The 72,089-nt window shown below is 47.2% G+C and overlaps 1 protein-coding gene across 2 annotated transcripts; it reads left to right on the forward strand.

The window, feature by feature from the left end:
- Window positions 1-6,543: 6,543 nt before the first annotated feature.
- On the forward strand, window positions 6,544-42,972 carry LOC137531943 (protein shisa-4-like). 2 transcript variants are annotated; one of them, XM_068251981.1, is made up of 5 exons: window positions 6,544-6,653; window positions 16,936-17,098; window positions 25,395-25,507; window positions 29,208-29,411; window positions 38,155-42,972. In XM_068251981.1, the coding sequence occupies exons 1-4, from the start codon at window positions 6,599-6,601 to the stop codon at window positions 29,402-29,404; spliced, it is 528 nt and encodes a 175-aa protein (XP_068108082.1). In that variant the 5' UTR covers window positions 6,544-6,598; the 3' UTR covers window positions 29,405-29,411; window positions 38,155-42,972. The 2 variants fall into 2 exon arrangements, with proteins under 2 accessions (XP_068108082.1, XP_068108083.1); XM_068251982.1 differs by having other exon boundaries at window positions 29,208-29,363.
- Window positions 42,973-72,089: the final 29,117 nt, after the last annotated feature.

Here is a 72,089-nt window from a genome sequence, read left to right on the forward strand (position 1 = left end):
TCTATGGGGTTATATGATGTACATACATTTCTATACATCGGTCTAGGTAATTAAAGAGGAACTGTCGCGAAAATCTTAAAATTTAAAACACATACAAATAAGAAGTACATTTCTCCCAGAGTAAAATGAGCCATATATTACTTTTCTCCTATGTTGCTGTCACTTACAGTAGGTAGTAGAAATCTGACATTACCGACAGGTTTTGGACTAGACCATCTCTTCATAGGGGATTCTCAGCATGGCCTTTATAATTTATAAAGACATTCCCTGAAAATGAGTAATACAAACATGCTGGCCATCCTCCCTGCTCGCTGCACACTATTTTCACAGTTGGACGGAGCCGCTGCCATTCACTAAGTGCTTTTAAAAATAAAGAAAACCCTGAGAACCCCCTATGAGAAGATGGTCTAGTCCAAAACCTGTCGATAATGTCATTCTGAGTCTTCTGATTGGCTTGAAATTAGCGCATATCTGTAAACGGATTTTTTTCTGCACTTTCTGCCGAAATACGCTTATTGCACTAGTATTTCTGCATTTTGATGCAGAAATGCCAAATTCCGATCGGAATTTCGAAAATTGCATTTCCACAGAATCTGAACGAGCCTCCCTACCCATGACACATTTTGTTAAATTTGATGCCATTTACTTTATTGCTGTTGCCCTAGATTTTAATAACGCCATAAAATTTATATTTTAGTGTGTTTTTTGGGCTCAGCCACACTATAAGCGATTTTCTGAGCGCTTTGTGATTGATTAGCACTTTCTGAGCGCTTTTTAAAAATTGCTCCCATTCACTTTCATTAAAGAGAGTCTGAAGCGAGAATAAATCTCGCTTCAGACCTCATAGCTAGCAGGGGCATGTGTGCCCCTGCTAAAACGCCACTATCCCGCGGCTTAACGGGGGTCCCTTCACCCCCAAATCCCCTCCGTACAGCGGGGGAGCGCTTCCGCATTGGGGCAGGGCTAACCGCCGCAGCCCTGCCCCACGCGCGTCTGTCAGCGCGTATCTCCGCCTCTCCCCCGCCCCTCTCAGTCTTCCTTCACTGAGAGGGGCGGGGGAGAGGCGGCGATGCGCGTCTGATAGACGCGACTAGAGGCAGGGCTGCAGCCGTTAGCCCTGCCTCCAGGAAGAGATTTTTCACGACCAACTTTGCAACCAAGTCTTGCGGGGGTGGGTTTGGGGGTGAAGGGACTCCCGTTTAGCCGCGGGATAACGGCGTTTTAGCAGGGGCACACATGCCCCTGCTAACTATGAGCTCTGAAGCGAGATTTATTCTCGCTTCAGAGTCTCTTTAAAATCGCATTAAAAAAAGCGTAAAATCTCAGTGATTTTTCACGTACACGATTCCGCAATTGCAGCGATTTTTACCGCGATTTTAATGAAAGTGAATGGGAGCAATTTTTAAAAAGCGCTCAGAAAGCACTAATCAATCGCAAAGTGTTTAGAAGAGCGATTATAGTGCGGCTGAGCCCTTAAGGGCGTATTCCCTAGGGACCAGTTTTCCTTCAGAGGAAAGATGTTACAATAGGCAAACACTGACTAAATAATTTATAAATCAATATTTATTTATTTTATTTAAGTATTTATATAGCACAGACACATTACGCAGCGCTTTTTTAGAGTATAGGTTCTTGTCACATAACTGTCTCTCAGAGGGGCTCACAATCTAGTCCCTACCATAGTCATATGTCTGTGTATGTATCGTGTAGTGTATGTATCGTAGTCTAGGGCCAATTTTTTAGAGGGAATCCAATTAACTTATCTGTTTGTTTTGGGGATGTGGGAGGAAACTAGAGTGTCCGGAGGAAACCCACACAGACACGGGGAGAACATACAAACTCCTTGCAGCCATTTGAATATTGGAAGGAGAAAAAAAAAAGCAATGTTATTCATTATGCTATTTTCTTTACAGTTCCTCTTTATTTACATTACAATGTGATAGAAATCTATGCGGGCGTGGATCAGTAGGCAGTGAAAGCTGATCCAGTCGCCTGGCAGGGTAACCTGTTTGTGTTGCGTCAAGGAACCGAGAAATGGGGCTAATAGCATTTCCTGTCAGAGCTCAGCACAGAGAGAGAAACGAAACTTATGAGCTGCTGAGAATTCCCAGAATCCCCTGCTCCTCGCCACACAGGAGGGGGAATGAGGGAAGAGCAGGATCCTGGTGTTACACAATGAGCAGGAGCTTGCCAAGGCATGTCACCCAACAGTGATATGTGAGGAGACTTTCATTTCCCCAATCCACACTGCACATCTACACCTTATATCCTAAAGGCTTCCATTCTCCCCGAACCGCAGATATCTGCTGCCTGAACACGTCCCGGAGAACCGCGCATTCCAAATACCTCTCCTTGTGGCCCCAAACTGCTTATTATGGGACCGCAATATCTAGAGGAACATCTGCACACTAATCATTCATCAAAATTACTGAGCATATCACTGGGTTACGTGGCATGATGTTGTACAATAGACTATGGTAGGATTAGAGTGTGAGCCCCTCTGAGGACAGTCAGTGACATGACTATGTACTCTGTAATGTGCTGCAGAAGATGTCAGTGCTATATAAATACATAATAATAATATGGTGGGACATTAGACCATGACTATGGTAGGGTTAGAGTGTGAGCTCCTCTGAGGACAGTCAGTGACATGACTATGTACTCTGTAATGTGCTGCAGAAGATGTCAGTGCTATATAAATACATAATAATAATATGGAAGGACATTATACTATGACTATGGTAGGATTAGATTGTGAGCTCCTCTGAGGGCAGTCAGTGACATGACTATGTACTCTGTAATGTGCTGCAGAAGATGTCAGTGCTATATAAATACATAAAAATAATTAATATGGTAGGACATTAGACTATGACTATGGTAGGATTAGATTGTTAGCTCCTCTGAGGACAGTCAGTGGCATGACTCTGTACTCTGTAAAGTGCTGCATGTGCTATATAAATACATAATAATAATATGGTAGGACATTAGACTATGACTATGGTAGGGATTAGATTGTGAGCTCCTCTGAGGACAGTCAGTGACATAGCTATGTACTCTGTAATGTGCTGCAGAAGATGTCAGTGCTATATAAATACATAATAATAATATGGTAGGACATTAGACTATGACTATGGTAGGATTAGATTGTGAGCTCCTCTGAGGACAGTCAGTGACATGACTATGTACTCTGTGCAGTGCTGCAGAAGATGTCAGTGCTGTATAAATACATAATAATATGGTAGGACATTACACTATGACTATGGTAGGATTAGATTGTGAGCTCCTCTGAGGACAGTCAGTGACATGACTATGTACTCTGTAATGAGCTGCAGAAGATGTCAGTGCTATATAAATACATAATAATATTATGGTAGGACATTACACTATGACTATGGTAGGATTAGATTGTGAGCTCCTCTGAGGACAGTCAGTGACATGACTATGTACTCTGTAATGTGCTGCAGAAATTGTCAGTGCTATATAAATACATAAAAATAATATGGTAGGACATTAGACTATGACTATGGTAGGATTAGATTGTTAGCTCCTCTGAGGACAGTCAGTGGCATGACTCTGTACTCTGTAAAGTGCTGCATGTGCTATATAAATACATAATAATAATATGGTAGGACATTAGACTATGACTAAGGTAGGGTTAGATTGTGAGCTCCCCTGAGGACAGTCAGTGACATGACTATTTACTTTGTAAAGTGCTGCAGAAAATGTCAGTGCTATATAAATACATAATAATATGGTAGGACATTACACTATGACTATGGTAGGATTAGAGTGTGAGCTCCTCTGAGGACAGTCAGTGACATGACTATGTACTCTGTACAGCGCTGCAGAAGATGTCAGTGCTGTATAAATACATAATAATAATATGGTAGGACATTAGACTATGACTATGGTAGGATTAGATTGTGAGCTCCTCTGAGGACAGTCAGTGACATGACTATGTACTCTGTAACGTGCTGCAGAAGATGTCAGTGCTATATAAATACATAATAATAATATGGGAGGACATTAGACTATGACTATGGTAGGATTAGATTCTGAGCTCCTCTCAGGACAGTCAGTGACATGACTATGTACTTTGTAAAGTGCTGCAGAAGATGTCCGTGCAATATAAATACATAATAATAATCTAGTAGAACATTAGATTATGACTATGGTAGGATTAGATTGTGAGCTCCTCTGAGGACAGTCAGTGACATGACTATGTACTCTGTAAAGTGCTGCAGAAGATGTCAGTGCTATATAAATACATAATAATAATATGGTAGGACATTACACTATGACTATGGTAGGATTAGAGTGTGAGCTCCTCTGAGGACAGTCAGTGTCATGACTATGTACTCTGTACAGTGCTGCAGAAGATGTCAGTGCTGTATAAATACATAATAATAATATGGTAGGACATTAGACTATGACTATGGTAGGATTAGATTGTGAGCTCCTCTGAGGACAGTCAGTGACATGACTATGTACTCTGTAAAGTGCTGCAGAAGATGTCAGTGCTATATAAATATATAATAATAATATGGTAGGACATTAGACTATGACTATGGTAGGATTAGATTGTGAGCTCCTCTGAGGACAGTCAGTGACATGACTATGTACTCTGTAAAGTGCTGCAGAAGATGCCAGTGCTATATAAATATATATTAATAATATGGTAGGACATTAGACTATGACTATGGTAGGATTAGATTCTGAGCTCCTCTCAGGACAGTCAGTGACATGACTATGTACTCTGTAAAGTGCTGCAGAAGATGTCAGTGCTATATAAATACATAATAATAAGCTGGTAGAACATTAGATTATGACTATGGTAGGATTAGATTGTGAGCTCCTCTGAGGACAGTCAGTGTCATGACTATGTACTCTGTAATGTGCTGCAGAAGATGTCAGTGCTATATAAATATATATTAATAATATGGTAGGACATTAGACCATGACTATGGTAGGATTAGAGTGTGAGCTCCTCTGAGGACAGTCAGTGACATGACTATGTACTTTGTCAAGTGCTTCAGAGGATGTAAGTGCTATCTAAATACATAATAATAATATGGTAGGACATTACACTATGACTATGGTAGGATTCGATTGTGAGCTCCTCTGAGGACAATCAGTGACATGACTTTGTACTCTTTAAAGTGCTGCAGAAGATATCAGCGATATACAGTATAAAAATTTTACTCTTTGTAAGGTGTAAACACAGCTTCAAGGTCTCAGGCCTAGTGCACACCAGAGCGGTTCGGCTGCGTTTTGCGATCCGCTTGCGGGTGCGGATCCGCTAGGGTAATGCATTTCAATGGGCTGGTGCACACCAGAGCGGGAGGAGTTTTGAAGAAACGCATACTCCCGGGCTGCTGCAGATTTTGGATTGCGGATGCGTTTCTGCCTCAATGTTAAGTATAGGAAAAACGCAAACCGCTCTGAAAAACGGCACTTCAGAGCGGTTTGCCAGGCGTTTTTTGTTACAGTAGCTGTTCAGTAACAGCTTTACTGTAACAATACATGAAATCTACTATACCAAAACCGCTACACAAAACCGCAAAACGCTAGCTGAAACGCTGCAGAAAAATAAGAAAAAGCGTTTCAAAATCTGCTAGCATTTTGCGGATCTGCTAGCGGTTTTTGGTGTGCACTAGGCCTCTCAGCCAATGATGATAGATTGTAAGGGCTGGTGCACACCGAGCGGGCCTTCTTGCGTTTTTACAGCTGCTTGCGGCTGTGGAAACGCATGGGTAATGTATTTCAATGGGGTGGGTCACACCAGAGCAGGAGGCGTTTTGCTGAAACGCATACTCCCTAAGGCATTTTGGATTTCGGAGGAATTTCTGCCTCCAATGTAATGTATAGGAAAAACGCAAACCACTCTGAAAAACGCCAGTTCAGAGCGGTTTTCCAGGCGGTTTTGCTACAGTAGCTGTTCAGTAACAGCTTTACTGTAACAATATATGAAATCTACTACACCAAAAACACTACCCAAAACTGCAAAACGCTAGGTGTAATGCTTCATAAAAATAAGAAAAAGCATTTCAAAAACCGCTAGCGTTTTGCGGATCTGCTAGTGGTTTTTGGTGTGCACTAGGCCTATGAGTGCAGAGCTCCCTCCCCTATTGTTTCTTGCACCTGCTGTTTTTGATTTATGGAACATATTGGATTGTCATGCTTGTGTGTACATACATGTTGTACTTCCTTCGTCTTTTGCATCCTGTCTCATTATTTTGTACAGCATCCTGGAAGTTTTTAGTGCTATATAAATTAACAATAATATGGTAATTGGGATAAAAAATGGGTAGTATCACTCCTTAAAAAGGGTCAGACAGTAGAGTCAGGCATTGCGATAGTTTAGTAAAATTGCTGATCTTGTGGTCAGAGGTACAGAAGGCAGTAAAAAGTAACATAATGAACTGTGGACTGCAGAACTGGTTAGGCTGGTTTCTGCAGAGCCCATGTGCTCCTCTGTGGCACAGAGCTAGTTAATAGGCTAGCTCCGCCCCCTGTGTTAGGTGTATGGAGGGATGTGCTGTGCAGAGAAGGGGGAGGGGGTCGTCACATAGCGGAGGACAGCAGAGGAGAGAGAAGCATGGATCGCCCAGCTATGATTCCTGTGCTGATAGCTGCGCTGTGCCTGGCAGGAGGTGGGTGCTGGAGGGGGGAAGAAGATAGGGGGGGGGGAGCTGGTGGGTTCTGGATGGGCAGTAGGTGGGTGCTGGGGGGCACAGGTCCATATACTGGATATACTGACATGTGCTACAGAAGTGATCTGAGGTTTGCAGCTGCTGCAGATGTCTTGTACTTCCCATAGGCTGTTTGCTATGCTGGGGGGGGGGATCGTGTATATATTACTATATTACTATATAGAAGTGATCAGAGACATTGCATATTCTCTTATTCCCTATAGGCTACAGGTCTGATCTAATCCTCATTCTTTTCAGCAACTTCCAGACTCCCAACTCCACTTCTGGAGGAACCACTTCCCTGTGTGCTCTCTGCCCCTCACATCTTCCTCTTCTGCAGGAACCACTTCCCTGTGCGATCTCTGCTCCTCACATCTTCCCCTTCTGGAGGAACCACTTCCCTGTGCGCTCTCTGCCCCTCCCATCTTCCCCTTCTGGAGGAACCACTTCCCTGTGCGCTCTCTGCCCCTCCCATCTTCCTCTTCTGGAGGAACCACTTCCCTGTGCGCTCTCTGCTCCTCACATCTTCCACTTCTGGAGGAACCACTTCCCTGTGCGCTCTCTGCTCCTCACATCTTCCTCTTCTGGAGGAACCACTTCCCTGTGCGCTCTCTGCTCCTCACATCTTCCCCTTCTGGAGGAACCACTTCCCTGTGCGCTCTCTGCTCCTCACATCTTCCTCTTCTAGAGGAACCACTTCCCTGTGCGCTCTCTGCTACTCACATCTTCCTCTTCTGGAGGAACCACTTCCCTGTGCGCTCTCTGCTCCTCACATCTTCCTCTTCTAGAGGAACCACTTCCCTGTGCGCTCTCTGCTACTCACATCTTCCTCTTCTGAAGGAACCACTTCCCTGTGCGCTCTCTGCCCCTCACATCTTCCTCTTCTAGAGGAACCACTTCCCTGTGCGCTCTCTGCCCCTCACATTTCCCCCTTCTGGAGGATCCACTTCCCTGTGTGCTCTCTGCTCCTCACATCTTCCCCTTCTGGAGGAACCACTTCCCTGTGCGCTCTCTGCTCCTCACATCTTCCTCTTCTGGAGGAACCACTTCCCTGTGCGCTCTCTGCTCTTCACATCTTCCCCTTCTGGAGGAACCACTTCCCTGTGCGCTCTCTGCTCTTCACATCTTCCCCTTCTGGAGGAACCACTTCCCTGTGCGCTCTCTGCTCCTCACATCTTCCCCTTCTGGAGGAACCACTTCCCTGTGCGCTCTCTGCTCCTCACATCTTCCTCTCCTGGAGGAACCACTTCCGTGTGCGCTCTCTGCCCCGCACATCTTCCTCTCCTGGAGGAACCACTTCCCTGTGCGCTCTCTGCTCCTCACATCTTCCTCTTCGGGAGGAACCACTTCCCTGTGCGCTCTCTGCCCCTCACATCTTCCTCTTCTGGAGGAACCACTTCCCTGTGCGCTCTCTGCTCCTCACATCTTCCCCTTCTGGAGGAACCACTTCCCTGTGCGCTCTCTGCTCCTCACATCTTCCTCTTCTAGAGGAACCACTTCCCTGTGCGCTCTCTGCCCCTCACATCTTCCTCTTCTGCAGGAACCACTTCCCTGTGCACTCTCTGCTCCTCACATCTTCCCCTTCTGGAGGAACCACTTCCCTGTGCGCTCTCTGCTCCTCACATCTTCCTCTTCTAGAGGAACCACTTCCCTGTGCGCTCTCTGCTCCTCACATCTTCCTCTTCTAGAGGAACCACTTCCCTGTGCGCTCTCTGCTACTCACATCTTCCTCTTCTGGAGGAACCACTTCCCTGTGCGCTCTCTGCTCCTCACATCTTCCTCTTCTAGAGGAACCACTTCCCTGTGCGCTCTCTGCTACTCACATCTTCCTCTTCTGAAGGAACCACTTCCCTGTGCGCTCTCTGCCCCTCACATCTTCCTCTTCTAGAGGAACCACTTCCCTGTGCGCTCTCTGCCCCTCACATTTCCCCCTTCTGGAGGATCCACTTCCCTGTGTGCTCTCTGCTCCTCACATCTTCCCCTTCTGGAGGAACCACTTCCCTGTGCGCTCTCTGCTCCTCACATCTTCCTCTTCTGGAGGAACCACTTCCCTGTGCGCTCTCTGCTCTTCACATCTTCCCCTTCTGGAGGAACCACTTCCCTGTGCGCTCTCTGCTCTTCACATCTTCCCCTTCTGGAGGAACCACTTCCCTGTGCGCTCTCTGCTCCTCACATCTTCCCCTTCTGGAGGAACCACTTCCCTGTGCGCTCTCTGCTCCTCACATCTTCCTCTTCTGGAGGAACCACTTCCGTGTGCGCTCTCTGCCCCGCACATCTTCCTCTCCTGGAGGAACCACTTCCGTGTGCGCTCTCTGCCCCGCACATCTTCCTCTCCTGGAGGAACCACTTCCCTGTGTGCTCTCTGCTCCTCACATCTTCCTCTTCTGGATGAACCACTTCCCTGTGCGCTCTCTGCTCCTCACATCTTCCTCTTCTGGAGGAACCACTTTCATGTGTGTTCTCTGCTCCTCACATTTTCCCCTTCTGGAGGATCCACTTCCCTGTGTGCTCTCTGCTCCTCACATCTTCCCCTTCTGGAGGAACCACTTCCCTGTGCGCTCTCTGCTCCTCACATCTTCCCCTTCTGGAGGAACCACTTCCCTGTGCGCTCTCTGCCCCTCACAGCTTCCTCTTCTCGAGGAACCACTTCCCTGTGCGCTCTCTGCCCCTCACATCTTCCCCTTCTGGAGGAACCACTTCCCTGTGCGCTCTCTGTCCCTCACATCTTCCCCTTCTGGAGGAACCACTTCCCTGTGCGCTCTCTGCCCCTCACATCTTCCTCTTCTGGAGGAACCACTTCCCTGTGCGCTCTCTGCCCCTCACATCTTCCCCTTCTGGAGGAACCACTTCCCTGTGCGCTCTCTGCTCCTCACATCTTCCTCTTCTGGAGGAATCACTTCCCTGTGCGCTCTCTGCTCCTCGCATCTTCCTCTTCTGGAGGAACCACTTCCCTTTACGCTCTCTGCTCCTCACATCTTCCTCCTCTGGAGGAACCCTTCCCTGTGCACTCTCTGCTCCTCACATCTTCCTCTTCTGGAGGAATCGCTCCCCTGTGCGCTCTCTGCTCCTCACATCTTCCTCCTCTGGAGGAACCGCTTCCCTGTGCACTCTCTGCTCCTCACATCTTCCTCCTCTGGAGGAACCACTTCCCTGTGCGCTCTCTGCTCCTCACATCTTCCTCTTCTGGAGGAACCACTTCCCTTTACGCTCTCTGCTCCTCACATCTTCCTCTTCTGGAGGAACCACTTCCGTGTGCGCTCTCTGCCCCGCACATCTTCCTCTCCTGGAGGAACCACTTCCCTGTGCGCTCTCTGCTCCTCACATCTTCCTCTTCTGGAGGAACCACTTCCGTGTGCGCTCTCTGCCCCTCACATCTTCCCCTTCTGGAGGAACCACTTCCCTGTGCGCTCTCTGCTCCTCACATCTTCCTCTTCTGGAGGAACCACTTCCCTGTGCTCTCTCTGCCCCTCACATCTTCCCCTTCTGGAGGAACCACTTCCCTGTGCGCTCTCTGCCCCGCACATCTTCCTCTCCTTTAGGAACCACTTCCCTGTGCGCTCTCTGCTCCTCACATCTTCCCCTTCTGGAGGAACCACTTTCCTGTGTGCTCTCTGCTCCTCACATCTTCCTCTTCTGGAGGAACCACTTCCCTGTGTGCCCTCTGCGCCCCGCATCTTCCACTTCTGGAGGAACCACTTCCCTGTGCACTCTCTGCTCCTCGCATCTTCCTCTCCTTTAGGAACCACTTTCCTGTGCGCTCTCTGCTCCTCACATCTTCCTTTTCTGGAGGAACCGCTCCCCTGTGCGCTCTCTGCCCCTCACATCTTCCCCCTTCTGGAGGAACCACTTCCCTGTACGCTCTCTGCTCCTCACATCTTCCTCCTCTGGAGGAACCACTTCCCTGTGTGCTCTCTGCTCCTCACATCTTCCTCTTCTGGAGGAATCTCTCCCCTGTGCGCTCTCTGCTCCTCACATCTTCCTCCTCTGGAGGAACCGCTTCCCTGTGCGCTCTCTGCTCCTCACATCTTCCTCCTCTGGAGGAACCACTTCCCTGTGCGCTCTCTGCTTTTCACATCTTCCTCTTCTGGAGGAACCGCCCCCCTGTGCGCTCTCTGCTCCTCACATCTTCCTCTTCTGTAGGAACCACTTCCCTGTGTGCTCTCTGCCCCTCACATCTTCCCTTTCTGGAGGAACCACTTCCCTGTGCGCTCTCTGCTCCTCACATCTTCCTCTTCTGGAGGAATCACTTCCCTGTGCGCTCTCTGCTCCTCACATCTTCCTCTTCTGGAGGAATCACTTCCCTGTGCGCTCTCTGCTCCTCACATCTTCCTCTTCTGGAGGAACCACTTCCCTGTGCGCTCTCTGCTCCTCACATCTTCCTCTTCTGGAGGAACCACTTCCCTGTGCGCTCTCTGCTCCTCACATCTTCCTCTTCTGGAGGAACCACTTCCCTTTACGCTCTCTGCTCCTCACATCTTCCTCTTCTGGAGGAACCACTTCCGTGTGCGCTCTCTGCCCCGCACATCTTCCTCTCCTGGAGGAACCACTTCCCTGTGCGCTCTCTGCTCCTCACATCTTCCTCTTCTGGAGGAACCACTTCCCTGTGCGCTCTCTGCTCCTCACGTCTTCCTCTTCTGGAGGAACCACTTCCCTGTGCGCTCTCTGCTCCTCACATCTTCCTCTTCTGGAGGAACCACTTCCGTGTGCGCTCTCTGCCCCGCACATCTTCCTCTCCTGGAGGAACCACTTCCCTGTGCGCTCTCTGCCCCGCACATCTTCCTCTCCTGGAGGAACCACTTCCCTGTGCGCTCTCTGCTCCTCACATCTTCCTCTTCTGGAGGAACCACTTCCCTGTGCGCTCTCTGCCTCTCACATCTTCCTCTCCTGGAGGAACCACTTCCCTGTGCGCTCTCTGCCCCTCACATCTTCCCCTTCTAGAGGAACCACTTCCCTGTGCGCTCTCTGCCCCTCGCATCTTCCCCTTCTAGAGGAACCACTTCCTTGTGCGCTCTCTGCCCCTCACATCTTCCTCTTCTGGAGGAACCACTTCCCTGTGCGCTCTCTGCTCCTCACATCTTCCTCTTCTGGAGGAACCACTTCCCTGTGCGCTCTCTGCCCCGCACATCTTCCTCTTCTGGAGGAACCACTTCCCTGTGCACTCTCTGCTCCTCGCATCTTCCTCTTCTGGAGGAACCACTTTCCTGTGCGCTCTCTGCTCCTCACATCTTCCTTTTCTGGAGGAACCACTTCCCTGTGCGCTCTCTGCTCCTCACATCTTTCCCTTCTAGAGGAACCACTTCCCTGTGCGCTCTCTGCCCCTCGCATCTTCCCCTTCTGGAGGAACCACTTCCCTGTGCGCTCTCTGCTCCTCACATCTTTCCCTTCTAGAGGAACCACTTCCTTGTGCGCTCTCTGCTCCTCACATCTTCCTCTTCTGGAGGAACCACTTCCCTGTGCGCTCTCTGCTCCTCACATCTTCCTCTTCTGGAGGAACCACTTCCCTGTGCGCTCTCTGCCCCTCACATCTTCCACTTCTGGGGGAACCACTTCCCTGTGCGCTCTCTGCTCCTCACATCTTCCCCTTCTGGAGGAACCACTTCCCTGTGCGCTCTCTGCCCCTCACATCTTCCCCTTCTGGAGGAACCACTTCCTTGTGCGCTCTCTGCCCCTCACAATTCCCTCTTCTAGAGGAACCACTTCCCTGTGCGCTCTCTGCCCCTCACATCTTCCCCTTCTGGAGGAACCACTTCCCTGTGCGCTCTCTGCCCCTCACATCTTCTTCTTCTGGAGGAACCACTTCCCTGTGCGCTCTCTGCCCCTCACATCTTCCCCTTCCGGAGGAACCACTTCCCTGTGCGCTCTCTGCCCCTCACATCTTCCCCTTCCGGAGGAACCACTTCCCTGTGCGCTCTCTGCCCCTCACATCTTCCCCTTCCGGAGGAAACACTTCCCTGTGCGCTCTCTGCCCCTCACATCTTCCCCTTCCGGAGGAACCACTTCCCTGTGCGCTCTCTGCTCCTCACATCTTCCTCTTCTGGAGGAACCACTTCCCTGTGCGCTCTCTGCCCCTCACATCTTCCCATTCTGGAGGAACCACTTCCCTGTGCGCTCTCTGCCCCTCACATCTTCCTCTTCTGGAGGAACCACTTCCCTGTGCGCTCTCTGCCCCTCACATCTTCCCCTTCTGGAGGAACCACTTCCCTGTGCGCTCTCTGCCCCTCACATCTTCCTCTTCTGCAGGAACCACTTCCCTGTGCGCTCTCTGCTCCTCACATCTTACTCTTCTGGAGGAACCACTTCCCTGTGCGCTCTCTGCCCCTCACATCTTCCCCTTCTGGAGGAACCACTTCCCTGTGCGCTCTCTGCCCCTCACATCTTCCTCTTCTGCAGGAACCACTTCCCTGTGCGCTCTCTGCTCCTCACATCTTACTCTTCTGCAGGAACCACTTCCCTGTGCGCTCTCTGCTCCTCACATCTTCCTCTTCTAGAGGAACCACTTCCCTGTGCGCTCTCTGCTCCTCACATCTTCCTCTTCTAGAGGAACCACTTCCCTGTGCGCTCTCTGCCCCTCGCATCTTCCCCTTCTGGAGGAACCACTTCCTTGTGCGCTCTCTGCCCCTCACATCTTCCTCTTCTGGAGGAACCACTTCCCTGTGCGCTCTCTGCTCCTCACATCTTCCTCTTCTGGAGGAACCACTTCCCTGTGCGCTCTCTGCCCCGCACATCTTCCTCTTCTGGAGGAACCACTTCCCTGTGCACTCTCTGCTCCTCGCATCTTCCTCTTCTGGAGGAACCACTTTCCTGTGCGCTCTCTGCTCCTCACATCTTCCTTTTCTGGAGGAACCACTTCCCTGTGCGCTCTCTGCTCCTCACATCTTTCCCTTCTAGAGGAACCACTTCCCTGTGCGCTCTCTGCCCCTCGCATCTTCCCCTTCTGGAGGAACCACTTCCCTGTGCGCTCTCTGCTCCTCACATCTTCCACTTCTGGAGGAACCACTTCCCTGTGCGCTCTCTGCTCCTCACATCTTACTCTTCTAGAGGAACCACTTCCCTGTGCGCTCTCTGCTCCTCACATCTTCCTCTTCTGGAGGAACCACTTCCGTGTGCGCTCTCTGCCCCGCACATCTTCCTCTCCTGGAGGAACCACTTCCCTGTGCGCTCTCTGCCCCGCACATCTTCCTCTCCTGGAGGAACCACTTCCCTGTGCGCTCTCTGCTCCTCACATCTTCCTCTCCTGGAGGAACCACTTCCCTGTGCGCTCTCTGCTCCTCACATCTTCCTCTTCTGGAGGAACCACTTCCCTGTGCGCTCTCTGCTCCTCACATCTTCCTCTCCTGGAGGAACCACTTCCCTGTGCGCTCTCTGCTCCTCACATCTTCCCATTCTGGAGGAACCACTTCCCTGTGCGCTCTCTGCTCCTCCCATCTTCCACTTCTGGAGGAACCACTTCCCTGTGCGCTCTCTGCTCCTCACATCTTACTCTTCTAGAGGAACCACTTCGGTTGAATGTGTCAATTGGATGTATGGAAAGATCTTGGTCGAAACTGCTTGATAGGGTGCGTAGCGTTAACAGTGTTATCCGCCGGGAATCGGCCTGCGGTGTTTGGGCAGGCAACAGATTTCTCTCCAATCAGATTTGATCAGAGACGGATCTAATGCTGTGTACACATGTTACGTTTTTTTCGCTCGATTCACTTCTATGAGAAATCGAACGTAGAATCGAATGGGAGTAATATCGGACATGAGGGAATTTATCAATCGGATGCATCTAACGTACTGAAAATCGCAACGTGTGTACCCAGCATATCTCTTGGTCGGTCTGTCCATACATCACTAGATGAGGATTGAAGTACTTGCTATGTTTTTATCTACAAGAGGTACTAAGTCACTTGGTAAAGAGGATGGACATCCTGTGCTGAGAAACACTGATGTATATTTCCAGGGGGTGGAGATAATGTAGGGGGGATGGGCAACCATGCAAACAAAAGTTATCAGCCAAGGTTCTACAGCCTGATTGGTTGCTCCCCTCCACTCGCTGCAGTTGTTATTGGGGAATCTGCAAACACGAGAATATAATTAAGATGAACAGTTTCAAAGGACATCTGAAGAGAGAGGTATATGGAGGCTGCCCTGTTTATTTCCTTTTAAGCAATACCAATTGCCTGACAGCCCTGCTGATCCTCTGCCTCTAATACCATTAGCCATAGCCCCTGAACAAGCATGCAGCAGATCAGGTGTTTCAGACTTTAAAGTCAGATCTTGTATAATACTCGCAGCGTGAGAAGGGCCAAAAACATTATCAAGGACAACACTCACCCTGGAAATGCCCTGTTTGAGCTCCTTCCATCAGGTAAACATTTTAGATCAATCCGCACACACACAAACAGGCTGAAAGACTGCTTTTTCCCATCCGCCATGAAGTTGATGAACTCTGAATCCTCTCTGAAATAATTAAAACTGTGTACAAATTGTTTAAACATCTGTAATACCTGGCATATGTGTATAATGTCTTCTCTTACTTGTTACTATCACTATGTTCCCTATATTCACCGTGGGGTTGTCATGAAAAGTAATTTCGTTGTGTTACACAATGACAATAAAGTGAATTGAATTGAATCTGACAAGACTAGCTGCATGCTTGTTTCTGGTGTCATTCAGATACTACTGCACGGAAATAGACCAGCAGGGCTGCCAGGCAACTGGTATTGATTAAAAGGAAATAAATATGGCAGCCTCCGTATACCTCTTACTTCAGTTCCCCTTTAATAGGGCGTGTAGTCACAGGCCAGAAACCTAATGTTAATAGGTTACCTGAGGGTCCCCTGAGGTGGGACATTAGCCTCACTGAGCACTGATAGCTGCCTGTATGGTGCCGGCGATGCAGTGGTGCTGATTATTAGGAAATGACTGTTGGCAGAGCAGAGATTGCCTGTAGGAGGTATCTGGAGATGAGTGCAAAGGTGGAGCAGAACGATACAATGATTTCTATGTGAGAGTAGCACTTTCAACTCTATCATGGGGGGGGGGGGGAGCTTTTAGAAAACAGAAGTTTGCCTTCTCAAAGTGGACCTGAACTCTTGCACAGGACACAAGGAGAACATAGAGAAATGTGCCTATGAGTTTAGCCTAATTCCCCCTCATCGGTGTCTCATCACAAGTTGTAATTTGATCCCTTAGCTGTGTCGGCTGACTGCCTCGGCAGAACAGCTAATTTGTAAACATAGGATGTTAATATCTCTGCTTCCACGAAAGCAGGAAGTAGACAAGCTGCAGATTTATTGCAGGATTTGTATCAGCTGTAACAAAGAGATTTTTTTCTTAAATTTTATTGTGCTGTTGCTTATCTTTTAGAGCAAAGAGGAAGTTCTGAGTTCAGGTCCGCTTTAAAACAGAAGGTATTTGTGATTATTCAGGTTGGAGTGAGATCCTCCCCTATTGTTTCCACCCAACTCCCCTCTTGATTGTAAGCTCACACTGCAGGCTCCTCCCCTTAGTGTCGCCACCCCACTCTCCTCTTGATTGTAAGCTCACAATGCAGGCTCCTCCCCCTAGTGTCGCCAGCCCACTTCCCTAGATTATAAGCTCACAATGCAGGCTCCTCCCCCTCGTATCCACCCCTTTCCCATCTGGATTGTAAGTGCACAAGGGCAGACCCTCTCCCAAGTGTATCTACCCCTCTCCCCTCTAGATTATAAACTCACAATGCAGGCTCCTCCCCTAGTGTCTCTACCCCACTACCCTAGATTGTAAGCTCCCAATGCAGGCTCCTCCCCCTAGTGTCTCCACCCCACTACCCTAGATTGTAAACTCCCAATGCAGGCTCCTCCCCTAGTGTCTCCACCCCACTACCCTAGATTGTAAACTCACAATGCAGGCTCCTCCCCCTAGTGTCGCCACCCCACTACCCTAGATTATAAGTTTACAATGCAGGCTCCTCCCCCTAGTGTCTCCTAGTAGCTCTCTACCCTCTATTGTAAGCTCACAAGGACAGGGACCTCCCCCTAGTATTTCCTGTTTCTGCTGCGCTGTATTTGAACATGTACCAGCGTTGGTGATGTCTAAATCCACATATCAGCTATGTTTGTGCATTGGTGGTTGTTCTGATTGTACAGTGTTATCTATGTTCTCTGATGTTTGTTTTGTACTATGTATAGCGCTACGGAAGATGTTGGCGCTATATCAAATAAAAACTAATTCTATAATGCTCTGCATACATTCTTGATTCGTCCGTTTTGTGTTGCAGTTGTGGCCGATGACTGCTCGCCATATGTGGACTCCGATTTCGCCCCGCACAGGGGTCAGATGTGCGTTCTGTCCTTCTGCGCGGGGACCTGCACCAACCGCTACTGCAGTATAATCCCTGGAACCGATCTGGACCAATCCCAGTTCATGTGCATCGTGACCAAGTAAGAGCGCCGCAGGCGTAATCCTAAGTGTGAGCTGCTGTGCGTCAAAATAGCTGCATCATTTTATATAATGAGGGTCTAGGCTTACTTTGTGAGTAGCTGCGAATGGCTACAGGCCCACACACATACAACTTACTTAGGTCACCCAAAGCGATTGTCCGCTTCGTTATAGCTGGCTTATTAAAGTAGAGAGGTCACCTGATGCCTGTCACTGAGACCAGACATTAGTAATCCATGTCTCATCGACTTTGTTTCAGTAGCTCCAAAGTCAGTACACCTCTCACATTTCTGCACATATTTTATTCTATCTTTTCGTGGGACAGCACTGAAGATGTGACGCTGTGATACAATCTAATCAGTGTACCTGCAGGGCCGGTTCTCTCATGAAGCAAGGTGAAACATTTTCATCAGGGGCAGCATGTTTGTACTGTGTTTACAGCATGCAGTCAGAGTAGGAGGAGAAGCGAAAGGAGAGCAAGGTGAAGAGAGCATCATTGGGGAAAAGCAGCTTGTTGTGCTGTGTGAGGAGTCTGACAGTGAGTGAGGAGGGGGAGGCAGGAGAGCATCATTGGGGAAAAGCAGCTTGTTGTGCTGTGTGAGGAGGAGTCTGACAGTGAGTGAGGAGGGGGGAGGCAGGAGAGCATCATTGGGGAAAAGCAGCTTGTTGTGCTGTGTGAGGAGTCTGGCAGTGAGTGAGGAGGGGGGAGGCAGGAGAGCAGCATTGGGGAAAAGCAGCTTGTTGTGCTGTGTGAGGAGTCTGACAGTGAGTGAGGCGGGGGGAGGCAGGAGAGCATCATTGGGGAAAGGCAGCTTGTTGTGCTGTGTGAGGAGCCTGATAGTGAGTGAGGAGGGGGGAGGCAGGAGAGCAGCATTGAGGAAAAGCAGCTTGTTGTGCTGTGTGAGGAGCCTGATAGTGAGTGAGGAGGGGGGAGGCAGGAGAGCAGCATTGAGGAAAAGCAGCTTGTTGTGCTGTGTGAGGAGTCTGGCAGTGAGTGAGGAGGGGGGAGGCAGGAGAGCATCATTGGGGAAAAGCGGCTTGTTGTGCTGTGTGACAAGTCTGACAGTGAGTAAGGATGGGGAGGCAGGAGAGTATCATTGGGGAAAAGCAGCTTGTTGTGCTGTGTGAGGAGCCTGATAGTGAGTGAGGAGGAGGGAGGCAGGAGAGCATCATTGGGGAAAAGCAGCTTGTTGTGCTGTGTGAGGAGCCTGATAGTGAGTGAGGAGGGGGGAGGCAGGAGAGCAGCATTGAGGAAAAGCAGCTTGTTGTGCTGTGTGAGGAGGCTGGCAGTGAGTGAGGAGGGGGGAGGCAGGAGAGCATAATTGGGGAAAAGCAGCTTGTTGTGCTGTGTGAGGAGTCTTACAGCGAGTGAGGAGGGGGGAGGCAGGAGAGCAGCATTGGGGAAAAGCAGCTTGTTGTGCTGAGGGGGGAGGCAAGAGAGCAGCATTGGGGAAAAGCAGGCTGTTGTGCTGTGTGAGGAGTGTGACAGTGAGTGAGGAGGGGGGAGGCAGGAGAGCAGCATTGGGGAAAAGCAGCTTGTTGTGCTGTGTGAGGAGTCTGACAGTGAGTGAGGAGGGGGAGGCAGGAGAGCATCATTTGGGAAAAGCAGCTTGTTGTGCTGAGGGGGGAGGCAGGAGAGCAGCATTGGGGAAAAGCAGCTTGTTGTACTGTGTGAGGAGTCTGACAGTGAGGGGGGAGGGGGGAGGCAGGAGAGCATCATTGGGGAAAAGCAGCTTGTTGTGCTGTGTGAGGAGTCTCATAGTGAGTGAGGAGGGAGGAGGCAGGAGAGCATCATTGGGGAAAAGCAGCTTGTTGTACTGTGTGAGGAGTCTGACAGTGAGGGGGGAGGGGGGAGGCAGGAGAGCATCATTGGGGAAAAGCAGCTTGTTGTACTGTGTGAGGAGTCTGACAGTGAGGGGGGAGGGGGGAGGCAGGAGAGCATCATTGGGGAAAAGCAGCTTGTTGTGCTGTGTGAGGAGTCTCATAGTGAGTGAGGAGGGAGGAGGCAGGAGAGCATCATTGGGGAAAAGCAGCTTGTTGTACTGTGTGAGGAGTCTGACAGTGAGGGGGAGAGGGGTGGCAGGAAAGCATCATTGGGGAAAAGCAGCTTGTTGTGCTGTGTGGGGAGTCTTACAGTGAGTGAGAAGGGGGAGGCAGGAGAGCAGCATTGGGGGAAAGCAGCTTGTTGTGCAGTGAGGAGTCTGACAGTTAGTGAGGAGGGGGGAGGCAGGAGAGCATCATTGAGGAAAAGCAGCTTGTTGGGCTGTGTGAGGAGTCTGACAGTGAGTGAGGCGGGGGGAGGCAGGAGAGCATCATTGGGGAAAGGCAGCTTGTTGTGCTGTGTGAGGAGCCTGATAGTGAGTGAGGAGGGGGGAGGCAGGAGAGCAGCATTGAGGAAAAGCAGCTTGTTGTGCTGTGTGAGGAGCCTGATAGTGAGTGAGGAGGGGGGAGGCAGGAGAGCAGCATTGAGGAAAAGCAGCTTGTTGTGCTGTGTGAGGAGCCTGATAGTGAGTGAGGAGGGGGAGGCAGAAGAGCAGCAGTGTTTCATTTGACTTGCACAGCAGAAGGGAGGAGGTGGCATTGCTGTCCGGACTGAGGAGGAATGGAGTAGCTGAGGGTGAGCAGTGTGTTTGTCACAGACTCACAGCCAGCCAGTGTGCTATTGTGTTGAGCTGCAGCATGTCATGTGAGAACATTAAATGAAGCAGAGGAAAATGTTGCGTGCTGTGCGATCATTCCAAATCGAGGGGGGTGTATCCTCAGAAGTTTGCCTCAGGTAGTCTAGAACCAGCCCTGTGTACAGCTTGTGTAGCAGGTTAACTTTCCTGCCCCATCAAAATAAATCATCACTGCCATTAATATCTAAACCGCTGGCAACAAAAGTGAGTACACCCCCTAAGTGAACAATGTCACAATTCTGCCCGAAGTGTGAATATTTTGTGTGCCACCATTATTTTCCACACCTGCAGCTGGTATATGTGAGCGACCTTGCGTTCCTTCACCTTGCACTTGAAGATGTAAACCTACATAGGTACATGTAGTCCTAGCCCTACTAAGAAACTGTCTGTAGTTTCTTTCTGTCTTCCAGCACAGCAAATGTTAAATAAACTAGATTTTTTTTTCAATGCAAATGAGCCTGTAAACAGCTTGAGGAATTCAGGTCTGTTTTTTTAAGTAAATGGAAGCCAAAAGAGTTTTATCTGATTGACAAAGGCAACTGATAAGGTTTAAGCCCTACAAAGTTCAAAGGGTCATTCTGTTGTTGTGCAGCTCAACAAAGCAAATTTGTCAAAGGTTGTTGTTTAGAATGGAGTCTTAAAAATGAAGGTGCTCTAGGGGTTGGAGTGATGGGAGGAGGCTGTAGGGGTTGGGGTGATGGGAGGAGGCTGTAGGGGTTGGGGTGATGGGAGGGGGCTATAGGGGTTGGGGTGATGGGAGGAGGCTGTAGGGGTTGGGGTGATGGGAGGAGACTGTAGGGGTTGGGGTGATGGGAGGGGGCTATAGGGGTTGCGGTGATGGGAGGGGGCTGTAGGGGTTGGAGTGATGGGAGGAGGCTGTAGGGGTTGGGGTGATGGGAGGGGACTGTAGGTTTTGGGGTGATGGGAGGGGGCTGTAGGTTTTGGGGTGATGGGAGGGGACTGTAGGTTTTGGGGTGATGGGAGGGGACTGTTGGGGTGATGGGAGGGGGCTATAGGGGTTGGGGTGATGGGAGGGGGCTGTAGGGGTTGGAGTGATGGGAGGAGGCTGTTGGGGTGATGGGAGGGGACTGTAGGTTTTGGGGTGATGGGAGGGGGCTGTAGGTTTTGGGGTGATGGGAGGGGACTGTAGGTTTTGGGGTGATGAGAGGGAGCTCTAGTGGTTGGGGGATTGGAAAGTTAGATCTCTCTATTATCATTCCCTCTCTGGCTGCAATATGCAGCTGTTTGTAAACCAGCATTTTTCTCAGGGACATACAGTATATCTATTTCTCTCTGTCACTGTTCTGGACTGACTGAGGCTGCGTCTGTTTCCTGCTGATTAACTGGTTAGCCGAAGAAAACATGATGCCAGTGGGAGGGCGGTAACCAAATACCATCTGGTGATTGTTCAGCCTAAATGGGACATGTCAGCTACACTCTTACAGGACAACTGTAAGGAGAGGGCTATGGAGACAGCTGGGCTGCCAGACAACCGGTATTGTCTAAAAGGAAATGAATATGTCAGCCTCCATAGCCCTTTTGCTAAAAGTTGTCCTTTAACCATTTAAGCCTTTTGGATGTAGCTTCTACCTGCTCCCCCGGGCCGATCTCGCGCACTCCCGTGACGTCTCCCGTTAGCCCGGAGATCAATGAATGGGAATGCATTTCCCATTCATTAAACTAAGTTCCCGTTAGAAAGACCGACAGCTTCTATGAGAAGCGGCGATCCTTCTAAGTTCTATGTCCCCTCTTCACTTCCTGTAAGCATACATGTTATGCTTGCAGGATGCATGACAAAAAATGACTGTGGCCAAATAGTAAAGCTACATCTACATTTTTTTTAACCACTTCAGCCTACAGTGTTGTTCACCATATGCATCCGAGCAACTTTCACCTCCCATTCATTCGCCTATAACTTTATCACTACTTATCACAATGAATTGATCTATATCTTGTTTTTTCCGCCACTACTTAGGCTTTCTTTGGGTGGTACATTTTGCTAAGAATTATTTTTTTCTGAATCCGTTTTAACAGGAAGATTAAGAAAGAAATGGAAAAAATTCATTATTTCTCAGTTTTTGGCCATTTATAGTTTGAAATTAATACATGCTACCGTAATTAAAACCCATGTATTTTATTTGCCCATAGATGGCCCCAGTCAAAAAGTCCTGGAAGCGAACGATCACGATTCCATGAACTAGAAAGAGGACAGGAAACTTTTTTTTTTTGTGCAGAAAGACCGCGGTCTCTGATAAGATACCGTCGTTTTTTTCTGCGGGGGACGTAGATCGTTGAATGGGAACGATATTCCCATTCACTAATCAGGGGGGTAACGGCAGGCGGCGGAAGCGTGCGCGATCACGTGCCTCAGGCAGCAGGAGCTGCACAGTCTGTCTGGACTGATATATCCGTCCAGATAGACTTAAGTGGTTAATAAACAGACACACAATTACATTTAAAATTAACTGTTTACAACCCACACTCTCCAAAAAATACACAAATAAAATTTTTCATAAAAAAAAAAAAATATTACAATTTAAAAAAAACAAAACATAAATAGTTACCTAAGGGTCTGAACTTTTTTTTAATATGTGTGTCAAGAGGGTATATTACTATTATTTTTTTAAATTAGAAGCTTGTAAATAGTGTAATCAAAATTTTCTAAATAAAATATTGGTGCCATACATTGTGATGGGACATATTTTAAAGGAATACTGTAGGGGGTCGGGGTGAAAATGAGTTGAACTTACCCGGGGCTTCTAATGGTCCCCCCGCAGACGTCCTGTGCCCGCGCAGCCACTCACCGATGCTTCGGTCCGCCTCCGGTTCACTTCTGGAATTTCAGACTTTAAATTCTGAAAACCACTGCGCCTGCGTTACCGTGTCCTCGCTCCCACTGATGTCACCAGGTGCGTACTGCGCAAGCACAGACCATACTGGGGGTGTGCTATACACTCCTGGTGGCAACAGCGGGAGTGAGGACACGGCAACACAGGCGCAGTGGTTTTCAGACTTTAAACTCTGAAATACCAGAAGTGAACCGGAGGCGGAGCCGGAGCATCGGTGAGTGGCTGCGCGGGCACAGGACGCCTGTGGGGGACCATTAGAACCGGAGGCGGGGTCGGAGCATCGGTGAGTGGCTGCGCGGGCGCAGGATGTCTGTGGGGGACCATTAGAAGCCCCGGGTAAGTTCAACTCATTTTCCCCCGACCTCCCTACAGTATTTTTTTTAAATGGTGTAATAACTGGGACAAATGGGCAAATAAAATATGTGGGTTTTAATAATCGTAGCATGTATTATTTCCCAAGACGCAAAAGTGTTTCTGCCCCGATGCCCGATGTAAAGTCACACCACTCCGCAGCCTCGACTTCTGGCCTCCTCTGGTGTTCACCATCACTGAGAGCGCCCGTACCATGTGACTTGGCACATGTTGTGATGTCACACGTGCGCCTGGGCCATTTGGAACAGGTGCTTGCAATGACGGCCAGGAGTCATGCCGATGGAGAGGACACTTACACACTTGGGGGGTCCATCAATCGTCACGATATCTGATGTAATTTCCAATCGATTTTCTGATTGATATTTCCATAGAAGTGAATGGAAAAATCGATCAGACCTGTCGGAAATAATCTGACAGTAAATCTGTCAGAAAATTGTGTTGTGTGTACCTAGCATTACACTTATATACCTCATCACCAGTGACTGCTGTTTATTATGGGGCTCTGCCTGCCCTGGAGAGCCCCCATAGTCACATGACAATCCAGATATGGTCTCAGCTATGATCCCCGACCCCCCCCCCCCCCCCCCCCCCACCCCATGTGTCCACACTACCAAGGCCAAGCTGCTGCTGGAGGGCACAAGGGGTGTGGCCTGCAGCAGATGTAGGCGTGGCCAGAATCACGCAGAAGGGGTCATAACTGCACTTTTGAACTAATAAAATCCATGGAGTCGCTGAGATCCCAGACCACAGTAATGAGGAGTAGAGCTGATCAGTGACATGCATATATTTCCGAGTTCATGCAGGATTACCTCAATTCTGCATGCAAATTAATGCAGCTTGAAAATGGACCAATCAGGTCTCACCGAAGTTTAAATTGATCGGTCCATTTTCATGCTGCATACATTTGCATACAAGATTTACATAAACCTGCATGAACTCAGAAATATTTGCATCTCATTGATCATCCCTTAGGGCCCATTCACACTAGAGCGTTTTGCCGCAATTTAGGCCAAACGCTCAAACGCTAGCGCTTTTTAAAAGCACTAGTGTAATAAAACCCTATAGGCCCGTTCTTACTTGGGCGATTTGCGCTAAATGCCGCAAATCGCCCCAAAATCACGAAACGCAAATGCGTCGCCTGCACCATTTTCAGGCGATTTCCAGGGGATCGCATTTCAGTGCTATAGAAGCGCTAAATGCGACCGCTGAGAAATCGCCGCAGTGTTCAGTGATTTTTTTCCGCGTGAAATTGCGGAAAAACCACTCCTGTAAAACGCCGGCAAAAATCGCCGGCGTTTTGCGCTTTTAAGTGTGAATGGGCCTTAAGGGGGAGATATGGTGGATGATGCAGGAAACCAGGGCTGTGGAGTCGGTACAAAAATCTTCTGACTCCAACTCCTCAGTTTATGAAACCTCCGACTCCAGGTACCCAAAATGGCTCCGACTCCTCGACTCCGACTCCAGATACCCAAAATAGCTCCTTAGTCTATTACATACCAGGAATGTGGATTTTATACAAAATCATCCGACTCCTGACTCCGACTCCTCGGTTGATGAAACCACCAACTCCGACTCTGGGTATCCAAAATTGCTTTGACTCCGACTCCACAGCCCTGCATGAAACCTCACATTGCACTGCTAGTACTAGTAATGTTTAACTACTTAATGACCGCCTAATGCCAATTGGCGTGCAGCCCTGGGGGCGTGTTTTGCTGGGGATTGCGCACGCCGATGCGCGCGCATCCCTGCTTGAATGACTCCCGTCGTCAGTCTCCCAGCGACGATTGCCGCAAGGAGACCGTCTATTTACCTTGTACAGCTCTGAGATCTATGGCAGTGCTGTACTTGGGACAGCCGTGTCACTTGGCTGTCCCCTGGGGAGGCACAAGAGCGACCTGCTCTCATAGGCTGATGCCTATGACAGCCGATCTCGGTGATTGGCTGGCGGGGGGATGGAGGGATGTGGGGGGAAAAATTGTCAAATTTAATGAAAGATAAACCATTTTAAATATATAAATAAATAATAAACATGCCGGCAGGGATCAGAGCCCACCAACAGAGTTTTTTGCTGGTGGTCTCTGATTCCTGCCGGCATGTTTGTTTAAAAAAAAGGGGGGGGAGGGTGGATCACTTGTGTGCTGAGCTGTATGGCCCTGCAGCGAGCACTTAAAGCTGCTGAGCCCTAATTAGTAAAAATAGCCTGGTCACTAGGGGGTGTAAGCATATGGTACCGAAGTGGTTGACTACACAAGTTGTGTATTGCGCATTACGCAGTCGTGCGTTACGTGTACAACGTATGCGTTGCCTATTCTATGTGCCTCAGGGTCAGCCAAGAAAATAACTGCATAGTATTTCATCAGTGGCTGCTAATAATTCTGTTTTTTTTTCCCCCCCGACAGCCTCTACGTGGTGATTGGAGCCGCCATTGTTTTAGCCTTAATAACGATTGCTGGAGTCATCACTTGCATCTGCAAATCTCTGTGTCTGTGCTGCAGTCTCTGCACCCCAACACGTAAGTCACCGATCTGGATCCCTCTAGAGAGAAGTCTACTGCTGCCAGGATTAGTGATGGTCGTGTCTAGGAGATCTCCTGGAGAAGCATGTGATTTGTCTGATCAGCTGATAGATTTGCAAAGCTCTGATTGGCTGTGATCACATCCTGCTTTAGCACATGACCATGACCAGCAAATCAGAAACTTGCATATCTATCACCTGCAGTGGTGGCTCAAGCTCCAAATTTTTTTTTGGGGGGGGGGGGGGGCAAAAAGGAGGCACGGTAACTGGCTGGTGGGGCCTATTTTTGTGATTGAAATCCAAATCGCTGTTTGTATGGCGAGCTTTGGATATTTTTTTGCCCAACTCAGGTGATAAAAGTAAGGCTAACTATTTCAGCAATAGAGTAACCAAGCAGCTCAGGGTGACCCAAACTACTAGGAATGTAAAGGGGGATGAAAGGAACCAAAAAGCCCTCCTACTAAAAAAGCAAAGCTTGGTGTAATTGCCTTCTTAAAACAGAAGGAAATTTGCAATAATTCAGTTATAAATGAACATTTGTGGTTACCCACAATGCACACCTACTAAATATGCAAATTATCCCTTTTCGCCCTTGTTAAGCCAGGCAAGCATCCAGAACCGCTGCTAGGAACCAAATGTAAACATCACAAACAGAACGGCTTTTGGGCAGAGCAGATTGTCCAAATGATGGTGCAATTATTGAAGAAAAGTTACCTACAGATGTACTTGGCTAGTTGGCCGGCATGCTATAATCCTTTCTTGCTAGCAAGCTGCTCCTGTGTGGACAGATCATTATTAATCTGATTCAAAGCTTCCTGTCTTTAAATTACAAGCTCTAGTTCATTGGCTAATTTAAAAGAAAAACAGTACGCTTTCAGCTTGTAAAGGAACGTACACACGCCATACTTTAGCAAACGACGGGTCCGTCAGACCCTCCCGCTGGGCGGACGTTCTGCCGACAGTAGCACATGTGTACACGCTGTCCGCTCAGCGGATCTGTCAGAAACAGTCTTATCAGTCTGCCGACAGACTACACACGTCCTACTGTCGGCAGAATGTCCGCCCAGCGGGAGGGTCTGATGGACCCGTCGTTTGCTACAGTATGGCGTGTGTACGCGCCTTATGCCTTGTTCAGACTCTATTCCTGTTGATTGACAATGTTAGAACATACAATCAGAAGGAGGTAGAGATTATTTTTTTTATGAGGTTTTGAAAGATTGTGAGCTATGTATGGCAAATAAATAAGACCCTTAGTTTACTTAAAGGGGCACTATGGCGAAAAATTGTAAAATTTTAAATATGTGCAAACATAAACAAATACGAAGTATGTTTTTTCCAGAGTAAAATGAGCCATACATTACTTTTCTCCTATGTGGCTGTCACTTACAGTAGGCAGTAGAAATCTGATAGAAGTGACAGGTTTTGGACTAGTCCATCTCTTCATAGGGGATCCTCAGCAAGGCCTTTATTCTTTAAAAGAAAAAGGATTTAAACAATGATGCTGGCCAGCTTCCCTGCTCCCTACGCAGTTATTTGGCAGTTGGACGGAGCAACTGCCATTCACTAAGTGCTTTTGAAAATAAATAAATCCCTGAGAATCCCCCTATGAAGAGATGGACTAGTCCAAAACCTGTCACTTCTGTCAGATTTCTACTACCTACTGTAAGTGACAGCAACATTGGAGAAAAGTAAATTATGGCTCATTTTACTCTGGAAAAAATGTACTTCTTATTTCTATATGTTTGCACATATTTTAAATTTTCATAATTTTTCGCCATAGTGCCCCTTTAACGCTTACAAAGACTAAGGGCCCGTTTCCACTTGTGTGGTGCAAATTCGTTGCGGAAAACGTGAAAAAGAATTTGCATGCAGATGCAAACTTTACCGCGAATTCGCTAAGGTTTTGGTGTTTTTCTAAGTTTGCGAATTTAACCATGTCAGTGCCGGTGTGCTTTTACATTGATTTTAGGCGAAAACGTACGCAAATTTGCGGTAAAATTTGCATCCGAAAATGCATGCGACTTTCCTATTAATTACATTGTATGCAACTTGCACACCGCCTTGCGTTGTGTGAATTCTGATGGCTCTGCTGTGCAGATTTTTCCTGCACAGAAAAACGCTCTGTTTTCCTGACAAGTGGAAAGAGGCTAATTAAGTTGTATTGGTTGTGCAAATCTGAGTGCAGAAAACGCATGCAGATTCGCGATAGTGGAAACGGGCCCTAAGGCTGACATGGAGAGTTTTTGTCTTTTCACTGTTGTCTGTTCACTGTATGCTGATGGAGCCTGGAAACAGTAAATTGTATGTTACTGAGCGTAGCCACACATGATACAATAAAATGATCTGATTTTACAGCAATTCGATAAAAACGATCGGATCTCCCAAGAAAATCGAAAGCTTTTTTTTTCATTCGACTGAAAAATCTGATCGGATTTCCTGTTTTCTTCGATTTTAATCGATCCGGAATGCCAGATATTTTTCTTTAATCTTTGTAAAGATTGTATGGTGTGTGTTAGATTGTCAATTTATTAACATACACAACCTAGCAATTTTGTCAGAGTTTCCAATCATTTTTAATTGGGGAAAAATTTAACATAGGTGTGCGGTACATTGGTCATATTTTTGAAATGTTACAATCAGTCAGAAAAATTGATTGCAATTCTTAAATTGAACAGATATTTAAAAAAATGTATGGTGTGTGGCCACCTTAAAGAGAACCCGTGCACACTATCACCAGCCTCTGTTGCCCTATGGTGTGCCCCCAGGACCCCCCTGCGCTCTGCTATCCCCAGCGCCGTGCTAGCGACACACACCTGTGACTGTCTGTCAGTGCCGCTCCCCCGCCTCCTCTGTATCGGCGCTACCCGCCCGCGTCCCTTCCCTCCAATCAGCGGGAGGGAAGGGACGCGGATTGGATTTCTGAGGCATTTCTGCCTCAATGTTAAAGTATAGGAAAGTGGAAAACCGCTCTGAAAAACACTAGATCAGAGCGGTTTTCCAGGCTGTTCAGTAACAGCTTTTATTGTAACAATATTTGTAATCTGCTACAGAAAAACGCTCCAAAAACGCTAGGCATGTTTAGAAAACCTCTCTACACATGCCTAGAATCGCTCTGAAATCTGTTTCAAAAACCTCTAGCGTTTTGCAGATCTGCTAGAGGTTTTTGGTGTGCACTGGGCCTTAGGTAAGAAAAACAAAGTTCTGATTCTGTGAAACTGTTAAGGGCTCTTTCACACTACAGGCAGCGGTAAAAGGCTAAAACGCTGCGTTTTGGCTGCAGGCGTTTTCAAGGCGTTTTCACTCCAACACATTACTATCAAGTGTAAGAGAAATGCCGCAGTCAGCCCTAAAAAAGCTCCTGGGAGTGTTGAAACGCAACGTTCCAAAACACAGCGTTAGATGTAAAAAGGTAAAATGAAAGTCTATGGACTTTCATTTTACCTTGGAAAACGCCAACTTCGGCTGTGGCGTTAAAACGCCGAAAAAGCCCTCTAGTGTGAAAGGGCCCTAAAGAAACACCAAGCCTTTTCAGTGCTGCTGAGTAGATTTTTAGTCTGGAGGTTCACTTTAAAGCCTCCATTTAGCCTCCCTGCTTTTTCATTATTGGTACTGGCGGATAAAGGACTATACCATTATATCCCACGGGGGTCATGCATTTCCTGAAAAGGGTAATTACTCTGTGTGTCTTGTTTCTTCAGCTCGGCCCGCCCGTGTCACCACATCTGTGGCCGTCACCAATGTTGTTCCTCAGCAGCCAATGTTGTCCATGCCAGGAGGAACGAGATACCAACCTCTGCAGCAGCACCCTGGATACTATGAGCCGGGCAAAGCTTATCTCCCTCCACCATATCCAGGTGAGGTCCCCATGTCTGCTTTCAACATTCCTACAAAGTAAGGTGGTGGTAAGTGTCTTCCCTTCCTTTGCACCCCTGTGCGATGCTGAAACGCACGGCCTACTAACCTCACCGGAGGGCAACTCTACATACAAACTCAAGTACAGGCTTCCTTAGGGTTCCCTGGAGTTCCCAATCATCTCTGTAGCCACAGCTCAACACTAGGGCTGAGTTTGAATTCTCACCTGAGCCATTGTTACATTGACGTTAACATTTTCGACTGCCCTGAAAGTTTCATGAATATATAAGCAAGAAGTTTTAAATCAGGATGATACCATTTATTGGCTAACTAAAATGAATAAAAATAAGCAAGCTTTCGGCCTTGCAGCCTTCGTCGGGCTTATATCCTGTTAATTTGCAAGCTGGTGGTACAGACAGCTTATATACTGTACATGCAACATCAAAAGGGAAAACAGATATTTTTTTCAAGCATAAATACATGTCATTAAGATGCCTTAATTCAAACAGACCATCTAAATGGGGTTAGAGGTTGTTAGCTGAGATAAGGATCCTTGTTTACTCCATGCTCACAGACCTGGATTAGGATTGACCCAGAGGTATCGTAAATTCTTAGTTCACAAGCTCAGCTAGAATGGCTGAGAAAGTTTAAATATCATCTATATGACATGTATTTATGCTTGAAAAAAATATCTGTTTTCCATTTTGATGTTGCATGTATATAGCTGTCTGTACCACCAGCCTGCAAACTAACAGTATATAAGCCCGACGAAGGCTGCAAGGCCGAAAGCTTGCTTATTTTTATTCATTTTAACCTTCTTGCTGTTACTGATGGCTAACACGGTACAATACCCTACTGCTACTACTATGAATATATAAAGGATTTTGATAAAGCAAACCTGAGGCTGGCTGCACACTGCATATTGACGGTGCAGCCGCTGCACTGCCAAAAACAGGCCTTTGGTGATTACCGCGTAAGTACGCGGTAATCCCCATCTGGCATCTGGCCAAGCAGGAAGTAACGCTCACTTCCTGTTGGGCAATTGACGTGCGCAAAAGCGGGTATTTTAATGTCACGCACGTTACCATAGCCTTACATGACTTCCGGGCCAACGCAGATTGCCGCAGGAGCCGCTCGGTAATGTAGGTATTGCCGCGCATTAGATAGGGCACTTCTGGCGCAGCGTACCCCAACATGGGAAGTGTGAACTTCCCCACAGACTTTCATTGGGCAGCGGTGGGGTGCGGTAAATTTACCCCACTGCCTCAGTGTGCGAACAAAAAACAACAACTTATAATTTAAAGAATTGTATGTGCCGCACGGATAATAAATAGAACATTAGTAGCAAAGAAAAGAGTTTCATATTTTTATTTTCAGTTATATAGCTTTTTTTAATTTTTTTTAAATAACATTGCATCATACTGTCACAGTTGCAGTTTTAAAACCGCACTCTGTTTAATGCAGTAGGATCAGCCATACTATGCCAGGGAAAAAAACACATATATACATATATACACATATATAAGTAGATAAATACTTGAACTACTTACATAACACATGTATCGCACTGTCCACGTTTTGATTTCAGTGAATGTTATATAGTAAATTACGAGAATTCTGTTCCAGGTGGGGGCCGTGTCTTTTCTTGTCTCCTCCAATCGCTGAGTCGCCTCAGCCTTGCTTGTAAACACAAGTGAGCAGAGGATCGTGTTTCAGATAGGCAGCTAGGCAGGGAAATAAATGGAAGAGGAGGAATACATTATAGATAAAAAGAACCCCCAGCATGCAATTCTTTGGCACCGACTACTAAAGGGCCAGTATGTGATATCTCCAAATCATAACAGCAGAAAAAGTTCTGAAAGTTTTGAATGCAGGATTAGCATCTTTATCACTTAATACACTCAGACCAGTTGCTGTCGAAATTTGATTTTTATGGTGACAATACCGCTTTAAAGGGACTCTGAGCACCTCTCATGGGCATGCCATTAAGCCAGACGACTTCCAACAAAGTTGTGCTATTACCCCTCTAGAGGAGCCTCTTGCAATGGCCATGCGTGTCACTTCCTCTTCCTGCTTCATTCAGTGATGCACTTCTCTAACAGAGAAGACAGGGGTGACCTGGAAGTTATAACATAGCCAAGATGGCAGCCGCGATTTTTAAATTATAATGGAACAAAAACTATTTGGTGTAGAACGGCGATTCAGGCATCACATGAAAGAGGAGAGCACAAGCTACAGAAAGGTATGCATCTTTGCAGTACTGGTCGGAGTCTTAAAGGCCTGCCCATGAAAGGTGCTCGGAGTCCCTTTAAGCTATAAAACAAAGCAGAAATAATGACTCTTTGAACTTTCCTGCAGTAAAACCTTACCTCAAGCTGTCTCTCATTGTGTAAGTGCTTCAGAAAACAGGACTGTATTCAACCCACTGGGTGGAATAGCTCAGAGTAGATATTTTGCATAGACTGAAGGGGAGGGGGATGGGGTTTAACTCTTCCTGTACTGGAAAACAATATGAGATTCTTTTCTTTGCTACTAATGTTCTATTTCTTAGCTGTACTACACACACAAATCATTATTTCATAAGTTTATTTTTGCTTCAGGTTTGTTTTAAGATACACATTTTTTTCCCAAACTGAGAACTTTCTTGAAAATTTGGTTTCTTCTACACATTGGTGTCAGTGCATCTGAAGAAAATGAGTTCTCTTATGTCCGCTCACCTGACTTTTGTGAATATTCGCATCTTTGCGGAAATGTACAACTCTCACCAGAATTGAGGTGAAATACAAATGATCCTAATCGCCACATTACTGTTATATCCCGGAAGGAGCGGTGCAATTTAGTGTCATGTGGTTGGAATCAGCATATTGGCACAATCACTGATAGGAGACATGGGGGGGGGGGGGGCGATAAGGTGGGGATAGGGTTATTGCCCTTACAACAAACTGACGTATATGCAGCCAGCCAGATAAAGCAATCTGAGTGAACACCGTTTAATGACACACTTATCACAGGGACCAGATAGAAGTTATTTGCTTTATACAGAATAATGGGCACTGTCACCTTCCACTCTGCCCTACTGGTTTCGCAATACGCGTCATCAGGGGCTTCTCGAGTCACCAAACATAGTCTGGCTGCTGTCTTGTGACACTACACCACACTGCCCTCTTCTGGTTGTAGTGGAAACACTGTGAGAAGTGGCTATGAAGGTTGACAAGAACTCTGGGGGGCACAAGGATAGTTACATATTTACATAGTTATTTGGGTTGAAAAAAGACATACGTCCATCGAGTTCAACCAGGTGCATGAGTTTGTGATTACAGTCACCCTTTAAGGACGAAATCCAGCCAAGCCAATAATATGCCAACTGATTGAAATTCACGGGAAACAGATAGCAATAAAAGCGCCACAGAGGCTCATATCACACATGACTTGCTTGGATCCCCATTGAAGAGATCCCGCCTCCGTTGCGATCCTTTTTCATTTCCAGGAAGTGGAATTCTGCCTAATGTTCTCCACAGAGAAGGCAGATGTAGGCGGAGCTTGCTGGATTTCTTCTGTAGTTGTAGCTCCGCAATGCTTGCTTCACGGCTGCTTCTGCAAGCTTTTGCTTCTAATCCACCACTCCGGACAAGGCAAAGAATAATGTCTCCTAAACCTCAGAAGGGCATTTGCTTGTTATAATAAAGGAAGTGAAAATCTGAAATAATGTATAATAGAATTGAATAAGCTGGTGGGGAGGAGGGGGAGTGTTTATGTAAAAAAGACAAAACATATTGACAGTACTTACTATATATCTTGAGTTATTCTTGGCGTGCCCACTCACTCTTCTTCACACTGCCTGGTTCCCTCCTATTGGTCAGTCCCTCCCACTCCCCTCACATGACCTGCGTCAGAACACCTCCTCTCCCCATATAGGATATCCGTCACAGGGATGCAGAAAGCAATAACAAAATGTCACAACAGTCTCTCCCAGGGTTGGGTGGGCTTATAGTGTAGGTGCATTCAGGAAGGGGGTATGTTCCCGCAAGCATAAAAATGTCATTTTATATAGAGTCGCGGCGGGGACCGGAGGATCGTTGAGTACCGGCGTGGGCACAAGACGGCTGCAGGGGCTGGCAGAAGCCAATAAAGGAGAGTCTTCCATGAAAGGGGTTGGCTCCGCAGGGTGGCTGACAGGAGATGCAGTGGGGGCACATATCACACTGGCCCAGTCACTTCAAGACCACTCCATTGGCATCTTACAGTTAGGGCCCTTTTCCACCAGCGCGTTTGCGCTGGCTGAATCGCAAAAACGCAAACCGCTAGCGATTTTACAATCGCTACGGTTTGCTTTTTAACATGGGAATCGCGGTAGGTCATTTCCACTACCGCGATTAGTTTTTGCGGGGAACGCGAACGCGCGGCGGAGCGATAATTGCCGCAATCTTGCTATGCAGTGCATAGCATAGCAAAATCGCGGCCGCGAACGCCGGGGAATCGCCGGTAATTGCGATTCAGCAATCGCTAGCGTTCAGCGTGAACGCTAGCAATTGCTAGTGGAAAAGGGCCCTAAAGGTCACATTTTTTCTAACTTTCACTGGGTTACCAGAAGGTCAGTTTGGCGTGTCACAATAGCAGTGCAGTGCTTCCCGGAGGTCGGGAGTGTTTTGGGGGGAGGGGGAGGGTACGTTGTCTTAGGCCTGCTCTGCTGGTCTGGGGACTGGGAAGAGAGAGGCAGAGATCACATGACCACAACTTGTTAATAAATCGACAACAAAATGTTAATAAACATTTACTACTTCCTGACCGCCCATGCGCATGTGTACGTGTCCCCCTGTGGCACCCGCAGGTATATTGTAATCGTGTTTCCAGCAAAACAGATCGTTTTACAACGTCTGTTTTGCACTGAAAAGCAGGAAGTGGTTAAAACTTTATTTTTCTTTGCTCGTGTGGGGGTGGGGCAGGGTGCCGCTTGCCTTGCTCAGAGCCCAGCTTTACATGTTATCATCATTTTACTAATAAGCAAGCGAGGAAAATGTTAATGTCCGATACGATGATCGATTGAATTTACTGTGGAATTACAGTATCTCACAGAAGTCAGTACACCTCGCACATTCCTGTACATGTATTATTATATTTGTTCATGGGATGAAGATATGATACTTTGATCCTATGTAAAGTAGTCAGTGTACAGCTTATATAACTGAACATTTTTTGTCACATCAAAATAACTCAACACGCGCCCATTAATGTCTAAACCGCTGGCAACATAAGTGAGTACACCCCTAAGTGAGGAATGGCAGAATTTTGTGTGCTTAGCATTATTTTCCAGCACTGGCTTAAAGGACAACTGAAGTGACAAGAATATGGAGGCTGACATTTATTTCCTGTTAAGCAATACCAGTTGCCTGGTAGCCTTCCTGATTTATTTGGCTGCAGTAGTGTCTGAATCATGCCAGAAACAAGCATGCAGCTGATCTTGTCAGATGTGACAATAATGTCAGAAACACCTGATGTGCTGCATGCTTGTTCTGGGTCTATGGCTAAAAGTATTAGAGGCAGAAGATCAGCTGGACTGCCAGGCAATGTGCATGGTTTAAAAGGAAATAAATATGTTAGCCTTCATATCTCACTTCAGTTCTCCTTTATCTCTCTCAGGCATGGAGGTCACTAGAGCGTCACAGCTGCCTCTGGAATCCTCTTCCCCTCCTCCATGATGAAGCTGGTGGATGGTAGAGACCTTGTGCTCCTCCCCCTTCCATATGAGGATGCCCACAGATGCTCAATAGGATTTAGGTCTGGAGACATGCTTGGCCAGTCCAGCACCTTTACCCTCAGTTTCATTAGCAAGGCCGTGGTCGCTTGGAGGCGTTTGAGGTGATCATGTAGGAATGCTGCCCTGCGGCCCAGTTTCTGAAGCGAGGGGATCCTGCTCTGCTTCAGTATGTCACAATTCATGTTGGCATTCATAGTTCCCTCAATGAACAGTAGCTCCCCAGTGCCGGCAGCAGTTATGCAGCCCCCAACTATGACACCCCCACCACCATGCTTCACTGTAGGCACGACACACTTGTCTTTGCACTCCTCAGCTGGTTGCTGCCACACATGCTTGACACCATCTGAACCAAATAAGTTTATCTCGGTCTCATCAGGCCACAGGACATGGTTCTAGTAATCCATGCTCTTATCTACTTGTCTTCAGGTAAGTGTTTTTACGGGCTTTCTTGTGCATCATCTTTAGAAGGATTCTTTGTGGGATGACAGCCTGCAATGATGCAATGTAAGGCATATGGTCTGAGCACTGACATGCCAACCCCCCCCCCCCCCCCTCTCCTTCCCCCCACCCTTCACCCTCTGCAGCAATGCTGCCAGCACATGTCTATATGCAAAAAAGATGACCTCTGGATATGACGCTGAGCATATGCACTCAACTTCTCTGGTTGACCATGGTGAGGCCTGTTCTGAGCGGAATCTATCCTGTTAAACCTGTGTATGGTCTTGGCCACATTGCTGCAGCTCAGTTTCAGGGTGTTGGCAATCTTATAGCCTAGGCCATCTTTATGAAGAGCAACAATTATTTTCTTGAGATCCTCAGAGAGTTCTCTGCCACGAGGAGCCATACTGAGCTTCCAGTGACCAGTATGAGAGAGTGTGAGAGCGATAACACCAAATGTAACACACCTCCTGCTCCCCAGTCACACCTGAGACCTGTAACACTAACCAGTCACATGACCCCAGGGAGGGAAAATGTCTGATTGGGCAGAATTCTTCTATAAGCTCCTCAGAGAGTTCTCTGCCACGAGGAGCCATGCTGAGCTTCCAGTGACCAGTATGAGAGAGTGTGAGAGCGATAATACCAAATGTAACACACCTCCTGCTCCCCAGTCACACCTGAGACCTTGTAACACTAACCAGTCACATGACCCCGGGGAGGGAAAATTTCCCCAATGATGCTCTCCTCCTCCTCACTCACTGCCAGACTCCTTACACAGCACAACAAGCTGCTTTTCCCCAATGATGCTCTCCTGCCTCCCCCCTCTTCACTCACTATGAGACTCCTCACACTGCACAACAAGCTGCTTTTCCCCAATGATGCTCTCCTGCCTCCCCCCTCCTCACTCACTGTCACACTCCTCACACAGCACAACAAGCTGCTTTTCCCCAATGATGCTCTCCTGCCTCCCCCTCCTCACTCACTGTCAGACTCCTCACACAGCACAACAAGCTGCTTTTCCCCAATGATGCTCTCCTGCCTCCCCCTTCCTCACTCACTATGAGACTCCTCACACAGCACAACAAGCTGCTTTTCCCCAATGATGCTCTCCTGCCTCCCCCCTCCTCACTCACTGTCACACTCCTCACACAGCACATCAAGCTGCTTTTCCCCAATGATGCTCTCCTGCCTCCCCCCTCCTCACTAACTGTCAGACTCCTCACACAGCACAACAAGTTGCTTTTCCCCAATGATGCTCTCCTGCCTCCCCTCCTCACTCACTGTCAGACTCCTCACACAGCACAACAAGCTGCTTTTTTCCCAATGATGCTCTCCTGCCTCCCCCCTCCTCACTCACTGTCACACTCCTCACACAGCACATCAAGCTGCTTTTCCCCAATGCTGCTCTCCTGCCTCCCCCTCCTCACTCACTGTCAGACTCCTCACACACCACAACAAGCTGCTTTTCCCCAATGCTGCTCTCCTGCCTCCCCCCTCCTCACTCACTGTCAGACTTCTCACACAGCACAACAAGCTGCTTTTCCCCAATGCTGCTCTCCTGCCTCCCCCCTCCTCACTCACTGTCAGACTCCTCACACAGCACAACAAGCTGCTTCTCCCCAATGATGCTCTCCTGCCTCCCCCCCTCCTCACTCACTGTCACACTCCTCACACAGCACAACAAGCTGCTTTTTCCCAATTATGCTCTCCTGCCTTCCCCCTCCTCACTCACTCTCAGGCTCCTCACACAGCACAACAAGCTGCTTTTCCCCAATGATGCTCTCCTCCCTTTCCCCTCCTCACTCACTGTCAGAATCCTCATACAGCACAACAAGCTGCTTTTCCCCAATGATGCTCTCCTCCCTCTCCCCTCCTCATTCACTGTCAGAATCCTCATACAGCACAACAAGCTGCTTTTCCCCAATGATGCTCTCCTCCCTCTCCCCTCCTCATTCACTGTCAGAATCCTCACACAGCACAACAAGCTGCTTTTCCCCAATGATGCTCTCCTGCCTCCCCCCTCCTCACTCACTGTCAGACTCCCCACACAGCACAACAAGCTGCTTTTCCCCAATGCTGCTCTCCTGCCTCCCCCTCCTCCTCACTCACTGACAGACTCCTCCTGAGAGGTGTACTGACTTTTTGTAAGATATTATTATTTAGTATTTATGTAGCACCGACATCTTCCACAGCGCTGTACAGAGTATATTGTCTTGTCTCATAACTGTCCCTCAGAGAAGCTCACAATTCAATCCCTCCCATAATCCTATGTCTATGTGTATGTATCATGTAGTGTATGTATCGTGTAGTGCATGTATTGTAGTCTAGGGCCAATTTAGGGGGAAGCCAATTAACTTAACTGTACGTTTTTGGGATGTGGGAAGAAACCGGAGTGCCCGGAGGAAACCCACACAGACACAGGGAAAAAATACAAACTCTGTGTAGACGGTGCCCTGGCTGGGATTACTAATTACTGCATTAGAAATTATAATTTTGCATTTATATATTGCCGTGCATTATTGTATGTTGTTTGCTTTTTGTGGTCATTTAATGCGCTTTAAGTACAGATGAATGATGTCTTTGTGCCGTGTGTCTTTCAGGTGCTGATAACGTGACTTTCGTGGATTCCCCCTAAGCCCCGCCTCCAGTTTCTGCTTTTAGGACAGGTGGTTGGGAGGATACACTGTCTCTCTGTGAAGGGGATGTAGGTTAGGGATTCTGTCTGGAAGCACTCGGAAGCCTTCTGTAGTCACTGCTGCTGAGATGTTCTGCCGCTCTTTAGTAGTAATAAGTTGTGGGGATTTGTTTTATACCTATCGTGCCTCCTGTGTTCAGCCCTGCTAGTTTTATAGTGATTCACAGGCATTGAGCTCTAATGTACAGAAATGCCCTCTGAAGAACTTCAGCACTTACTTATAAATGACTGTCATGCACAATAAGAGCTTGGAAATGACACCGTTCCTTTGACCCTATTGGCATATCGCTGTGAACGGCGTCATCCTGAATGTCTAGCGATGTGGGCGTGTCCCTGCTTCCTGCAGATAATAAAGTAAAGCCAGATTTGTGCAACAGGACATATGTGTTGTTGTACAGGGTATTGTATTAGCTGCTATTCCCGCCTTGCAGCCCTGGGGTCCTAGATCCAGTTATGTTGTTCTGCATTGTTAAAGAGGTGACATCTTCTGCAGTGCCTTACAGGGTACTCTGGATAATTCACATCAGTTACTGTCCCTCTAAGGAGTTTACATCTAATATTCCTACCACAGTATAAGGCTGGATTCACACCGTTTAACCTCCTTAGCCGTAACCCCGAGCCAAGCTCGAGCTGGAAATCTGCAGCTCAGAGCCGTAACCCCAAGCCTGACTCGGGGTAGCCGCTAGGAGTCTTTGCGCAGCGGGCATTTGTAAATCCCCTCCCCTGGGATCTAGACAATCTTCTTCTGTTCCTCGGAGGCTTTCAATCCCTCTGGTGAGGCTGTGTGTCGTCAGGACAGATGGTGATCTCACTATAGGGGCAGGGCGCCACCTCCTGGACAGAGGGGAGAATTGCAGCACTGGATCCAGCGGAGACGAGTTATACACAGGGCTGCTGCAAATCTATTTAACGGTATGATTTCCCCCCCCCCCCCCCCTGTTTTTAGGGTCTAAAAACTTGTGAAAAAATTGCACCACTTTTAGAACCTAAAATCTGGTTTAGTAAAGTTATCATACCGCCAGGGAGGTTAAACGGATCAGTTTCTTACTATGGCATCAGTTTTTCATCCGGTTCCATCCGTTACGTTTTGGAGTCGCCACCGGCTTTGTATCTGCCGCTGTCACGTTCGCATTCCACTACTGCCGTTTCGAATCCCCTGCATGCTAGAAACACCTTTATATACCGATGACCCGAGAGACCTTTCAGAAGCATCCGGCTACAATTGGTTTGCATAAGACCAATGGGAATCACCCCTGATCGCATGGGAGGTTTTTCATTGGTCCACTATTTAGTGAACCAATGATAGTTCTCCCTAGGGAGGGACTGTTTTCATTGGTCTGTTGCAAACCCACTGTAGCCTGCTGCTCCAGATGGCGCTCTGGGATTTGTATAGAGCGGTGTTTCTAGCATGCAGATAACAGGTGAGTATCTTGTGAAAGGTACGTGGCAAGCAGCCTCGCGCGAATGGACATTGTGCGCTCTCATAGACTAGCACTGATTCCCTCGGCCTCAGTTACCATCTACTATGTCCGGCTGATCCGGAAAAGTCGCTCAGGACCAAAACTTATGTTCCACTTGTCGGAACGGACAGATGTGAATGGATCCTATTGGTTTGCATGGAATCCGTTTTGATCCGTTCGGATCTGCTCTGGTCAGTTCCAGTAAATGGAATGTTTTTATGTGCAGTGCCCGGACCCAACCCTGTCACAAACTGGGGGTGCATGCAAACTCCACGCAGAGAGCGCGCAAACTCCACGCAGAGAGCACGCAAACTCCACTCAGAGAGCGCGCAAACTCCACTCAGAGAGAGCACAAACTCCACTCAGAGAGCGCGCAAACTCCACTCAGAGAGCGCGCAAACTCCACTCAGAGAGCGCGCAAACTCCACTCAGAGAGCGCGCAAACTCCACTCAGAGAGCACGCAAACTCCACTCAGAGAGCACGCAAACTCCACTCAGAGAGCACGCAAACTCCACGCAGAGAGCACGCAAACTCCACGCAGAGAGCACGCAAACTCCACGCAGAGAGCACGCAAACTCCACGCAGAGAGCACGCAAACTCCACTCAGAGAGCACGCAAACTCCATGCAGAGAGCATGCTGTCTAGGCACCTAGAACTCCAGCACTGCAGGTCAGGTGTGATATCTACTATGTGATGATACGGCATGCTGGATCTTTAGTGATATTGACACCCAAAGGACTGCAAAGTATATTCCTCTCCTAATCACCCCACCTGCAGGGAGCAGCTCCTGTTCCCATATTGTCCATCCTCCCCTCCCCATACCAAAAGACACCTAGAGGCTAGCGATGCGTTGGTACAGCACTCAGCCCTGAACGGTCGCCTGGGGAATCTAGTACCGATTATAGAGGGTGACTACTCGTAAAGTTGAGTTTTTTAGCTGAAGATAGGATTGGGGAGGTTTCTCTTCTTCAGTTGTTTTGTGCCATGCCAACAATGACACATTACTTTGACGTGGAGAGTGCAGCCATCCAAAAATGATACTTGCCTACAAAAAGGCTTCCCACGTCCTCCCGACCACCACCGCTGCCCCGGACACTTTTTGAGTTTTGTGCCTGTACTCTTCTTGCACAAGTGTGGTCTTGACTATACACTTTTAGCCGTAGTCCTGCTGGCGCAGTATGTACACATTCCTGCATGCAGAGCAGATATGTTTCGGGGTCCCCCTGTGGCAATTGTGGGGGCCAGGAGGACGTGGGAAGCTTCTGCAGGATCCAGAGACTCCCGTCTGTTTATCTCATTTTTTTTATACTACCTTGGGTACACTTTAAGTTTAAAATCCCTTGTTTCACAAATCTGTATTCTTTTCATTATGTGCAGAAGGCGACAGTGTTAGTTTAATAATCTGTTTTCAGACTTCTGAGGTTGGAAATTGTCACCATTAGTTGCTGGCATTACATTCGGGGTCACACGTTTCCCACCATTATTGTCATGACAGTTTCATTTTAATTGACCAAATTTTTTAAATCGCTCGCACTTTGCCTGGACTGGAAAAGCAGTTTGTACTTTGTAGTTCTTGATTTTGGGGGTTGAAACATTTTTCACTTATAAAAGTTTTGAGGTGTTTTTTTTTTATGTACTCATCTCGTCTTTTCTTTTTAATTACTTTTGTATTTTTGAAAATTGTACATGGGGCTGATTAGCAGCGATGGGCAAGAGGGTGCTAAAATCTCCATGTTGCATGCAGATCTAATGGAATTGGGCCAATCAAAACTGATATCTGTCTGGCCCAGGACCAAACGGCACACGATTTCTATTACATTTGCACACAAACCTGAAATATTAGCCCCTTGTCGACCCTTTCTACTGATAAGTTGTTTAGTGATGGTTTGGGTTTGTTTTTATTCCTATTCAGCACAATACTAAGAGGGGTCTGTCGCCATGGCTTGTGTAATGCCTGGTACACACGATGAGATTTTTTGGCAGATTTACTTCCAGATAGATTATTTCCAACATGTCTAATCTGATTTCTGATTGATTTTCTATAGAAGTGAACGGAAAATTGTTCAGAAATCAGACCGGAGATGTTGGAAATAGTCTATCTGGCAGTAAATCTGCCAAAAAAATCTCATTGTGTGTAGCAGGCATTACATTTCATATTTGTAGACCTGAATTGTAGCTTGTCAGATCGAGTACATGAACAGGAATCTGTAAGCTGCCATCGCTGTCATCTTTTAAAAATGTTGCTTAGCCGAATGCTTCACTGATCGTTGGACGATTATGTAGTTCAGGCGGGGAGCCTCCTTAAAGGACACTTGAAGTGACCAGTATATGGAGGCTGCCATATTTATTTCCTTTTAACCAATACCAGTTGCCTGGCTATCCTGCTGATTTCTTTGGCATCAGTAGCGTCTGAATCACACATCTGAAACAAGCATGTGACTAACCCAGTCAGACTTCAGTCAGAAACATCTGATCTGCTGCATGCTTGTTCAGGGGCTACGGCTAAAAGTATTAGAGGTGGAGGATCAGCAGGACAGCCAGGCAATCTGCATTGCTTAAATGGAAATAAATATGGCAGCATCCACATCACTTTCATGTGTGCTTTAAAGGGGAACTAAAGAGAGAGGTATATGAAGGCTGCCATGTTTATTTCCTTTTAAGCAATGCAGATTGCCTGGCTGTCCTGCTGATCCTCCACCTCTAATACTATTAGCCATAGCCCCTGAACAAGCATGCAGCAGATCAGGTGTTTCAGACTTTAAAGTCAGATCTGACAATTCTAGCTGCATGCTTGTTTCTGGTGTTGTTCAGATACTACTGCAGAGAAATAGACCAGCAGGGTTGCCAGGCAACGGGTATTGATTAAAAGGAAATAAATATGGCAGCCTCCGTATAACTCTTACTTTAGTTCCCCTTTAATGCTCGCTCCGGGAGGGTCTCGGAAATGACTGAAGCCAGACGTGCAGGAACAGTATGGAACAAAATAGTGTTATCGTAGATGTTTGCACAATGTTTTACTGTTTTTGAACACCAATCGAGAGATCAGTAAGAATGACTAATTGCCTGAATGGTTCCGCCCATGTGTCACAGGCCTGGCACCTCCCCCTCTAGATAAAGCCATTAAACTACGATATTGTGTTTGAGAAATGTCACTATCAATGCTGAGGACTGTTACGTTATACTATGCACATGTTCACATTCTACAGGTTTGTTTTGTCATTTTAATCTTTCAATAAAAAAACTTTTATTGTGTTCTACCAAACGGCAACTTATTGACGTGTTACAATAGTTGTGATGCTGCAATGGCTGATGGGTGATTATAGTGCAGTCATTAAAGTAAAACAAAAAACACAGTACACGCCACACAGACACACTCATCACACAGACACACACATGCCACACAAAAACACACACCACTCAAAGACAGACACAGTACACAGACACGCACACAACTCAAATACACACCACACAGACACACTCATCACACAGACACACAGACTCGTACCACACAAACACACACACCACTCAAAGACAGACACACCACACAGACACACACACACAACTCAAATACACACCACGCAGATACACTCATCACACAGACACACCACACAGACGCCACACAGACACACACGCCACACAAACACACTCGTACCACACAGACACACAACACCACACAGACACACGCCACACTGACACACAGACCACACAAACACAGACACGCCACACAGACACACTCATCACAAACACACACACCACTCAAAGACAGACACACCACACAGACACACACACAACTCAAATACACACCACACAGACACACTCATCACACAGACACACAGACTCATACTACACAAACACACACACCACTCAAAGACAGACACACACACAACTCAAATACACACCACACAGACACACTCATCACAGGCCACACTGACACACACCACACTGACACAGACACGCCACATCAGACAGACACACACACACCACACAGACACACACACAACTCAAATACACACCACACAGACACACACACACACCACACAGACAGAGATACACACCACACAGACCATACATAATACATACACACCCATGGACACACAGACACAAACATATACACACACCACACAGAGATACACAAACACAGACCATACATCATACATACACAGACACAAACAGACATACACACAAACACACACACCTTTCATACACAAGCATGGACACACACTTTTCTCCTCCTATACAGTTTCCTGTCTTCGAGTGGCTCCTCTCCTTCGGTTACAAAGTTACTTTGTGTCTAATGCCCCCCTTCCCTCCCCATACAGTAAACCCTGGTGTTTAGTGGCCCCCCTTCCACCTCCTATACAATAATCCCTGGTGTCTAGTGCCCCCCTCCTTGTACAGTGAACCCTGGTGTCTAGTGGTACTCCCCTCCATCCACCTTACATTGATCCCTGGTGTCTACTATGCCCCTCGACCTCCCCCATATAGCAATCCCTGGTGTCTTGTGCCCCCCCCTCCTCATACAGTGATCCCTGGTGTTTAGTGGCCCCCTCCCTCCCCATGCAGCAATTCCTGGTGTCTAGTGCCCCCCATACAGTGAACCCTGGTGTCTAGTGATACACCCTCCATTCCCCTTACAGTGATCCCGTATGCAGAGATCGGCGCAGGGAGTGAGGTAAGTTACTCATCTCTCGCCACAGAACCAGCTTCTAAGCTGATGCAGCATGATCTCAACTTGAGCCGCATCACACGGGCTGTCATTGCAGCTGCCTCATCGTGTGGCATCTGCTCTGCAGCCTGAGCATCGTTCCGCTAACTGCCGGAGCACCGGGACCATGCTTACCAACTCGGGGCAGTCACTGCAAAATCGGGACAGTTGGGATAGTGTATGCTGAGGGTTAGTAACTACCAAAAGTGCTCCAAGAGATGACAGCTGCGAACCACTACAAGGCTGACTGAATGTTGTGGGGGGGTGAAGTCTACCTATTTTGTCTGATCCTAAGGAAGAATTACTGCAGCACAAATCGCTGGAAAACTTAATAATTGGCCAAAATTGTCAGAGCGCACTGAGCCACCCAGCTGGCTGTGTGTATGGAGGGCTGTGCAGCCGCAGAGCAGTCAGAGGGCCTCTACTGCCCCCAGTCCAGCGCTGAATGTGTCTGCAGGTATATGAGCATCAAATATAGACACTGGGGGCCAAATTTATCAAGAGTGTCTGAGACAAAACATTGGTAGGTTTTTAGAAATCTGTGCAGAACTGTCTCAGGCAGCTTAAGAAATCATTAGATAGTGCAGATTCCTTCTAAAGCTGTTGTAAAATAGGAGGAGCTAGGCAGGTCTCTCAGACAGTGCAGTGTGTGAGGGGAATTGCTGCTGCTGAGGTAACCAACACACCTGCTGTATTGATAGCAGCAGGCTCTGAGGAGGAATTCAGCAGGGGGGAGGAGCCCATCACAAATCATGTCTAGACCTCACTCTGCAATCATGTCTAGCCTGCAGTTCTACATCTGTAGAACTGCTATCAAGCACTTCTTAATCTGCGCCAGTTTAGGGATGGATTTGCACTTTTCTAGAAATTCATGCTAAACTGCCACTATTACCTAGGATTTAAGAAGGTTCTTATTATCATGCAGAACTGTTCTCCCTGCTGGTTAGAACAGATTAAGAAGAAAAACCTGTTGGTAATGCTTTGATAAATCTCCCCCAGGAACAATTACAGTGGTGTGAAAAACTATTTGCCCCCTTCCTGATTTATTATTTTGCAAGTTTGTCACACTTAAATGTTTCTGCTCATCAAAAACCGTTAACTATTAGTCAAAGATAACATAATTGAACACAAAATGCAGTTTTAAATGATGGTTTTTATTATTTAGTGAGAAAAAAAAACTCAAAATCTACATGTCCCTGTGTTAAAAAGTGATTGCCCCCCTTGTTAAAAAATAACTTAACTGTGGTTTATCACACCTGAGTTCAATTTCTGTAGTCACCCCCAGGCCTGATTACTGCCACACCTGTTTCAATCAAGAAATCACTTAAATAGGAGCTATCTGACACAGAGAAGTAGACCAAAATCACCTCAAAAGCTAGACATCATGCCCAGATCCAAAGAAATTCAGGAACAAATGAGAACAAAAGTACTGTAATTGAGATCTATCAGTCTGGTAAAGGTTATAAAGCCATTTCTAAAGCTTTGGGACTCCAGCAAACCACAGTGGGAGCCATTATCCACAAATGGCAAACACATGGAACAGTTATGAACCTTCCCAGGAGTGGCTGGCCGACCAAAATTACCCCAAGAGCACAGAGAAAACTCATCTGAGAGGCCACAAAAGACCCCAGGACAACATCTAAAGAACTGCAGGCCTCACTTGCCTCAATTAAGGTCATTGTTCATGACTCCACCATAAGGCTAATTTCACACCAGGACGTTGCGTTAGAGGGGGCGTTAAGGTCGCATAACGTCCTCCTAACTCAACGCCTGGTGGTGCTGGATCTGGACGTCAGAGTGAGCCACGTTGTGCAGCTCACTCTGGCGTCAGTGATGCCGTGATGCGCACTCTTGTGCGCATGCGGCTTCACGTGGTCCCGCGGGCCAATCGCCGCACAGAGCGGCTGCTCCAGGAAGTAAACACTGCACGTCACAACGTGCAGTGCATATTAATTAGCCATGTGCCTGGCCGCTCTCCGCTCCTCCACAACATTACTGAGCATGTGCAAGCAGTATAACGCGGCTCAGCCGCGTCTAAAGTACTGCATGCAGTACGTTGTCTTGTGACGCAGCGTTACAATGTAACGCAACGTGGGCACTGTGAACAGCCCCATTGATTTTTCATTACTGTGCGGTGGGCTGCGTTACAGGCTGCTCTAACGTGCGCCTGTAACGTCCCACTGTGAAACCAGCCTAAGAAAGAGACTGGGCAAAAACGGCCTGCATGGCAGATATCTAAGGCGCAAACCACTTTTAAGCAAAAAGAACATTAAGGCTCGTCTCAATTTTGCTAAAAAAACATCTCAATGATTGCCAAGACTTTTGGGAAAATACCTTGTGGACCGACGAGACAAAAGTTGAACTTTTTGGAGGGTGCGTGTCCCGTTACATCTGGCGTAGAAGTAACACAGCATTCCAGCAAAAGAACATCATACCAACAGTAAAATATGGTGGTGGTAGTGTGATGGTCTGGGGTTGTTTTGCTGCTTCAGGACATGGAAGGCTTGCTGTGATAGATGGAACCATGAATTCTACTGTCTACCAAAAAATCCTGAAGGAGAATGTCCGGCCATCTGTTCGTCAACTCAAGCTGAAGCGATCTTGGGTGCTGCAGCAGGACAATGACCTAAAAGACACCAGCAAATCCACCTCTGAATGGCTGAAGAAAAACAAAATGAAGACTTTGGAGTGGCCTAGTCAAAGTCCTGACCTGAATCCTATTGAGATGTTGTGGCATGACCTTAAAAAGGCGGTTCATGCTAGAAAACCCTCAAATAAAGCTGAATTACAACAATTCTGCAAAGGCCAAAATTCCTCCAGAGCGCTGTAAAAGACTCGTTGCAAGTTATCGCAAACGCTTGATTGCAGTTATTGCTGCTAAGGGTGGCCCAACCAGTTATTAGGTTCAGGGGGCAATTTCTTTTTCACACAGGGCCATGTAGGTTTTGAGTTTTTTGTCTCACTAAATAATAAAAACCATCATTTAAAACTGCATTTTGTGTTCAATTATGTTATCTTTGACTAATAGTTAACGGTTTTTGATGAGCAGAAACATTTAAGTGTGACAAACATGCAAAAGAATAAGAAATCAGGAAGGGGGCAAATAGTTTTTCACACCACTGTATATAAATCACATTTTCTGTGGCCTCTTAATTTTCCCGATCTCAATCCAATTAAGCATCTGTGGGATGTGCTGGAAAATCTAGTCTGATCAATGGAGGCCTTATCTAATGACTTTCAGGACTTGAAAGGGGAACTGAAGTAAGAGGTATACGGAGGCTGCCATATTTCTTTCCTTTTAATCAATACCAGTTGCCTGGCAGCCCTGCTGGTCTATTTCTCTGCAGTAGTATCTGAATAACACCAGAAACAAGCATGCAGCTAGTCTTGTCAGATCTGACTTTAAAGTCTGAAACACCTGATCTGCTGCATGCTTGTTCAGGGGCTATGGCTAATAGTATTAGAGGCAGAGGATCAGCAGGGCTGCCAGGCAACTGGTATTGCTTAAAAGGAAATAAACATGGCAGCCTCCATATACTGTACCTCTCTCTTCAGTTCCCCTTTGAATGATCTGCTGCTAACATCAGAAACCACATTAGACACCTCATGGAGTCCAGGCGTAGTGTTGGGCGAACAGTGTTCGCCACTGTTCGGGTTCTGCAGAACATCACCCTGTTCGGGTGATGTTCGAGTTCGGCCGAACATCTGATGGTGTTCGGCCAAACTGTTCGGCCGTACGGCCGAACTAAGAGCGCATGGCCGAACGTTCCCCGAACGTTCGGCTAGCGCTGTGATTGTCCGAACGGGTCACGTGTAGTGTTGGGCGAACATCTAGATGTTCAGGTTCGGGCCGAACATGGCCGAACTCCGAACATAATGGAAGTCAATGGGGACCCGAACTTTCATGCTTTGTAAAGCCTCCTTACATGCTACATACCCCAAATTTACAGGGTATGTGCACCTTGGGAGTGGGTACAAGAGGAAAAAAATTTTTAGCAAAAAGAGCTTATAGTTTTTGAGAAAATCGATTTTAAATTTTCAAAGGGAAAACTGTCTTTTAAATGAAGGAAATGGTTTTCTTTGCACAGGTAACATGCTTTTTGTCGGCATGCAGTCATAAATGTAATACAGATAAGAGGTTCCAGGAAAAGGGACCGGTAATGCTAACCCAGCAGCAGCACACGTGATGGAACAGGAGGAGGGCGGCGCAGGAGGAGAAGGCCACGCTTTGAGACACAACAACCCAGGCCTTGCATGAGGACAAGAAGCGTGCGGATAGCAATTTGCATTTTGTCGCCATGCAGTCATAAATGTAATACAGATGAGAGGTTCAATAAACAGTAATTGGTGTTGTCCAGAATGCGCACAATGCGTGGGTCGCGTTCAATGCAGTCCTAGGCCGAAGAGGTCATAGCCTAGGGTCACAAAAACCTGTTTATTTGGGCTATTTCAATGGTGGCGAGTCTGACGTACATAAATCGCAGCAATGGCCGTTAGCAACGTCTGAATCTCACGAAATGTCTCATGCAGGTAGAAGACATATTGTTAGACTTGGGCTCCAAAGATGGGGTCCCTACATCTCTGCAAACCAGAGTTACAGGGGTGCAAAATTGGTAAAATGTAGCATGTAAGGAGGCTTTACAAAGCACGAAAGTTCGGGTCCCCATTGACTTCCATTATGTTCGGAGTTCGGCCATGTTCGCGACCATGTTCGGCCTGTTCGGCCCGAACCCGAACATCTAGATGTTCGCCCAACACTCTCCAGGCGTAACCACCAGGGAGAGCTGAACTACATTATAGGCTGATAGTGTATTATATGCAGGGCCGGCCCGCTCATGAGGCGGGGTGAAACTTTTGCCTCAGGCGGCAAATTTCTAGGGGCGGCATCCGCCCATCGGTGGGTGCGGGGAGCCGGGCCGCCCAGCTGGAGGAGTAGCGGGCAGGACGGGGGTATTGGGCCTAGCGGCGGGGAGGGGGGTCGGACCCCCCCCTCCCTAGCCTGGGTTCTCCGTCCTCCGCTCCCCTACAGCCTTAAATAGATAAGAAGCGCAACTCGTAAGAGGCAGTGGGCGGGGAGGACTCACCTCTTCCTCGCTCGATCCAGCGTGCGCTCCACTGACGTCACTTCCTGCAACACCGCCCACCGCCGCTGCTAGGCCCAATACCCCCGCCCTGCCCGCTACCCCTCCAGCTCGGCTGCGGGGGCTGGGGGGGGCGGCAGCAATCATTTTTTCCTCAGGCGGCAAAAAGTCTAGGGCCGGCCCTGATTATATGTGTTATATGTATATAGTCAGATAGCACGAGACACCTTCACAGGTTTTTTTGGAGTCCAGGCCTGACCACCAGGGGGAGCTGCACGGTATTATAGGCTTATAGTATATTATATCTATATATATAAAATTGGATGTACAGTATTTGTGTGTGTATATGTGTGTGTGTATGTGCCGCGATCACTCAAACGCCTGGACCGATTTGAATGAAACTTGGTATACAGATCCCTTACTACCTGGGATGATATGTTCTGGGGGTCTCGCATCCCACCTGCACACCCGGGCGGAGCTACAAACACCAAATCAGATTTCACCCATTCATGACAATGTAAAAAATATAAAAGGCTGCCATTCTCACGGTAATCAAGCCAGAGTCCCCACACTTTGCACAGTTGTTAACCGAGGTTACAAATGCTGGAAAAGTGGGCAGAGCATAAAACAGCCAATCAAATTTCAGACATTCATTTTAAATGGGAAAATGTAAACTGCAGCCATTATTAGACTGTTAATGGCAGGGTTCTCAAACTTGGTACACTTGGTCACTGGGTGACTGGGATTAAGATTCAGGAAAGTGGGTGGAGCCTACAACAGTCAATCAAAATTCACCTATTGATTTTCGAGGGGAATATTTAAACTGCTGCCATTTTCAGGGCCGGATTTGTGGGAACGCCCCCAAGGCCCAGGACTCATGTGCTACTACTGCACATGCGTGGCCCAGGCTGTGTGCCTCCTTAATCGTGCTCCTGCCGCTGGGTGCGTTCTGCGCATGAATAGAATGCTCCAAGCTAGAGATGGCCCGAACCTCCGATTTTCGGTTCGTAAACCAGGTTGGCAAACTTCCGCGAAAGTTTGGTTCGCGCGAACTTTCGCGAACCGCAATAGACTTCAGTGGGGAGGCGAACTTTGAAAACTAAAAACACTTATGCTGGCCACAAAAGTGATGGAAAAGATGTTTCAAGGGGTCTAAAACCTGGAGGGGGGCATGGCGGAGTGGGATAGAGGCCAAAAGTTTGGATTTGACGCAAAGCAGCGTTTTAAGGGCAGAAATCACATTGAATGCTAAATTGCAAGCCTAAAGTGCTTTAAAACATCTTGCATGTGTATACATCAATCAGGGAGTGTAATTAGAGTACTGCTTCACACTGACACACCAAACTCACCGTGTAACGCACCGCAAACAGCTGTTTGTGTAGTGACGGCCGTGCTGGACTGGTGCGCACCATGGCGAGATTGCTCTTCCTCTGTGATATCAGGTAATGTCTGACTGCCTTATCAACTTTCGATGGCTCTTTCTATACAATACAATACAATAACATTTCTATAGCGCTTTTCTCCCATAGGACTCAAAGCGCTTAGGCTCTCTCAGATTCAGTAATTAGTAGGATGAAGTATTCACACAACAAGAGTTATATTTCTGCAAATGCCAAACTGAACAGGTGGGTTTTCAGTCTGGATTTAAACACGTCCAGGGATGGAGCTGTCCTGATCTGTTGAGGTAAGGAGTTCCAAAACGTAGGGGCAGCATGACAGAAGGCTCTGGGACCAAAAGATTCCAAGTGGACTCTGGGTATGACTAGATTATTAGAACCTGTGGATCTGAGAATGCGGGGATTGCTACGCAGCTGCAACATATCTTTGATGTATCCAGGGCCTAGATTATTCAGGGATTTAAATGTCAGTAGGCCGATCTTGAATAGGACCCTCCATTCTATAGGTAGCCAGTGAAGGGAGTGCAGGACTGGCGTTATGTGGCAGTGACGGGGTTGGTTGGTTAGCAGTATGGCAGCAGTATTCTGTATCAGCTGTAGGCGGTACAAGACCTTTTTTGGAAGGCCAGTGTAAAGAGCATTACAGTAGTCCAGTCGGGATGTGATGAAGGCGTGGACTAAGGTTGGCAGATCTTCTGGGGGGGGGTGAGGTGCTTGATTTTTGCAATGTTCTTCAGGTGAAAATAGGATGATTTCACCACAGCAGAGATTTGAGTTCTGAAGTTTAAATCCCCATCAATTAGAACTCCCAGGCTACGCACATGATCAGAGCTGCGTAGATCCGTGCCTCCTATTTCCAGTGGTGAAGACTGCAAGTTTAGTTGTTTTGTTATCATGCTCTGCCCTCCAATCAGAAGGACTTCAGTTTTGTCTGCATTTAGTTTCAGCCAGTTGTCATTCATCCATTGCTGTAGTTCACGTAAGCAGGCGTTTATAGTTAGATTTGGGTCTGTCACACCAGGCTTGAAGGAAAGATATAGTTGGGTGTCGTCTGCATAGCAGTGGTATGTCAGGCCATGTTTTTGGATTAGTTTTCCCAGCGGTAACATGTAAATCGTGAAAAGCAGGGGAGAGAGGATTGAGCCCTGGGGCACCCCATACTTAAGTGATACAGGGGTGGACAGGAAGGGCCCCATAGACACTTTGTGGGTTCTGCCACTCAAGAAGGATTGGAACCACTGAAGAACTATGCCATCAATGCCGCAGTATTCCTGTAGCCTGTTTATCAAGATGTCATGGTCAACTGTATCAAAGGCTGCAGAAAGGTCTAGCAGTATGAGGATCGAGCACTCTCCTCTGTCTCTTGCCATGAGCAGGTGGTTGCATATTTGGATGAGGGCAGTTTCAGTGCTGTGGTGTTTCCTGAAGCCAGACTGGAATGGGTCATAACTGTTGTTTTGTAGGATTTTGGCTTCTAGCTGGAGGTAAACAGCTTTTTCAATTAGCTTGCCCAGAAAGGGGAGGTTAGAGACAGGTCTGTATCTGGTCATTGCATCTGGGTCCAGGGAGGGTTTTTTGAGGAGAGGCCTGATGATTGCTTCCTTCAGTAAAGCAGGAAATATCCCTGATTGTTTAAGCTTACATCTATTTTTTTTAAATTACATTTTCTGCTGGCTGTTCAGTGCCTGTAACGAGAATCTGTTATGGAGGGCAAGTCTGCCATTGTGAGTGACCACGGGTAATGGCCGGGGAATCAGGGTTCGATTCCGCTCCGGAGTGGGAGCCTGAGAACCGGCTACCACCACCACACATCCAAGTAAGGACCCATTTGCTGTATATGTAATGTACCTGCCCTGACCGTGCTTTGCAGACCAGGCATCTGTGGTCAGATGGACCCTTGACCCAGCACTGTGTGCCAGAGATGACACCACTTGCCTTTAACGAGAATCTGTTATGTAGGGCAAGTCTGCCATTCATTCAACTGTGTGAAACTTTCGATGGTACTTTCTCAGTAGCATGGTGACCACAGGTAATGGCCGGGGAATCAGGGTTCGATTCCGGTCCGGGGTGGGAGCCTAAGAAACTGCTACCACCACCACACATCCAAGGGAGGCAGCAGGCACGCTGTGGGCAAAGGAGCAGGAACGGCTACCACACATCCAAGGAAGGCAGCAGGTATGGCATGCACGTCCCGAGGTAGTGACCAAGAATAACAATACAGGAGGACTTTCGAGGCCCTGCTGTATATGAGATGAATCAACTTTAAATCCTTTAACGAGAATCTGTTATTGAGGGCAAGTCTGCCATTGTGGCCACTGGTAATGGCCGGGGAATTAGGGTTCGATTCCGAGATTTAAAAGAGTGGAGGGCGCTACTGTAGTTTGGTATCAGAGATTCCTATTTCACCCGCTGCTAACTGGTCACGTGTGGGATCCCACTGACCCACACGAAGCAAGAAACACCAATATAAAACAATAGACTAGTTGCGCTGGGTATAACTAATCAGTATTTTAGATCCTCAATAATTTTAGATGCCTATTCATAGACTTGGTACTTAAAAGTATATGGTTTTATTTTTATAAAACATGTATCAAACAATTGTATTCATAAAATATACACATAACATTGTATTACATCAGACAATATAGGTACCCATCTAATCAATAAGATTGCTTTAACATAAAACATTCATCCATTCAAACACACTCAGACCTTCCAATGTGTAAAAAAAGAAGAGGATGTGTGAAATGGATAGGTATGGGGTTATTTGGGATAAGTACGCCAAGAGGGGGAGGGGTTTTGGCGCATACAACTTCTTGAGTACTAATATATTGTGCAATAGATATGGATGGTGACCACTGACTATATGATGGAAACTCAGTAGATTGGGGAGTATCAGTATCCGTTGCACAATGTTCCTCTTCGATGATTTTACCGTTCCCCTTGTAATTAGTCCTATTGGGTAGTAGAGGTGCTGATTCACTAGTCAGTACCGTGGCATACAGTTTTTTCCCCGTAATAGCGCTATCCAATAAGTATTTCAGGAGCGGTAATCCGTTTAGATGTAGTTTTATATATACTCACGCTCCCCTTTGGGATGCCTCTAGGTATAAGTCCAGTTCACGCGTTGGAGCTACGGCCGGCTGCTCTACAACTTGTGACAGTTCGCGTCTCCCGTGTAATCCTCTGCCTCTGTAGCGGTGAGGCGCAGTGGCAGTTCCGGGTGGCGGCTAGTTCAGTTCTGGTGACGTCACCTGTTGCCTGCGTCTCCTATTGCATGGTTGGTGGTTACCACTATACAGCTGCAGTGCACGGACTTGATAGGAGTCGTTTTCCGTGCGTTTTCAAGTAGTGTGCTGTATTCCTTAATGCAATTCGGATCCCCAGGTGGATTTACTGAAGTGCTGACGCGTTTCAGCGGTCCACAGCCGCCTTTATCAAAGCCAGTAAAAAGTGAACTGCCGCCTGGGGGATGTTATAGTCTAGATGTTCCCTCCCATATTGATAGAAGTTTCTCCTGGGTCTTAGAAGGTGAATTGTCTATCAACATAGATCTCATATAAAAAGTTTATTCGTGCATATCTGAAAAATAAAGAGTAATAGCTGGATTTTAGACTCTATTTATTTGAAAAAACGGGATGGGATTACACCTGATAGGTTTAACCATGTGAGATTTTACCGTACTCGTTTACTTAAAAATCTCACATGGTTAAACCTATCAGGTTTACCTTCCTTACCTTCACCTTCTAAGACCCAGGAGAAACTTCTATCAATATGGGAGGGAACATCTAGACTATAACATCTCCCAGGCGGCAGTTCACTTTTTACTGGCTTTGATAAAGGCGACTGTGGACCGCTGAAACGCGTCAGCACTTCAGTAAATCCACCTGGGGATCCGAATTGCATTAAGGAATACAGCACACTACTTGAAAACGCATGGAAAACGACTCCTATCAAGTCCGTGCACTGCAGCTGTATAGTGGTAACCACGCAACCATGCAATAGGAGACGCAGGCAACAGGTGACGTCACCGGAACTGAACTAGCCGCCACCCGGAACTGCCACTGCGCCTCACCGCTACAGAGGCAGAGGATTACACGGGAGACGCGAACTGTCACAAGTTGTAGAGCAGCCGGCCGTAGCTCCAACGCGTGAACTGGACTTATACCTAGAGGCATCCCAGAGGGGAGCGTGAGTATATATAAAACTACATCTAAACGGATTACCGCTCCTGAAATACTTATTGGATAGCGCTATTACGGGGAAAAAACTGTATGCCACGGTACTGACTAGTGAATCAGCACCTCTACTACCCAATAGGACTAATTACAAGGGGAACGGTAAAATCATCGAAGAGGAACATTGTGCAACGGATACTGATACTCCCCAATCTACTGAGTTTCCATCATATAGTCACCATCCATATCTATTGCACAATATATTAGTACTCAAGAAGTTGTATGCGCCAAAACCCCTCCCCCTCTTGGCGTACTTATCCCAAATAACCCCATACCTATCCATTTCACACATCCTCTTCTTTTTTTACACATTGGAAGGTCTGAGTGTGTTTGAATGGATGAATGTTTTATGTTAAAGCAATCTTAGTGATTAGATGGGTACCTGTATTGTCTGATGTAATACAATTTTATGTGTATATTTTATGAATACAATTGTTTGATACATGTTTTATAAAAATAAAACCATATACTTTTAAGTACCAAGTCTATGAATAGGCATCTAAAATTATTGAGGATCTAAAATACTGATTAGTTATACCCAGCGCAACTAGTCTATTGTTTTAAATTAGGGTTCGATTCCGGTCAAGAGTTGGGGCCTGAGAAACCGCTACCACCACACATCCAAGGAAGGCAGCAGGCATGGCATTCACGTTCCGAAGTAGTGACCAAAAATAACAATACAGGAGGACTTTCGAGGCCTTTGGGCAAGTCTGCCATCCATTCAAGTCAAGACAAGACAAGACAAATAACATTTATGCAAACTCAAAAAGGGGTAGGTAGGCACTCAGTATAATTGCAGATTGAAATCGTACCATCGAGTATAGTGCAGGAAGCCTCAGCAGCATCTACGTGCTCAAGACGCATACAGTATAAGCATGGTGACCATATCATACAAAGGAGAGAGTAGAAAGCGTCTGGCACTGTAGCTTTAATTCAACACAGCAGGTGTACAATGAAGTGGCAGTGAACATATGCAAAATACAAAGTTCAAGTGATGCTGATGGTGCTGGTACTTATCGTGCTTCTGCTGAGGGTGGGAAGGCAGCAGGCATGGCATGCACGTTCCGAAGTAGTGACCAAAAATAACAATACAGGAGGACTTTCGAGGCCTTTGGGCAAGTCTGCCATCCATTCAAGTCAAGACAAGACAAGACAAATAACATTTATATTGCGCTTTTCTCCTTGCGGACTCAAAGCGCCAGAGCAGAGCAGCAGCCACTAGGATGCGCTCTTTTGGCAGTAGCAGTGTAAGGGAGACTTGCCAAAAGTCTCCTACTGAATTAGTGCTGGCTTACTGAACAGGCAGAGCCGAGATTCGAACCCTGGTCTCCTGTGCCAGAGGCAGAGCCCTTAACCATTACACCATCAGCCAACTGCTGAAAGGTATGCACTGATTGCCAGGTATAATACAATGTGCAGTCACAGATGCAGTGAAAGGTATGCAGTGACTGCAAACAGCTGTTTGTGTAGTGACGGCCGTGCTGGACTGGTGCACACCATGACGAGAGTGCAGGTGATGGCGGCTTTCCAGCCCATATGGTCGCTGGGCTGAGGTAGCTGAATGACAGAACAGTGACTGTCCAGCTGATCAAATTTGGTCTGTCCACAATGAAGCAACGACCTTATTATCTTGGGTGTGCTTTTTAGCAATAAGAATCAGCAAGGTGAAAGCTAAGAAGCCTACAAGAGCCTAATTAAGCTTTCCCTATGAGAGTCTGCTGCAGCTTTCCCTTCTCTAATTAATGCAGGCACAGGAGTGAGTGAAAAGCCTGACACTACCTGCCTTTTATAAGGGGGGGAGTGGCTCCAGGAGGGAGTGTAGCCTGATTGGCTACAATGTGCCTGCTGACTGTGATGTAGAGGGTCAAATTTGACCCTCATGATGCACTATGGGGGCGAACCGAACTTCCAGAAAAGTTTGCGGTTCTCCGTGATCGTGAACCCCGGAAGTTCGCCGGCGAACCGTTCGGGCCATCTCTACTCCTAGCCATGGGAGCACGATCAAGGAGATGTGTGACCTGGGCCACACATGCGTATCTTTTAGGCGGAGAGTGACAAAACAGAATGGACTGAGCAGGAACCAAGGGACTTGTAAGGCTATGAGGGTCTGAAAGAAGCCTTAGGTAAGGTAAGTTTACTTTAAAATCACACTAGCTAATGGAGGTGCTGCTTTTTTTGCTGGGAGCAGGGATGAGCGTTTTAATTGGAAACGCTGTTCTAAATGGTTCTGAACAGAGCTCATATTGAACCTGATTTGCATTGCAGAGGGTCGGTTAACTCACCTTTGTCACCACCTCTGCTCTCTGCCCTCCACGGTGCATTTTTGCTCTCCATCCACTTCCAGCTGTGAACAATGGAGTAGCTGGAGAGCTGAAAATGCTATGTGGAGGTCAGTGCACAGAGGTGGAGACAAGGGTAAATAGTTAACTGACCCTCTGCAGTGCACATCAAGTTAAATTTGAGTTCTGTTTTAAAGCATTCAGAACAGATGTACCAATCGTAATGCTCATCCCTAGTTAGGAGCATGATTTCACATCACGGAGAGGATAGAACATGTGCTGGATGGAAAATTAAAGGGGTCCCAGCGCAGCAACAGAGGGGCCCCTAGCAAAGCAAAACAGAGGAACCATCTACCTTATGGGGATTGGTAAGAAGCCCTCAGGTATGGCTACCTCTTTAAAGCATATATGAGTTAAAATAAAGAAGTGAAACGTTACTTACCTGGGCCCCTTAAAAATCTATCTGTCCCATTGCCGAAGTTCCACTGTGCTGCAGGCTGCTGCTGTCCCATCTGTAAGCTCGCTTACCCCCAGATGCGTTGTGGGCTTCTGTGGATGTGTGGCTCTTGTGAGCGTGTCCCCATGAAAAGATGAGTTTTGCTCTTGCTCAGTTTACATTTTTGTGAACTGCGCAAGCTCAGAATGCTCCCAGCTATGGGAGCAGGATTACAAGAGGCGTGCATGTGCACAAGCTTGCGATCCAGGTGGGACAGCTTGATGCTCCTGTGCACAGGGCACGCACATGCTAACAATGCACATACCAAATGCATAGGAGCTTGGCGGTTGGGAAGGGGGGGGGGGGCGATTGGTGACAGTGGGCCTTGGGTGGAGAAAAGTACAAATCCGGCCCTGGCCATTCTTACACTGTTTAGGGCAGAGGCTTCAAACTTGCTACAGTCGGTCATTTGGTGACTGAGGTCCAAATTCCAAATTCACTAAAGGGGCAGGGCCACAAACAGCCAATCAGATTTCCTTTCTGGATAAACTGCTTCCATTCAAACATTTTTGATGCCAGGAACCTGAAAGCTCACAAACTTGGTCATTGAGTGACTGTGTGCCAAGGTTACAAAAAGTGGGCGGAGACAAAAACAAATTTCACTGGAAAAATATAAACTGCAGCCATTCTTACACTGTTAATGCCAGAGTTCTCAAACTTTGCACAGTTGGTCACTGGGTGACTGGAATTAATATTCAGGAAAATGGGTGGGGCCTACAACAGCCAATCAAAATTCACCTGTTAATTTTCAAGGGGGATATTTAAACTGCTGCCATTCTTACACTGTTAAAAGCAGATGCCTCAAACCTGGTACAGTTGGTCACTGGGTGACTGGAGTTCAAATTCAGAAAGGGGGCGGACAATCAGATTTGTTTAATTTCAATGAGAATATACAAATTACTGATACCAATGACCCCAAAGCTCATAAATGTGGTAATTGAGTAATTGTATGTCAAGGTTAGACAAAGTGGGCGGCGTCAACAATTTTTTACATGGGAAAATATAAACTGCAGCCATTCTTACACTGTTATTGGCAGGGTTCCCAAACTTGACACAGTTGGTCACTGGGTGTCTGGGATTAATATTCAGAAAAGAAGGTGGAGCCTACAACAGCCAATCAAAGATCACCTATTGATTTTCAAGGGGAATATTTAGACTGCTGCCAATCTCAGGCCCAGTGCACACCAAAAACCACTAGCAGATCTGCAAAACGCTAGAGGTTTTTGAAGCAGCTTTCAGAGCGATTCTAGGCATGTTTACAGAGATTTTCTAAACATGCCTAGTGTTTTTTGGAGCGTTTTTGTGTAGCAGATGTCATATATTGTTACAGTAAAGCTGTTACTGAACAGCTTCTGTAACAAAAACGCCTGGAAAACCGCTCTGATCTAGCGTTTTTCAGAGCGGTTTGAGCTTTTCCTATGCTTTACATTGAGGCAGAAACACATCTGCAAACCGCAAAAATGCCGCAGGAGCCACGTTTGCGGTTTGCTAAAAACCTCAAACCGCTGGTGTGCACCATCCCATTGAAATACATTAGCCAAGCGTTTTCACAGGCGGCAGCGGTTTTGAAATTGCTACCAAAAACGCTTGTTGTGCACCAGCCCTCACACTGTTAATGGCAGAGGCTTCAAACCTACTACAGTCGGTCATTGGGTGATTTGTTAGATTGATTTCAGCCATTCTGTATTTGGCAGGGATCTCAAACTTGACACCCTTGGTCACTGGATGACAAGAATTAGTATTCAGGAAAGTGGGTGGAGCCTACAACAGCCAATCAGAATTCACCTATTTATTTTCAAGAGGAATATTTACATTGCTACCATTCTTACATTGTTAATGGCAGAGGCCTCAAGTCTGGTACAGTCAGTCACTAGGAGACTGGGGGTTTAAATTTTTGCAAAGGGGCGGAGCCACAAACAGCCAATCAGATTTGTTTAATTTCAATGGGAAATTGCAACTTATTGATGCCAAGGACCCCAAAGCTCATAAACTTGGTCAATGAGTGACTGTATGTCAAGGTTAGAAATACTGGGCGGAGCCTAAGAAAACTAACTTTTTACATGGGAAAATATAAACTGCAGCCATTCTTACACTGTTAATGGCAGGGCTCCCAAACTTGACACAGTTGGTCACTGGGTGACTGGGATTAATATTCAGAAAAGTAGGTGAAGCCTACAACAGCCAATCAAAAATCACCTATTGATTTTCAATGGGAATATTGAAACTTCTCTCCTATCAGCGGGAGGGAAGGGACACGGGCGGGTGCGCCGATGCGGAGGAGGCGGGGGAGCGGCGCTGACAGACAGCGCTAGGGTAAACATTGTGCTGGCGACACGCTGCGTGTCGCCAGCACTACGGGGGCTATAGCGGCGAGCAGGGGGGACATGGAGGAACACCATGGGGCAACAGAGGCTGGTGTTACTGTGCATAACCAGCCTCTGTGCCCCACTAGCATAGTTTAATCCCACCTCGGGTTCTCTTTAATATTCTTGCACTGTTAATGGCACAGGCCTCAAACCTGGTACAGTTGGTAATTGGGTCACTGGAGTTCAAATTCAGAAAAAGGGGTGCAGCCACAAGCAGCCAATCAGGTTTGTTTTATTTCACTGGGAAAATAAAAATTATTGATGCCAAGGACCCCAAAGCTCACAAACTTGGTCATTGAGTGACTGTGTGTCAAGGTTACAAAAAGTGGGCAGAGCCAAAAACAAATATAAACTGCAGCCATTATTACACTGTTTATGGCAGTTTTCTCAAACTTTTTACTGGGTGACTGAGATTAATATTCAGGGAATTAGGTGGAGCCTATAACAGCCAATCAAAATCCACCTGTTTATTTTCAAGGGGAGTATTTAAATTGCTGCCATTTTTACACTGTTAATAGCAGATGCCTCAAACCTGCTACAGTTGGTCACTGGGTGACTGGGGTTCAAATTCAGAAAAAGGGGTGCAGTAAGAAACAGCCCATCAGGTTTCTTTTATTTCACTGCGAAAATAAAAATTGGAGAGGGGCGGAGCCACAAACAGCCAATCTGATTTGTTTAATTTCTATGGGAATATACAAATTATTGTTGCCAAGGACCCCAAAGCTCACAAACTCGGTCACTGAGTGTTTGTGTGTTAGGGTTAGAAAGTGGGCGGAGCCAACACCAGCCAAATGCATAACCGGGCAACGCCGGGTGACGGGTCATCAGCTAGTGTGTATATATATATATATATAGCTGCATGATCTGGTCTTTCTTGTATTCAGGTATTGTCATTTTGCTGTATGTCACCCCAAATATTGTATGTATCCCTATTTATTGTCCAGCGCTGCGTAATATGTTGGCGCTTTATAAATACAATAAATAAATAATAAATATATAGTCAGATTCCACAGGACACCTTAACAGGTCTTGTGGAATCCAGGCCTGACCACAAGGGGGAGTTGCACTATATTATAGGCTGATAGTGTATTATACAGTATGTATTATAGATATATAGCCAGGCACCACGCCTACACAGGTGTTGTGGAGTACAGAGCTCAGTGGGTCACTATGAGGGAGTGTTGCAATGTTTGAGTGAAGAGTATTGAGGTGGGTGAAGCTTCTCAGATGATGATGTCATCATAGCTGATTCATAATACCTATGAACTAAGCTTCTCCATTGTTTGTTTGCTATTTAATCACCGTGGAAACGTATTCAGAATCTCCAGCATGGGAAGGAGGGAGGTGTGGCTGTTGCATTTCTGCTGTTTATTTGCATTGACTCATATATAGTGAATTCCTGGGAGGCACAGGCAGTGGGGAAGCCATGTTTACACAGACCCCTCCTCATCAGGCAGAGCTTCTTGCATGGGATTGGGGTCATTGCGAACATTGGATCCTCACCGATCATCATCTGAAATCTGCTACACACATCCAACTTTGATTGGGTTTTACCACCTCCAATATCAGTGGCGTAGCAATAGGGGTTGCAGAGGTAGCGACCACATTGGGGCCCTTGGGCTAGAGGGGCCCACCCTCAACCACCTCTTTATTGGTCCTGTGCTGATAATATTCACTTTTATAGATGCTGTGAATAGTAGTAATCATTACCAAACTGTTCCCCATCCCCTTCTTGCACCTCTGACACTGTGGTTGTCCTTTGTTGGTTTTGGTGAACCATATCAATTGTTATGTATAACATGCTTGGGGGGGCAATGCAAAACTTGCACTGGGGCCCATAGCTTCTTAGCTAAGCCACTGACCTCCATGTAGTATGAGAGCTTTCCTGCACAATCCGTTCATAGTATTCAAAATCCGGTGTGCCTCATACTACATGTAGGTGGTCAAATTGGCCAATCAAAATTGGATGTGTGTACACACCATTTTGCTTCTCTCATACCATTATAAATGATCCTGTAGAATTGGCCTACATTTACTTTTGTTTTTTTTTGTTTGTTTTTCCTTAAAGAGGAACTTCAGCCTAAACAAACATACGGTCATTAAGTTACATTAGTTATGTTAATTAAAATAGATAGGTAATATAATCTCTTACACACCCTGTTTTAAAAGAACAGGCAAATGTTTGATTTAATGAGGGCAGCCATCTTTTTGATTGAAATGAGGTGACAGGGAGCATGAGACACAGTTCCAACTGTCCTGTGTCCTGAGCACCTCTCCCAGTTGCTAGGCAACGTGAATAACAACATAGGAAATCCCATCATGCTTTGCACAGCATCAGGGAAAAAAAGCCCGAGCAGTTTTCTTTGATGGGGCGGAGCTTAGCTAAAAAATGCAGCTAGAAATGATGCTTTGGTAAGAAAAACAAAGTTCTGATGCAGTGAAACTGTTAAAGAAACACCAAGCCTTTCCAGTGCTGCTGAGTCGATTTTTAGTCCGGAGGTTCACTTTAATGATCTGTTAAGGTGACCATACATCAGACATTTTACTTTAGGGGGGACATCGTGGGGGACGGAAGAGGTGGCATTACAAGGCCGATTCCCAAGAGATTTCATGCTAAAATCGATTGGGAATCGGCCTGCAGTGTATGGGCAGCCAACAGATCTCTCTCTGACTTGATTGGATCAGAGAGAGATCTGTCCTTTGGTTGCCCTGCCCATACTTCTTCTGATGTATGGAAGCCCTTAGTTGGTAAGGATTTGCAATCCTTTCTTGGTTTCCATACATCAGACGATGTATGAGCAGATTCGACCAAGAGACAAATCTCTCTCTAATTGAATCTGATAAGAGAGATCTTTCAGATTCCTGATAAATTTCAGCATGAAATCTCTCAGGAATCGGCCTTGTGCGCCACATAAGTCCGCCTCTCTGCCCCAATGCTGTGCCCCACTAATGAAAAATGTTCCCTGTGCCCAGTGCAAGGTATACATTAGTTTTCCGCCTCCTCCGCTAGTCTCGGCAGGCTCTGGGCGCACTCTGCTGATCATACACGCACGCCACGTGGTTGCCTAGTAACATGGCCACGTGTATATTGCATATTGGATATTGCAGTTTTAGAGCAGGTGCAGAGACGAGCAACAAAATTGATACGTGGGATGGAAGGTCTCGCTTACCAAGAAAGGTTAGATAAACTGGGTTTATTTAGTCTAGAGAAAAGACGCCTTAGAGGAGATCTAATTAACATGTATAAATACATCAGAGGGCAATATAATAGCTTGGCGGATAAGCTTTTTGTCCCTAGGCCTTCTCAAAGGACTAGAGGACATGATCTGCGCATGGAGGGAAAACGGTTTAGCCATTTATTTAGGAAAGGGTTCTTTACAGTAAGAGTGATTAAGATGTGGAATGCATTGCCACAGGAAGTCGTTATGGCAAACTCTATACCTGCATTTAAAGGAGGCTTAGATGCTTTCCTTGCGTTGAAAGACATCCATGGCTACAATTACTAGGTAATGCCTAATGATGTTGATGCAGGGATTTTATCTGATTGCTATCTGGAGTCGGGAAGGAATTGGACCATGGCTTGTAAGGGTTTTTTCGCCTTCCTCTGGATCAACAGGGATATGTGAGGGAGCAGGCTGGAGTAGTACTTTGTACTGGTTGAACTCGATGGACGTATGTCTTTTTTCAACCAAAATAACTATGTAACTATGTATGATATCTGATGTCATGCGCGCACCCCTAGGAAACCACGTGGGACGCGCATATACAGCAAGTGGAATGCGCGTGGAGTCTTCGGAGATTAGCGAAAAGGGGGCACCGTAGGGTAAATTTTTTATTAGGGGCGACAGCGCCGGGGGTTTCGTCACGTTTGTCGATCATTTCATTGCACACCCGATCGGACTATGCGGCCAATTTTGGTCAGTCGGGCATGCACTTGGTGGCACAGATTTTCATTCGATTTGATTATAATTATCAAATTATAATAATGGAATCGGATGGTCGATCGGCTGCCAAGTCCCCTGACGTATGGTCACCTTAAAATAGTACAAACAGGTCTGCTGAACAGGTCCCCATTCCCTGCTGCAGTCGTTTGGTACAGCTGATTTTTTTACAGCAAGCCGTTGCTGCTTACTTCCTGTTACTCCACTGATTCTAAAACAAATATTGCATCCTTTCTACTTGTAATTCTAGTTACCTCTTGAACTCGTAATGTATGATCTCTTCATGTCAGCCTGAGGTGTGTGTGATGTTATCTTATCTATTAGTCACAAATTAGCACACATCCTTTCCAGAGATAGAGTGAGATTTAATGGGGCCTGAGGCAATGAAGTAGATTTGGCCCCCTCCAGACCGCGGGAGGACGGCGTGGGACTCGAACATGCTTATGGGGCCTGAAGAAGGCCTGGGTAAGTATCAATTCTTTGTAATCTTAGGTCTCTGGTACTCTAGAATCATCCTGTGCCCGTGCCATCCTCCTGACGGGAGCAGCAACCACCCTCCCGCAAAGCTGTCCAGTCAGTGCCAGTTGGCGGGTAATGTGCACCCGAGCTACACACGCCCTGATCATGCTCCCCGGGAGCCCCCTGCGCATGCGCAGTAGTGATTTTCGCGTACTGTGCATGTGCAGAATACTCCCAGCACCAGGAGCGCATCAGGTCGCCGCTCTTGGCAGAAGGGACTCAGACGTACATTGTGGGCACAGGATGACTCTAGGGGGCTGCCAGAAGCCCCAGGTAAGTTAAAACTCATTTTTAATTTTGACTTAAATAACCCTCTAACAACCGCGCCACGCCAATGGGCGTGGTGGCTCCCCCAGGACCGCCTAACACCGATTGGTGTCAAGTCCTGGGGGAGTGTTTTACCGGAGATCGTGCACGCCGACGCACGCACATCTCCGCTTGAATGACGGAGCTCCGCTCTGCCATCAGTCTCCCAGCGGCGATCTGTTAGATGGCGTCTATTTACATTGTACAGCGCTGCGATCTATAGTAGCACTGTACTGGGAGGCACGAGAGCGATCAGCTCTCATAGGCTGATGTCTATGAGAGCCAATTCCTGTGATTGGCTGGCGGGGGACGGAGGGATATGTAAATAATATAAAAAAGGAATATTTATTAACAAAAAACCCCAAATAAATAAATATCTATATATACATAAAATATCCCAGGAGCGATTATAGCGCACCAACAGAAAGCTCTGCTGGTGGGCAGAAAAGGGGGGGGGGATCACTTGTGTGCTGAGTTGTACAGCCCTGCAGCGAGGGCCTAAATTGTGAAAAAAAGCCTGGTCGCTAGAGGGATGTTAGCCTTTGGTCCTCAAGTGGTTAAATGAACCAATAAATGGTATCATCCTGATTGAAAACTTCTTGCTGTTACTGATGGCTGACACGGTACAATACCCTACTAGTACTGCCCACGCTATAGTGAGCGAGATGATCAGTGAGATGCAAAAATTCTAACTTTTATGCATATGTAATATAGAGGCCACGTTCACAGTGACCGTTGCATTGGGTTCACAGTGACTGCAAGAACGCAACATAATGCATCAGAAAAGCATCGTTACACGATAACCGCGGTGTTGTGTTGCATACGTTGAAGCATACAGTCAATAATAAGCATGCTTCACTGTAACCGTTAACGTGCGTGTTAGTTATGCGGTAATGCACTGAATGTGGCGCGCTACCATAACGCACTCCGTTGTACTGCAATGCTCCCGCCATATGGTGAACGCTGCATAGAGGGTGCATGGCAAGCCGCCTTACAGAGCGACCGTTACACCGCACCACTGTGAACATGGCCACACGCTACGCTGCCTGGAATTGGGCCAATCAGAGATGGATTACGGTGAAGTGAGGCTCTAGTCAAGACAATTGCTTTGGCACTACCTTACGGTACTGTTGGAAAGCTGAGTTGCAGAAGGGTCAGAGAAGATCACAGGTGGGCCCCTTGACACCCAGTAGGCCCCAGACACCTGCCTTGGTTGCCTTGTGGATGCTGCTGCTCTGGGGACAATTAATAGTGCATAGCTGTCTAGCCTCAGTAGAAGGCTCGAGTGAAGACAACGACAATAAACTCCATAAGATCTTCAGCAATAGATGTAACCTTGTGGCTGGCCTCAGGGCAAGCTGCCACTGCCATTCCAGATAGCGGTTATTCTGGGAAATAAAGATAACTCTTCTATCAACCCCGAATAACTGAACTGCAGAAAAAGTTCCGTTCTTTTCTGAAATGCCAGCCTCCAGTTTCATCTTTCACGATAACACTATGTGCCCCGAGCCACCATAGTTCTCATAGTTTTTCATGTTATGTGTAATGTGGGGAAATTTATCAATTTACTGGATCTGGCTTTGGTTGGGAATAACATTTATTTGCTATTCCTCTAAAAAGGCCATTTCCTCAAAGTTTCCAGATTTCAAAGTTTTTATTTTTTGTTTTATATTCCTCGAACTTTCTGGAGTCCAGCGCTGTGCCTGTATGACTATACTGTTTGACTCCTGCTCCCTCTAGTGCTGGCTCTCCTCATGTAGCGTGTAATCATGCTACGTGCGGCAGGAGATGCTGGGCACTAGGGCGAGTGGTGAGCGGACAGGCGGAAGCACAGCACCAGTGGAGAGGTGAGAGCACAGCTTCTGCTGCACTATACTCTGCATTACACACTAAGCTGGGGGAGTGCAGGAAGGGGATGGGGACAGACAGGATGGACACACGGGCGGAAGCACAGCACCAGTGGAGAGGTGAGAGCACAGCTTCTGCTGCACTATACTCTGCATTACACACTAAGCTGGGGGAGTGCAGGAAGGGGATGGGGACAGACAGGATGGACACACGGGCGGAAGCACAGCACCAGTGGAGAGGTGAGAGCACAGCTTCTGCTGCACTATACTCTGCATTACACACTAAGCTGGGGGAGTGCAGGAAGGGGATGGGGACAGACAGGATGGACACACGGGCGGAAGCACAGCACCAGTGGAGAGGTGAGAGCACAGCTTCTGCTGCACTATACTCTGCATTACACACTAAGCTGGGGGAGTGCAGGAAGGGGATGGGGACAGACAGGATGGACACACGGGCGGAAGCACAGCACCAGTGGAGAGGTGAGAGCACAGCTTCTGCTGCACTATACTCTGCATTACACACTAAGCTGGGGGAGTGCAGGAAGGGGATGGGGACAGACAGGATGGACACACGGGCGGAAGCACAGCACCAGTGGAGAGGTGAGAGCACAGCTTCTGCTGCACTATACTCTGCATTACACACTAAGGGCCAGTGCACACCAAAAACTGCTAGCGTAAAAAGCAAATGCTCGGCGCTTTTTGAAGTGATTTATCAAGGCGATTCTAGGCATGCGCCTAGTGATTTTCTAATCATGCCTAGCGATTTTTGAAGTGTTTTTGTTTTTTTTGTTAAAGTACAGCAGTAATTGAACAGCTTCTGTAACAAAAACGCCTGGAAAATCACTCTGATCTAGCGCTTTTCAGAGCGGTTTTCCACTTTCCTATACATAATATTGAGGCTGAATCACCTCAGAAATCAGCAGAAATGTTGCAGGATCTGCGTTTGCGAAAAAAACACATCGCACTGTTGTGCTCCATTCCATTCAAATACATTAGCCAAGCGCTTTTTGAAGAGCAAGCGGTTTTAAAAGCGCTCAGAAGCGCTCTTGGTGTCACCAGCTCTAAGCTTGGAGAGTACAGGAAGGGTGTGTGCAGCAAAATGTCACAGGATCAGCAGGTTGTATCTCAAGGACTCCCTGTATTACACATCCACCATATATGGCACATGGTTCATATTCTCTCCTGTGTGCAAGCGTGTTTTTTGGGGGGGGAGGGGGGGCTACATAGGACTTCCTGCCTGGGGTGACAAAAGGGCTAGATCAGTCCTGCTGCAGAGAACAGTGTCTATCTTGTGCAGAAAAGTTCAGATCGCTCCCTCTCTCTCTCTCTTCCATCCCTGATGGCTACAGACATTGAAATCTGCATCCGTCCATCATACAAAGACTGCCTGTTATAGAGAGACTATTTGTGAGTGAAATAGAAGTTAAGTTCACTGCGAAGGCATCCAGTGATGTCACAGCTCCTCTCAAATACGCCAAAGGGAACAGAATCCAACGTATTGTCAGACCTCAATCTCAGTGCTGTATCGTGCATGGGAAAGCCATATTATGGTCAATTACAGGACTTGTAAATCATTTCTCAATACATAACAGCTGTGAACCATAACAGATATGGAGGCAACAGGACTTGATGTATATGAAGCGGACCTGAACTCAGAACGGCCACTCTGCTCTAAAAGATTAGCAACAGCATAATAACCTTTAAACAAAAAACACTTCTTTGTTACAGCTGTTACAAATCCTAAAATAAATCTGCAGTTTCTACTTCCTGATTCATGGAAGCAGACATATTGTAACAGCCTGTGCTTTCAAATGGGTTTATCTGCCATCTCTGCCGTGGCAGTCATGTGACACAGAGGAGAGATCAAGTTACAACTTGAGAATAGACACAAATGAGGGGGAATTAAACAGGCTAAACTCTCTAAATACATACAGGGTGCATTTCTCTGTGTTTTCCTTCTGTCCTGCGCAAGGCAATCGGGGCAGTCTCAACCCGAATCTTACAAATCTTTAAGTGCATTGTCCCTCTTCTTACCCCGCCCACAGGAAGCTGTTCCATCCTGCGGTGCACCCCCCCCCCCCCTTTCCCCATAGCAACAGGACAAGTTGCACAGCTGTAGCCAAGCAATGCCGCTTTATGAGCTCGTGCACAGAGTTCCTCCTCCTACAGATCAGGTACTGATCCCTATTGGTGACAGTTATAAGGATAGCTTTTATCTAGCATGAAGGGGGCCACACAATAATGATGGCCTCCCAACGTACCCAAAAGATAGACCCCTCTGATCGGAGTCTGATCAGAGAGGAAGCTATTCCCTGTACACACTCCAAATCGATAAGACTTCAAAATGAAATCTATTATAAGTCTATGTTACAGACCAGCACGGCACCTTTGCTACCCCCAAGATATTCTTGTCTTTCGTGGCCTCAGAGCCAGTTGGTGGGCCGCATCAGGTCTTACCCTAAGCAAATAGTGCTATGCTGGGACTCCTGCAGAATACCCCCGGCACATGTCCGACCAGCACGCTCCCTTTTGTACAGTGGCCCCAGGCCACTGTCAGCAGCCGCCCCCTTCAGTATGGACAGTTAGATGGGCCCCCTTCCCCAGTATAGGTAGCCAGAGGACCCTTCCCACCCCCTCCTCCAGTTGATGACTCTCCCTTCCCTCCAGTATAAGTATACTGATGACCCCTTCACCCATTTCTCTAGTATAAGAAGCCCAATGACCCCCCCCCCCCCCCCATCTATATAGATAGGCTGATGACCCCCGTCTCTCCAGTAAAGGTAGCAAGTTGACCCATCCCTTCCCATAGTATAACCTGCTGGCCTCCCGCCCTTGATCCTGTGGTGCCCTAGGTCATGGCCTATGTGGCCTTGGCTTAAATCCGGCCCTGCTTTTGTGTCCTCCTGACTTCCTGTTCTTGGTGACCCGTCGCATGTTTCGTGAGTACGTACACGACACCATGTCATGGAGAACAGGCAAGCCGATCAGGTCCGTGTTACTGTGCAGGTACGAGCCGTCGATAAGTCCTTGTTGACTGTTTTGCGAAGGTGATGGGAAAGCTCAGTGGAGGAGGTAAGTATTTCTTTGGAGTACGTTTTTTCCATTCAGAATAACTTTAGGCGAGTAAGAAGATTTTTTGGAAACCATCATATATCCACATTATGGGCCACCTCCTGCAGATACCGGTGCATGAGGAGGTACATGGTGAGGTGTAGATGTTATACCCAGTGAGCTTCGCACAGGGTGAGCCGAATGACGACTCACCCTGCTGCCGCTAAAGTTCATGGTGGGGTTACAGTGAATGTGAAGCTAAAAAAGAAAAAATATATACTTACCTATGGGGAGGAAAGCTCTGGTTCCTACAAGGCCTGGAACCCACTTCAAATCGATATTGCTAATCGCAATCGCTAGCGATTTGTATGAGCGTTTTGTAAGTAATTTCATGAGCGTTTTCTGGTGATTTTGGTAGCGATTTTAAAAAGTGTAAGCGTTTTGCCAGCAATTGTGTAGCGATTTGCGATCAGCGGTTTTAACTCTGATTGGTCCTTTCCATTAATTTTATTTTTTTTAGAATGTGTAGTAACTTCAAAACGCTAGCAAAATCACTCTGTTTTGATGAGCGATTACGCCAGCATTTATATACCTTACATTGCAGAAACGCTAATCGCTAAGAATGCTGCGTGTCCTACGTTTGCGATTTTGGGGTCCAGCGATTTCCACAGCCTGAAATACCTGTGCAGGGCGTGGGGACTATTGCATTACTGCTATAGAGGTGCCCAGCAACAAGCACCAAAACCCTCTACTTCTCATGGGCAGACCTCTTAAGCAGCCCATACACTCAGCCGATTTTCTGGCCGACCGATCGATCGCGATCGATCGCAAATCGGTTGGCCAATCGACCGATCGACGGCCGATTTCGATCGATTTCGATGGATTTCCATCGAACTTGCAGGGTGGAAAATTTAGGTCGATCTGATGAGATTGCTTATCAGTTTGCATTGGCCTTAATGGAAATCTGATGGCAAAAAAATGCCATCAGATCGAATTTCAACAGATTTCGAACTGAAATCTATTGGAATTCTATCCTGGTAAAAAATGTTCTAAAAACGCATCAGATAGATCATCAGATGCATTTCTTATCTATCTTCTGCCAATCTGACGAGTGTATGGGCACCTTTACAGAACAAGGCTGAGGTGTTGGGAATAGAAAGTCAGCTGTTCTCGAAAAACGAAAGTGGGACTTCCCTGCATCTCTCCCCTGCATGAATCACCCTTGGCTGAAGTCAGAGAGGAGGAGGCTGCAGGAATCCAGGGAGGTGCAGCTGGCTCATCATCACTCCACAATCATCAGCAGCTGCAGAGCAAGAAAGCCATCTTGTGTTCAACAAGCAGCTCAGAGAATCAACTCCCCACCTGAGCTTCATCATCCAGCATGCAGAGATCTCCAGTGTCCAGCCTGCTGCTGCAGCTCCTGTGCCTGCTATGCCTGGGAGGAGGTGGGTACAGCAGGAGGGCACATGGGGGACAGCAGGGGGGGCACATAGGGCAGGAGAGAGGGGGGGGGGGGTGCTGGGAGTGGGGCAGAGATCTCCAGTGTCCACTGTCCAGCCTGCTGCTGCTGCAGCTCCTGTGCCTGGGAGGAGGGTGGGTACAGCAGGGGGGCACATGGGGGACAGCAGGGAGGCACATAGGGCAGGAGAGGGGGGGGGGGGGGTGCTGGGAGTGGGGCAGAGATCTCCAGTGTCCACTGTCCAGCCTGCTGCTGCTGCAGCTCCTGTGCCTGGGAGGAGGGTGGGTACAGCAGGGGGGCACATGAGGGCAGGAGGAGCACATGGAGGGTACAGGGGGCAGAAGAGTGGGGGAGGCGCTGGGAGTAGGACACTGGAGTCGAGCTTTTTTTTTTGCCATGTGCTTTCTTGGGAAACAATGTATCTTTATGGCGTAGTCCGCTAGAACATAAGTATCTCTTCTTCCATGTGGCTTGCTTGGAAACAATGCATCTCCTCTCCTGTGGATGGATCGGGACACGCAATGTAGCTTCTCCATGTTTACCAATCTGTGCTTTCCTGAGCTGCCTCCCATGAATTAATCATTAGTGTTGTCCGGATCATGAACGATTCGGATCTTTGATCCGAATCTATTTTATGAGTCGATCATCCGAATCATCAAAATGAACGATTCGGATCGCAAAAGGGGCGGGGCCA

This window comes from Hyperolius riggenbachi, chromosome 9, assembly GCF_040937935.1.
Source record: "Hyperolius riggenbachi isolate aHypRig1 chromosome 9, aHypRig1.pri, whole genome shotgun sequence".
NCBI classification, from domain to species: Eukaryota; Metazoa; Chordata; class Amphibia; order Anura; family Hyperoliidae; genus Hyperolius; species Hyperolius riggenbachi.

Coding starts and splice junctions, on each gene's coding strand:
- LOC137531943 (XM_068251981.1), top strand. CDS start 6,599: ATGGATCGCCCAGCTATGATTCCTGTGCTGATAGCTGCGCTGTGCCTG. Junction 6,654..16,935: donor TGCGCTGTGCCTGGCAGGAG/GTGGGTGCTGGA, acceptor TTTGTGTTGCAG/TTGTGGCCGATGACTGCTCG. Junction 17,099..25,394: donor TTCATGTGCATCGTGACCAA/GTAAGAGCGCCG, acceptor CCCCCCCGACAG/CCTCTACGTGGTGATTGGAG.